Source organism: Pipistrellus hanaki, assembly GCF_964339955.1.
Source record: "Pipistrellus hanaki genome assembly, chromosome: 16".
Taxonomy (NCBI): domain Eukaryota; kingdom Metazoa; phylum Chordata; class Mammalia; order Chiroptera; family Vespertilionidae; genus Pipistrellus; species Pipistrellus hanaki.
The window spans coordinates 13591737-13661756 of NC_140518.1; the positions used below are offsets into that span (position 1 = coordinate 13591737).

Consider the following 70020-nt stretch of genomic DNA (forward strand, 5'->3'; position numbering starts at 1 on the left):
GGCCCTCAGACCCGAGCAGTGGGGTCGGGGGGGAGGGAATGAGTGACGTGGGATGGGGTGGTGGTCAGAGTGAACAAGAGCTGATCTCTGACGCATCTTAACCTTGACTCTGCCCGTCGGCCAGGCCAGGACTGCCGTCTCTCTTGCTGTGCAGGGACGGAGGGCAGACCCCAGGGCCCCGGTGTGGGCCTGTGCCGGCAGCCTGTGCCCGGGGGCTGCCAGCTTTGCCGCCCTGCTCCAGGAGCGCCAGCTTCTCCCCGGAGCACAGGGCCCCGCTCCGGGCGGCTCTGGCCCAGTTTCTCCGCGGCCGCTCCGGGTGGCAGCGTCCCAGCGCCGCTATAAATAGCGCCCCTCCCGGGCTCCAGACGGCCAGTTGGCAAACACTGTAATTTGCTGAAAAGTTTGGAATGTGTCTAAAAATGAAGAAGGCAAATGAGACCAGCCTCGAGGGGGTGCGACCAGCGTATCCGTTTCGGAGGAGGCCCGAGCCACGGCCCCGCGCCTCGCCGGTGTCTTCACGAGGGCACTGCGGGCCAGGGCTCAGGGGGAGGGCGCAGGTGTGGGCCTAGGAGGTAAATATTGTCCTTTCCACCGACAGAGGCCGCCTCCTGGATTGGCCTCAGCCCTGACCTCCTGACCCGAGAGGAAGAGGGGCGGCCACTGCTCACCCCTCTCTTGGACTGTGCTAGCTCATCGAAGGGGACCTGGGGAGCACATAGGATTGGGAGAGCCGGAAGGAAGCCCCCCAAATAATTCCACCCGACCTCCCCCCACCCCCGTTTGAGAATGAGGAGGTGATTAGACGAAGGCCAAAGAGGACGTTGCTTCAGAACCACATTTAGGTCCAGGGGCTTGGGCTCCCAGTTTGGTGCCGCCCAAGTCTTGGGCTCCCAGCCTCCCGGGAGGGGTCACAGCCTCCTGCGAGGGGCCACCTCTCAGAGGGGCGGGGCGGGGCCCCGTGCTGACATGGGAGGTCTGATGGGTCCTGCACGCCTGGGAGGCACAGCCACGTTCTCCTCTCCTCGCGGCCCCGGGGGGTGGATTCATCCTCAGCCGTGAGCCTGGGAAAGGCCCAGGTGGACCTCACTGCTCTGCCCCAAGCAGGGCCAGGTGTGTCAGCCTCAGGCAGAGCTCGCTGGTTAAAGTCCCATCTCCTTATCCTCGTGCTGTCTTCAGGGCTTGGCTTTTCTCCAAAGCAGGAATCGGAGCATTGGAAATAGTGGTGGGCGGGGGATCAGGAATTTCGAGATGGACCCCCAGATCCAGCACCGTCTCACTACATGGCCTCGAGCAAGTCATTTCCCTTCAAAGAGCCTTCAAAGAGCCACATAGAAAGCTATTATGACAACAAAAGCTTCCATGTACAGAGGACATAGCCATGTGATACACACACACACACACACACACATACACACACTACCCTGTTTCCCCGAAAATAAGACAGTGTCTTATATTAATTTTTGCTCCCAAAGATGCACTAGGTCTTATTTTCAGGGGATGTCTTATTTTTCCATGAAGAAGAATACGGTACACATTTACAGTATTGTTAAAGGAAATTTATTACCTGTATACGGTACGGTAGTACGGTAATTGTCAACACAAACCAGACAAACTGTGAATCCTACAGTATCAAGAATTTACTCATTTATTCAATGACAATCATGCCATCATCTTCTGGAACATCATCATAACAATCCAATTCCTAAATTTCCTGGTGAATTTCTGGTGACTCCATTTCTTTCAGAATCAGTGGACCAAATCTCTCATGTTTAGCCTCGGGGGGGCCTTATTTTCGGGGGAATGACTTATATTTCACTCAGAAGGAAACCTGTAAGTAGGTCGTATTTTCGGAGGATGTCTTGTTTTTGGGGAAACACGGTAGTGGCCCAGTGCACAAAATTCGTGCACATTAAAAGGGGGACCCAGAGTCAAGTCCCTGCCCTCCCACATGCACCTCAAAATCTTGTGAGACCCAGATCCGGCTGCCCCCCTCCCACCTCCCCACCCCCACATTGGGCTAGATCCAGACCCGGCCAGTCCCACCCTTGTCAAGCCCCACTGGACAGGGGGCTAGCCTCAGGTCCTCTGGCCCAGCACCAGGATGGGGTACGCAGTCTCAGGTCCCCTGTCAAGCCCTGCCGGGCAGGGAGCACAATCTCAGGTCTCATGGCCCGGTGCTGGGGCGGGGGTGCAGCCTGAGGTCCCCTGTCAAACCCCACCTGGTGGGGGTTTCAGCCTGAGGTCCCTGGCGTGGATCTGGGGCAGGGAGAGCTAGCGGCCTGAGGTCCCTTGGCCTGGTGCCAAGGCAGGAGGTGCAGCCCGAGGTCCCCCAGCCTGACCCAGGGCCGGGGGCGTGGCCTGAGGTCCCTTGTCAAGCCCCACAGGGGGGAGGGTGTAGCCTCAGATCCCTGCTGATTGCTCGTTAAGGCCCCTTAAGGGAACGTGGCCTCAGCTGTGGGTGCAGCCATCTTTGTGACGGAGTGATGGTCAGTGAGCATATCCCCTCTCTATTAGACAGGAGATAGTCTCTTTGTCCTCATAACAGCCATATGTGCAAGGTGTACTCTTATCCTGTTTTACAGATGAAGAAATTGAGGCAGAGAGAGTAGACAAGTTGTCCAAGACCACATCGAATTTTTGTTTAAAAGCTTGAAAGCCGTTGCATTCGATGTTCTGAGGTTTCTCCAGCCTTCGTAATCCTGCTTTGGGTGGCTCCAGACACAGTAGGAACCAGTCACAGCGCCGCTGGTAGCCCCTCGCTCTTGTCTGCCGAGCGGCGTGGTTTGAGGCGGAGGTCGGCAGGGAGCAGGGACAGTGCACATCCACGGAGAAGCTGTCTGCCAGGAAGGAGCCAGGATGCCCTGGTCTTGGCCCATCAGCTGTGACCATCTTTCTCTCGGCGGCTGGCATCTGCCTCCCCGTGGGTGCACCGGCCGGGAATTGTGGCTGAAAAGCGACATCTCGTGGCCAATTGTAGAACTGCACCTCATCAGAATTTTCATTTTCTCTGCAGCTCTAGGATCATGAAGAATCATCGAGATACTATGTTATAAATACTATAGATTTGGATGTCCATTAAATTATTTGCAGAGGTTTTTTTTTTTTAACACAAAGGCACCGGGGCTGCACCAGAAAACCAGAACTCCAGGAGAAGGAGGGGAGAATCTGATGTTTTAGGCCTGGTGATTCTGTGCAGCCTCGCTGAGGACCCCAAGTAGTAGAGACAGCTTTTAGGGATATCTGTTCTGGTCAGAAGAACTCAGTTGTGGCGCCTCCAACTGGTCTCTCACTTCTGTCTGAGCTACTGGGACTTTGTAGGCAGCTGACAAAACGAAATCCATTGGCATTATTTAAAAAAAAAAAAATCTAGCTGCACCTTACATTTTATTTGTGCTTTATTAGGAAATAAAATGGCAGTGGGTAGAAAAAGTCTTTATATGGAAATGGAATCGGTGAATGAAATTTAGTCCATGGGTAGAGGATACAGAAGTCTTCTCCCTCTCCCTCCCTCCCTCCCTCCCTCCCTTTCTCTCTTTAATGCAGGGGTTTTCAAGTGGGGTGATTGTGCCTCCCAGGAAGCACTTGGCCATGTCTGAAGACATTTTGGTTGTCAGCAGGGGGTGCTGGCATGTAGCAGGCAGAGGCCGGGGATGCTGTTGAACATCTTCCAGTGCACAGGGCAGACCCCCAGAAAAAGGATGGTTCAGTCCGACATGCCAGTGTGGCTGCGGCTCGGAGCCCCGCCTTGATGCACACAGACAGGGGCTCCAGAGGAGGATCGGGACTCGCCTCCTTCATCCTCCCACCAGGCCCTGCAGGAGCAGGGCCTCAGTCCGCACTGAGTGACGAGAGTGAAGGGAGAGGTACCTGGAGGGCAAATACTTCAGGTGCAGCCATTTGAAAACCTCCTTCAGCTGCACACGGTTCTGGGTGTCCGTCTGCAGGACACAGGCTTCCTGCAGCTGAAAAACCTCCCTCTCCAGGTGGGCGCGGCCCCACTAGATCCAATGCCAGCCGGGGGGTGGGGCAGAACCCAGTGACAGGAGGGTTTGGACCCAGGACCTACGGGTTAGATCTCAGGTCTTCCAAGCTGTGTGGCCCTGGGCAAATCACACAGCCTCTCTGGACCTTGGCCTTCCTCTCCCGGGCTGGTGTGAGGGTTCCGGGCATCGTGAGCGTGAAACGCTGAGCCCCGAGCCCGGCCCTGTATGTGCTCCTACGTGTGAGCTGTTATTGGGGTTCCCGCTCCTCACGCCTGGACTTGGCTGTGTGGACGGGGTGCCAGCCCTTTGTATTATACTTGAACGTGAGCAGCCAGGAAGCACAGCTGAGGAATGCCGCAGACAGAGGGGCCGGGCTGCCAGGCCCCGGGGCTCAGAACCCCCGAGGGTGGGGCCCGGGAGGGAGCAGTTGTCACAGACTCCCAGGGAAGGCTGGGCAATCAGGCCTCAATAGGAAGACTCAGGAGTTACCCCGCCTGCGTGCAACGCCAGGTTCTGCCGCTTCCCGATTGGGCATTCTGAGGCAAGTTACCTCCCCGCTCTGTGCCTCGGTTTCCCCACCTGCTCAGAACCTGCCCGGCACTATGCTGGCCCTCAGTGGGAGTCAGCAAAGGGCAGCCCAGCCCTTCTTTTCTCTAGCACTACACTGAGGGGCCAGATGATGATGATCTCGGATCGCATAATAATCTGGCCACTCAGTGTATATCCTATATAATAAAAGGCTAATATGCAAATTGTCCCCTCAACCAGGAGTTCGACCAGCAGGCAGGCCAGCCAAAAGCCCATGTCCCTTCCCCCTGGTCAGGCTGACTGAACCACCCATGTACAAATTCAATATATATATACACACACACACACACACATACACACACAAGCGCACACACATGCATGTACACACACACACATACACACACACACACACTGAGTGGCCAGATTATTATGCGTTCAGATATCATAATAATATAATAATCTGGCCACTCACTGTGTAATTGGGTGGTTTTTTACCTTCATGTTCCATACAAGGCCTGTCTCCTGGTCCCAGCATTTCTCTCTGATTCCCCTTTTCCTCAGCCCCTGCTGTTCTGAAGTGGGGGTATCTGTCACCCCCTGGCCACCCCACAGACTTCCCATCTCTCCTCCCACCGCCTCGGCGAGTCCTTCAAACAGTAGCAGCAACAGAACCCACACGGCGGTTTACAGTTTTGAAAGCATTTTTCCTAATCGATTCTTCACAATCATCCTGAAGCATCAGCAGGATGTCCTTTATACAAATCTGCCTCTAGGACCGTGGTCGACCAACTGCGGCTCGCGAGCCACACGCGGCTCTTTGGCCCCTTGAGTGTGGCTCTTCCACAAAATACCACGGCCTGGGCGGGTCTATTTTGAAGAAGTGGCGTTAGAGGTGTAAGTTTAAAAAATTTGGCTCTCAAAAGAAATGTCAATGGTTGTCCTGTTGATGTTTGAGTTTGCCGACCACTGGGCTAGGACATGTTCCTGGCTTCACTGCTGTTGCCACGGTGGCGGTCCACAGCCTCTGAGTCTGAGCTACTCGCACACCTCAGGCCACCCGAGGTCAAGCTCAATGTTCCTTCCCGTCGGAAACACACCTCTGTGCCCCACTCCCCTTCTGCCAGCTGCTCCCCCCATACACACACACACACACACACAATACACACAGACACACACACACACACAATACACACAGACACACACACACACACACATACACACATACACACAGACAGACACACACACAGACACACACACAGACACACACAGACAGACACACACAGACAGACAGACACACACACAGACAGACACACACACACACAGACACACACAGACACACACACACAGAGACACACAATACACACAGACACACACACACAGACACACACAATACACACAGACACACACACACAGACACACACACACAGACACACACACAGACACACACACACAGACACACACACACACAGACACACACAATACACACAGACACACACACACAGACACACACACACACAGACACACACACAGACACACACACAGACACACACACAGACACACACACAGACACACACACACAGACACACAGACACACACAGACACACAGACACACACACACACACACACACACGCACACGGTGCCCAGGCGCCAGCAGGGGGAAGCGGCAAAGTTTCAGGATTTCCTTTGTAATTCTTTGCAGATGAAATGTCAGAAATATTGGAAAGACAGAGCCATAAATCTGATCCTAATATAGCACGGAGCTTATTAATGAGGAATAAATCACCGGTGAGCCTCCCGGAGTGCTCCGCGGGGCCCGCGGGGGATGGCATATTTATGTGCGAGTGGATCGGGTCTTTTCCCTCCTCAGATATACGGCCCGGGCGGGGGTGTTAGGGCAGTAGCCTTAACATCAGCCAATTATGTTTTTTTTCTAGTGGAAATTAATCTATTCTATAGAAATCTCCTAAGCATTTATTGGGTTAGGACCACGTCCAGATGTAGAAAATCACACACACACACACACACACACACACGTGCACACACACACTCACACACACTCTGTAGGACTCTGAAGTAGAACAGCTATGCACCCTCCCCCAGGGTGCTCCCTGCCTAAAATATTCAGCGTGAGGGGGCTGGACCGGCCCACCTCACTGCACAGGTGGGGAAACCAAGGCCCAGAAAGGGGGCAGCCTTACAGTCACTGGAATTGCTATGCTGATGTGCGACAAGAACCCCCAAAAGATGCCCTCGCTGGCTTGGCTCAGAGGATAGAGCATCGGCCTGCGGACTGAGGGGTCCCAGGTTCGATTCCGGTCAAGGGCATGTACCCTGGTTGCGGGCACATCCCCAGTGGGGGGTGTGCAGGAGGCAGCTGATCGATGTTTGTCTCTCATCGATGTTTCTAACTCTCTATCCCCTCTCTCTTCCTCTCTGTAAAAAAAAATCAATAAAATATATATTTTTAAAAATAAAGCCCACACTCCTGGCACCCCACCAATGCTCCCTTGCAGGGCAGAGTCCAGAGGGTGGGCCCCGGAACCTGCAGCTTGATAAGCTCCTGGGATGTATCTCACTCACGGAAACTAGACCGAACAGGGCTGTCAGCAACCCTGGCTGAGCCCTCCTGGCTCAGCTGGGAGAGACATCTAACCTCTCCAACCCCCAGGGCCTCCTGCACGAGGCGGGGGCTCTGGTCTGCACGTGACGGGCAGTGTGAGCACGGACACACACACAGGGCGCAGAGGCAGTGGCTATGAGTACCCTGACCATATCCACTGGGGCCCCATCCTCCTGGGGCCCAGTGGACCTACGTGTGACTGTCCCAGGGCCAGGGAATGAATGCCCGCCTCTCCCCCGCAGCCCACCAGTGACGGAGTGGAGGTGGCGTGTCGGTGCCCAGCTCCCTCCTCCTGCGGGCAGGATCATCCGAGGTGTGGCTCCCACACGGGACCCCCGGTCCCCCAGGGAGATTAAGACCCAGTCACCCCCAGGGTAGCTTGCCTAATAGCAGCTCCCTTTGCAAACCGCCCTCCCGCCTTCCTGGCCCCCTCTCCTGGGGTTCACGGGGAGCACCTCTCAGATAAGCCACTTGCCCTTGAGGCCGGCCGGCTCCTGAGGACCGCAGACTAGGATGAGCCCGGCACAGGGTCTGGCCGCCAGCACGTGAGACCTCTTTGGCTCAAGCGTGGAGATGGGTCAGGCCAGGCCCGGCGAAGGCCTCACAGGGCCCTGCGGAGCGCCGTGGCCTGGAGGGGTGTGTGCCATCACCGCTGCCCAGAGGGGACGGCCCGGGGTGCCCACCGGCTGGGCGAAGGCCGTGGTGGCCCCGGGAAGCGGGCTCACCCTTTCCTTCCCTGCGTCCCCAGCTCCAACCATCCATCCCCTCTCCCCAGGTGCCAAATCCCTCACATCTGTCGTCCCCAACCCCGTCTCCTTCCCCCAGGTCCCCCCAACAAAGCAGACACCCTTAGAGACACGGCTCCCCTCAATCTTGAAGCTGCCATGCCAAGCACCCCCCCACCCCCTTCCCTGGGCTCCTGCCACGTGAATTCTAGCCCCCAGGGGCTTTGCAGTCATCTCCCGGAGAAACCCCTATGATTTCATCTTCTATTTAATCTTTATTTCTCCTCATACTTTTTAGAACTTCAAATAATTCCTCATTTGTAGTAACTAAGAAGCCATAAATCGCCCCTTTATGTCTGAAGGAAAAATCAATTGTTATTTGACACTTTACCTTAATATTCCTGACTTCCTTCAACTGTAATAAAGCTTCCATCTGCCTTTTATTTTACGGGCAATTAGCAAGTCACCTTTTAAGAATTTCCCCACATTTTCTATCAGATGGATGCCAGGATCGAAAGGGGAGAGCTGTTTTATGGGTCTGAACTCGCCGAGGAGAAGGGGGTTTATCCGCAGCCTCCGAGGTACCAATACTCATTACTGGGCTTTATCGATTCGAGGGCTTTTTAACCCGGAGCCATAATCCGGGTGCCCCCTGCCTGCGGCACTCGGGAGGGGGCGGGGATGCTGGGAGGGTCCCAAGAAGAGCTGGAACCCTTTGAAATGTGATCAGCCCAGGCCCAACCCCACCCTCAGGGCTAAATCACAGCCCAGACTTTCCTAGAGAGAGAGTTTGGGGTCCCCCCGCCCTCGAATTACCTAGCCCCATGGTTGGCAAATTCATTAATCAACAGAGCCAAATATCAACGGGACAACCATTGACATGTCTTTGGAGGGCCAAATTTTCTAAACTTAAACGTCTTCTAGCGCCACTTATTCAACACAGACTCGCCCAGGCCGTGGTATTTTGTGGAAGATCCACACTCAAGGGCCAAAGAGCCGCGTGTGGCTCGTAAGCCGCAGTTTGCCCACCGTGGAGCTAGGGGAATGGGACACCGTTACCCCTCCCCACACAGCGCCAAGAGAGAGAGGACTGTCCTTGGGGTCCCAGACCTGGGCCTGGTCCCCGGGTCTGCCTCTCGGAGCCCTGGACCTTGGGCAGGAAAGGGAAGGAACCGCTGAGGCTCAGTTTCCCCAGTTTCCTCCCTGTCCCCCCCACAGGGCTGATGGGCTGCCCACCGCACCCCCTTTGTGAGAAAAGCTTGGAAGACCATCTTAAGAAAATCCTTGGGGAACTTACAAGGAATCTTAGTCCACAAACTTCGAAATAACACCTTCCTCGGCTTTCTAGAATGCATCCTCATCTGTCCTGCGCCTCCATTCCACAGCAAGGGGAACTCGGGCCCCAGCCTGCCCCCAGCAAGTTCTCCAGCAGCGCCCGCCCCCCCATCCACCGCGCCCCCTCCTACAGGCCCCGGGCTGACTCCAAAGCCCGGAGGGAAGCCTTCCTTGGTCCAGGGAGCAGGGCTGGACGCTTCAGAGGCATGAGCAAGAGACCCGCGTCCAGGAGCTGAGGACAGAGCCCTCGGTGAGTGTAGATTCGGTGGCAAGAACCTCCCAGTAGATGCTCGAAGGAGCAAATACAGTGAATGTTCTCGGCAGGATCTGGGCGGCAGGTGTGTGGTGTTCACTCTAAAATTCTTTCAACATTGCTATGGGCTTAAATATTTTTAAATATATATATATTTTATTGATTTTTTTTTTTTACAGAGAAGAAGGGAGAGGGATAGAGAAGTAGAAACATGGATCAGCTGCCTCCTGCATATCTCCTACTAGGGATGTGCCCGCAACCAAGGTACACGCCCTTGACTGGAATCGAACTTGGGACCCTTCAGTCTGCAGGCCGACGCTCTACCCACGGAGCCAAACCGGTTAGGGCCAGAGTCGGGCTTTTAATCACGGCACACCGCTGCCGCTCTGAAAAGATGGCCAGGAAAAGCCTGCCAGTGACAGCCACGGGCTGGAATTTTTGCTTGTCCCAGGAGGGCAATCTGCTCAGCATTCCTAGCTCAGAGAGCTTTCCAAGTATTATGTCAACACACATCATCTTGCAGTATGTCATAGTTATCATGTTACTAGTTTTAAAGTAGCAGGAGCTTTGGATAATTGAACTTTAAAAAAAAATTAGGGCAGATGTAAGCAGTGTCACTCCCACTCATTTATTTGCCTTGTGATTTAGCTTTGCTGGCTGCAGGGAAAAGGGCCGTAGGAACAGCCAGGGCCAGAGCCCTGCTCGGTCCCAAAGTAGATTCTCGGGGGAGTGGGACAGCAACGAACATCACCACAAGGTGTGGCAGGGCAGGAGAAGCAAGAACCTGCAGCTCTAACGTCATTATTATTATTATTATTTTAAAGCAATGCTTTCTGCTTCATGGGCTCCCTCTAGCAATACAGCTGCCACCAAGGACACCACTGACACCTGCTGGCCATGAGTGGAATTGCAGGCCTAGTGTCTGAGGGACCAGACAGGCTCATTCCCTCCCTATCTGCTGTCCTGGGAGAGGAGCTGCATTCCCGACTCCAATAATCCCATTTTCCCCCAATTCCAAATCCCGAAGTCGCCCAGCCACGACCTTTCTGAACCCCGTCTCCCTTTCCTGAGTCCTCCAACACACAGTTGCTTCCCCTCTGCAGGCATCTGGCCTCTGAATCTTGAAGCCACCTTGCCAAAGGGTCCTACGTCCAGTCAGAGCAGGCAGCAGGAGATCGGCTGTGTGTGGGGCGAGTCAGGAAGAGCCCCGGGGAGGAGGCCCTGGAGGGTGGGTAGGAATTGCCCACCGAGACCGAGGAGGAGAGACACCGGAGGAAGAGGGGCCGGAGCTCAAACCACGCTTCCTAAGAAAAGGGCACGCACGCTGGGACCAGTTTGGCTCAGTGGATAGAGCGTCAGCCTGCGGACTGAAAGGTCCTGGGTTCGATTCCGGTCAAGGGCATGTACATTGGTTGCGGGCACATCCCCAGTAGGGGGTGTGCAAGAGGCAGCTGATCGATGATTCTCTCTCATCGATATTTCTAACTCTCTATCCCTCTCTCTTCCTCTCTGTGAAAAATCAATAATATATATATATATATATATTAAAAAAAAAAAAGAAAGAAAGAAAGAAAAGGGCACACACAGGCATGTGGTACCAGGAGGCCCTCTGTGCTCTCTCTCACTTCACCCTCACCAACCCCTTGGCAGAGAGCTATCATTGTTCATGCTTTTAAAACGTATATCTTTTATTGGTTTTTCACAGCGAGGAAGGGAGAGGGATAGAGAGTTAGAAACATCAGTGAGAGAGAAACACCGATCAGCTGCCTCCTGCACACCTCCTACTGGGGATGTGCCCACAACCAAAGTACATGCTCTTGACCGGAGTTGAACCTGGGACCCTTCAGTCCGCAGGCCGACGCTCTATCTACTCTATCCAAACCGGTTACGGCTGCTCACGTTTTAAGATAGATACGGAAATTACGATTCAGGAAAATGAACGTGTCTGCCCAAACCGGCCGGACATGTCCGTGGCAGGGCCAGCGTGTCCGACGTGGAGGACTTGAGCTGACACAGGTCAGGGAGAGCTCGAGGTCCATGGGAGGGCAGGGTAGCTCTCCCGCGCCCTCACCGTGCCTGGCACCCACGCCGGCCCGGTGCTCAGAGAGGCTGCTGGGACGGACGAGGTCCCGGCGAGGCCGCCTGCAGGCACCGGCCGGACTGCGCTTCCACAGGAGACGAGAGGGCCGCGGAGGGGAGATTTACGACGGCCACGGCCTTCGTGACTTAACGGTCAGCAGCTGAGCTATTTCGCCTCATCATACAGCTCTGTCTGGAAATAGCGGCAGACCTTCACGCCGGGATGGCTTTCAGTCATGAGAGACTGACCTGTGTGTCTCCTAAATCACATTAATACACGGGGCCGCGGGCCTGTGCTTCCTTCCTCCTTTCCTTCCCGCCTTCCACCAGCCGCCGTCCGCCACCCGCCAGCCGCCACCTGCCACCCGCCACTGGCCACCGCTTTCTCCTCTAATGCGAGAACACAGGGGAGGGGCGGGAGGGCCATGGGGCTGTGGCCCCGTCTGACACCCAGACAGCCCAGGAGCAGCCAATTGGCTTGGCCTCCCCCCCCCCCCACTGCCCTCTCTCTGAGGATTAACGTACCTCCCCTCCCTCTCTCCCTCTCTCCCCTTCTCCCCCTCCTTTCATGTCTTCTCCCCCGCCCCTCCCCACCCTCTCAGCTGCCCCTCCTCACCCTCCGGGTCCTCCCTGGGATGGGGCTCCTTGCTGAGCAGCTCAGATGAAGGCATGGCCCCGTCCTCCCAGGGGACGTAGGCCTTGCACCAGACCCTGCAGGACCCCTGTGCTCCTCAGCCTCCTCCCAGCACAGCGGTGGGAGCTCCTGCCCACCACCCCCTGCCTGGGTGCCCAGGGTGGGCTTTGGGGCCCTGGGTGTCCGGGTGACAGACGGAGACGGAGCGAATGTGCTGTTTTGGGTGCAGGCCGGGGGTCCGAGGGCACAGACCGTGCAGCGGTCTCCCCGTGGGCCTGGCTGGGGAGGGCTCCCTCCAGCGTGTCCTCACCGGTTCTTCATACCAGCCACTCGCCACCGCTTCCTGACTCGCCGAGGGGCCCGAGAGCCCCTTCCCCAGCTCCGTCCTCAAACCCAGGACCCCACCGCCAGCACCCGCTCTGGTACTCCTCCCCTCGTCCTCCCCTGGGGCCCCACCCCACACCCTCCCGGCCATCCACTAAAAGTGCCTTCGGTTTTCCTTCGCCGCGTAGCTTGCTGGTCTGTGGAAAGCTCGGGCCAGGTCATTGTGACAGACAGCTGCCCTTCTCTAAGCGCTGGGGGCGTCTTCAACCCTCCCCCAGAGGTGGAGGCAGCGGCATCCTGCCCTCCTGGAGCCATGCCCTCCCCGTCCCCTCCACCCCCGGGAAGAAGCAGGAAATAGAGGAGAGAAATGGAAAGCAGGCCCGTGTGCACAGGAAACAGAGGAGAGGGCTCCGGACAGCCCCAGAGGGCCCACCGCCTTGGATGTATTATTCACACGCCAGCCGCCTCGCACCCACATCTGGCCGGTCATCCCTGTGCCTGGCTCAGGAGGAGCCTTCTCGGGCCTCGCCTCTCTCACAGCCGACACGTGAGCTGGGCGTTAGCAGCAGCAGCTCCCACTGGGTGCTGGGTGCTTCCCACAGGCTCTGCTGTGCACTCCTCACACCGACCCTGCAAGGTAAGCACCACTGTTCTCACTGCAGAGGCGGGGCTCTGAGATCAGGCAGCTAAAAGGCGCCGAGGTGGGTGGGGTGGGTGCTTCCCTCTGACTTCTGGGTGTTTGCGCAGACACACACGACGGGGCTGCCGTGCAGGGCTCTGCCAGCAGAGGGCGCTCGGAGGCCGCGGGGCCCGGGAGTCCATATAGCCTTTCTGGCCCATCTGAGCCGCGGCTCCTTTCTCAGAGGCGGCCCTGGAGCCAAAGTCTGTGGGCAGGTGGGGCCAAACGGTGCTAGGCCGCTGCAGGGAGCTGTTCCGGTGCCTACGTATTGGGTCACACTGAACGGCCCTTTTTCTCAGTGCCTCTTTTCCCCATCCGTGAAATAGCAGGGTTAGTATGCCCTGACTCCTGAACCCCTGAAGGACGGGGGAGTTAGGGGGGGAGGTTGAGGGGGGTCTAGGAGGGAAAGTCGTCTTGTCATTTCAGGGAATCCAACAGAAGGGGCATACCCCCCCTCTAGAAAGCTGCCCAGAGTAACTGAAGTGCCGAGGGCTGCCCACCCTGCAGACACGGAGTGGGGTCTCTGATCCAAAGTTGAGAAATGTCCCTGATGATCAATGTGAGGGAAGAAATTAAATGCAGGAATACGAAGCTTCTTTGGTAAGAAAGAACATAAAATCACAGAGTTCGGGGCTGGGGTTGGTGGTCAGCAGAGGGGGGGGGGGGTCCCTTCCAGCTCTCCCGGCCCTGCCTGTCTTTCACCCCCTCTTTCCTACCTCTACCCTAAGGAGAAACTGCTGGTCCGTGTCCTCCCACGGCCAAAGCCATCAAACCCAGTGAAACCCAGCGGGCAGAAACGGGCTTTGCTGGAAGAGGAACTAAATGGAGCTGGAGGGTGGGGCCCCCCATAGCCTGGACCCCGGCCCAGACTGTCCGGGCTTCCGATTGCCCCGTCCCCCGTCCTCCATGCAGCTGCGCCAGGCTCACACCTTCAAGTCCTCCGAGATGACTTCTGTGAGCAACTCCAGCCCCAACTGACCCTCCGGGCCGCAAATGCCTGTGGGTGCCACCCTGTGTAGCACTAACATCGTGTGCTGTCTTATAGGCTTTTCTGTCGTTTTAAATGAATATGCCTTGTCTCTGACATCAGGCTGTGTGACAGACAGAGAGGCACCAGAGTTTGCCATTGTGTATTGGGGCTCCGGGTGGTACTGGGTCCGTGGCCGTGTCTCCATGGAGACACCAGAGCTGCCTTCATGTCCGCTTTGGAACAAGATGGGGCGACAATGCACAGGGGCCTGCCCTGCGCACCCGTCCTCCCGCCCCACTACGTTCCTGACTACGTTTCTGAGCGCTCTCCGCCACATTCACTCTGTTCCAGCCTCTGTGCACGCCTGGAGCTCTCCGAGCACGTCTCTGCCTCCGGGCGTGTGCACAAGCTGCTGTTCTCGTGGCCTAGACCCGGATTCCAACCCGCTCACCCCCTCCCTCCTTGTCCATCAGGTCCCTGCTCTTCCTCCTTCTCAGAGTGGCCATCCCTGCTCACCTTACATGAGACAACACAAGCCCCCACCCACACTGCCTCTCCATACCTCTGCCTATGTTTCACCATGGCACTTAGCACCCTGACACATTCTTTTTTTTTTTTCCTTATATTTTATTGATTTTTCACAGAGAGGAAGGGAGAGGGATAGAGAGCTAGAAACATCGATGAGAAAGATACATCGACCAGCTGCTTCCTGCACACCCCCCACCGGGGATGTGTCCACAACCAAGGTACATGCCCTTGACCGGAATCGAACCTGGGACCTTTCAGTCCGCAGACTGATGCTCTATCCACTGAGCCACACTGGTTTCGGCCATCCTGACACATTCCTGTTGGTGTGTGTATTGCCCCCTCCCTAGGAGGTAAGTTCTGTGAGGGCAGGGGCTTGGTTTGGTTTGTTCACTCCAGAACTTAGGACAGCAGGGGACTCAATCCATATTGTTGGCTGTTGTTAACAGCAGGTGGTGGGGACAGGACCCAGTCTGCTGGCTTTCACCTGTCTTCCATTTAAAGCCCGGAAACTAGAAGCTGAGGCAGACATAAGCCCGGAGCTGTGCTGGAGGGAGAGCGTTCAGTCACTTGAAGATAGCGCTCCTTCCCGCCTCCATGGCTGCACGCAGCTGCTGGGGCCGCGGGAGGGAGTCACGGGGTTCTGCTCCCCCATCCCTCCCCCTGTCCCTTCCAGGGTCAGAAGGGAATCCTCCATTCTGGAACCGGGAGAGGCTCAGGCCTGGGCTCATTGCAGAATCGCTGCAGTTCTGGCATTAGCCACCAGATGGCGTCCCAGAAGCCCGCCGTCTCCTTCCTCTGAGCGCTAAAAGGTTTTCGCTTTAAACCCTCGGACCAGATTTTCTTCCTCTTCCTCTCCTCCAGAGATATTGAGGCAGGCAGGACCCGTTGGCCAGGGTGTGACAGGCGTGAAGGTCCAAGACCTGGGACATTCACTGAGTGTCTGAGCTGGGAGTTGTGGCGTGGGTCAAAGCCGACAGAGGTGAATGCAGTTGCTGTTTGAAAACGTAACCCCACATTCAGCTCTCAAAACTGACCCGAGGCTGAGGACATAGCTCAGTGTGTGTGTGTGTGTGTGTGTGTGTGTGTGTGTGTGTGTGTGAGAGAGAGAGAGAGAGAGAGAGAGAGAGAGAGAGAGAGAGAGAGGGAGAGAGAGAGACCAGATACCCAGCATCAGGGTATCAGAGCCCACCTCTCTGTCCTACTGCCTGAGAGTCTGGACTCACAACGCCCAGGGAAGGAGACCAGAGGGACGTGGAGAAACCTCTGTCTGATGAGCCTCCTAGCGTGTAGGGGGTGCCTGGATGGACCCTTGGTGGCTGTGCCGTGTGTGTGCCGGCCCCGCTCTGGTACTTCTGCCCAGACGCCAGGGGCTCTGCCGTAAGGGTGAGCAGGCACACCCAGCAGCGTCTCTGAGAGCATCTGTCATGGACACACGTGGTGCTGGTGTGCTGAGCCGCTCTCTGATTCCCTGTGGCGTGTGGCCTGCGTGTACGGGCTCCACCGGGGGACGCTCAGGGCCCAGGCAGGAGGCGTGCGTATGTGTACGTGGGCTTGTGTGCGGTGCACCTCCGGCGATCTCCCTCTCCCGGGGCTCGGACCCGGCCAGCTCGCTCTCCACTTCCCGGATATTCCACTTCTCCGTCCACCGGAGTCCTTCCTGGCGGCTGCTCTCCTGTTTCACATTGCACCTGCCTTCCTCCCGGGCCTGGCATGCCTTCCGGGAGGTTGTTTATTTCTTCAATTAAAAGAAGGAAGGCCCTGGGAGCCTGAGCACTCGAAATTACCATGCAGTAAAACGCTCCGGCATTCATGAACCCATAAACCTCACCGTGGTGTCCCAGCCACCCCCAGCCCAGATCCCGAAGGGGTCACGTGACCCCTCTCCTGAGGCTGGGAGTGTGTGTGTGGGGGGGGGGGGGGAGTGTTAAATCTGTGGCCAAAGAGACCCTGTGTATCTGTTGGCCTGTGAGAGCTTGTATGAAGCATTCACTTCCCAAAGGCATTTTTCTGCCTCGGTGTGGTGGGCAGGAGAGTCGGGAAACCAGGGCACCCAGATCCCAGCACCCTCTCCCTGGCCGTGGGACCTTGGACAAGGCCCCTCACCCTGCTGGGCCTCACTCACACGGTTCTGCCCGGAAACAGGAAGCTGGTGCCCTGCTCTGACCTGTGCGATCGGAGGCCCTGGGTGAAGAACCTTGTAGGGTGAGTCTAGGAGTCGGTGTTGGCCCCACTTGGCGGGAGGAGGTGACGGTTGGTGGGGTCCCTCCCAGGACGCTGCTCTCTCCGCAGCTCTGCCCGGACACGGACAAAGGCGGAGAGGGCCGTCCTGAACACGGACACGCGCTCACCGCCGTGTGCGGCCTCCGGCTCCCAGGTCACCCACACCGCCAGGGCGGGATGGACGCGCGCCCGTCTCCCAGCCCCGCGCAGTCATTACTGGTTCCTAACGAGGCCCGGCGGCACTGCACGCCCCCGAACGGCCTTCGGGATCATCAAGGAAAGATTAAGCCGTGCCTTGTGTAATTGCTCTTTGAAATGCCTTCTATTTTATCCTCTTGCTTGGAAAATTGATAACCTATGGATTTTCAATTAACTTTACGTTACGGAGAACGTTCCGTTTACCCAAGTGTATTTCCCGTTCTCTTCCAGGGGCTTAGTATCCATCTCAGGCCGTCTCCCCGAGGAGGACCGAATTTGGAGGTGGAAAGATTATGGATTTGTCATTGGAGGGCCAGGCTCCAGCCTCTGCAAGTCACCCGGCCTCTCCCAGCCTCCATGTCCTCACCTGTGAAAAAACGGATTCATGCCAGCCTCACTCCCTCAGGGGCACTGCCAGCAGCAAGCAGGTTACGGGTGTGTGTGCAGGTGTCGTGTCTGTGCAAATGAGACCTGCTTGGGAAACACTTGAGAATAGCTTGGTGAGACCCCAGGCTCAGCTGGCGAAGCTGATTAGCTTGGGCAAGGAGCACAGGCCAGGTATCCTGGACCCACGGTTTTCCCAATAGCAACCTTGGGCCAGTCACTAGGCCACTGCGGGCCTCAATTTTGTCATCTGTAAAATGGGAGCAGGCTGACTCGGAGGAGACAGGAGATGGCAAGTTGCCAGTTTGAGAACCAAATTGTGCCCATCGGCAGCTTTTCATTGAGCAGCAGCGTTTTAAACTCATTACCCACATGTAAAAACGGAGAGATCACCTATAAAGATCTGGAATCGTGGTTCTTTTTTTAAAACGAGGAAGATCTGGTAAAAACGAGGCCCGTATTCTTGCAAGGGGAAACAGGCCAGTGCCAAGCAGCCATTGGGGCCCCTCTCTCTTTTACGACACTCCTGCGCCTCCCGCCCAGCTGGCTCCCCGAGCTGGTGTGGACTGGCCTGGCCCCCTGCGGGGTCATGACCCCTAAGGGAGTGATCTCTAAGGCTTTGGGCCTTGACCCATCACAGCTCCCCCAGGGGTGCTGGCCCACATCCTAAAGGACACAGAGCCACCCACCACCTAGGACCTGCCCAGGACCACCCTTCCCACCCGGACCCTGGCCGGGGCCGGGCACATTCCTTCAGCCGCTGCCAAGCCGCTGCCTCCCCCAGACCGTGCAGCCAGAGCCAGTAACTCACAGCTGTGGTTACCCGCGCGCTGATTTCTGTTTTAAAAAATACTGCTGGGTAAACAGTGAGGGAAACCCGAGCTGTTCCCACACCACATAAATCCCCGGGTTGCTGTCCTATCTGGTTAGCTGCTTTCCCCCCAAAGAATGGCGGCACTGCAGCAGCGCGCCCGGAAAGCCAGGCCCGGAGTCTGCCCGCCCGGCCTGGCGTCTCCGCTCCGGTGGCCGCCCTCCTCCTCCTCCTCCTCCTCCTCTCAGCGCTTCCTGCCCAGGGCACCCCCCTTTGTTCTCACTTTTCCCACCTGGACGCCCTTCCTCCTCCTCCCTCCTCCCTCTGCGTTGTCTCACGCCAATGGCTCCCACTTCCACAGGAGACTTTCTGGGGGCCCCTGGGCCCCTCCCGCAACCGGCAAGCCCACAGCCAGAGGCAAACCCACCCAACGACCACTCCGCCCCTGGAGCGCCTCCTCCTGTGAGTTTCCGCCCAGGGTCCTCCTCAGAGTGCCGATCCGGCTGGAGGTGAGGCTGGGCCTTCTTCCCCCGAAGGTGACCTTTGCCCCGGGGGTTGGGGTTTCCGGATCGGGAGGGTGGGTGGGGCCGGGGGTGGAAAAGACACCCAGTTGAATTTGAACGTCAGACAAACAACAGGGAACTGGTCAGTGTAAGTATGTCCCACACATTGCGGGGAACACACTTACCCTGGGCACCCCGTGTTCTGTCCGCTGCCCGAACTCAGAGCCTTTCCTGGAGCTCCCCACGCCTCTCGCTGCGCAGGTGCGGGCGCCCCGGCCAGGCCCGCTTCTGAGCACCTCCCGGGCGTCCGTCTCACCCGCCTGTACCGCACGCCTCTACTTCTCAGCCCAGGCAACCGCGGTCACGTGACTTCCAAAGCCAAGGTGCCAACGCAGGCCCCTCTGGGTATTGTTTTGAAGTAACCAGCCCACAAGCAGATGGCCAGCACTAACGTTAAAAAAAAAAAAAATATATATATATATATATATATATATATATATATATATATACACACACACACACACACACACACATACAAGGGCCCTAGCAGGTTTGGCTCGGTGGATAGAGTGTCAGCCTGCAGACCAAAAGTGTCCCAGGTTCTATTCCGGTCAAGGGCACGTGCCTGGGTTGCGGGCTCAGTCCAACCTGCAGGAGGCGGCCGATCAATGGTCGCGTGTGGCCCTGGCTGGTTTGGCTCACTGGATGGAGCGTCGGCCTGGGGACCGAAGGGTCCCGGGTTCGATTCCGGTCAAGGGCATGTACCTTGGCTGCGGACACATCCCCAGTAGGGGGTGTGCAGGAGGCCGCTGATCAATGCTTCTCTCTCACCGATGTTTCTAGCTCTCTGTCCCTCCCTCTTCCTCTCTGTGAAAAAATCAATAAAAATATATTTTAAAAAATAAAATAAAATGGGTGTGATTTGCCTGAGACCACAAAGCTGATGGAAGGCAAGGCCATACCATCCATCTGAGTCTTCTGCCCGTGGCCCCGGGCTCTGCCGCAGCTCCCCCTGCAGGCGGGCGGGGTGGCCGCGCACGGGAGCGGGTCTGTGGTGTAAGGACACAAGGAGTGAAATTCCGAAGGTTCTGGGAGAGCTCAGGTGTGGCCAAGCCCACGGCCCAGTCAGGGCTCCTCGGGGACCCTCCTCCTACCCCGAGCTTTTCCTCTTCCTCCCCCTCCCCCATCCCCCCAACAACAACCAGAACCGGGGCCCCTCCCTTCCTGGAAACCCTGCTCCTCTGGCCGCCAGGCCTGGGGCTTTTTTCCCAAAAGCCACTCCTGTCCGTCTCTGTCTCTGGGACCTGCAGGGCCTCGACGGGGAAACGCTGACGTGGAGGAGGTTAAAGGTGCCGGTGCCGGGCCTTCATCTGACAAACGGGCCGCTGGGAGGGAGGGAGGGCCCCTTGTTGTTCTTTCCCGGCCTCAGAAGAGGGGCCTGTCAGGAAGATGTAGAGGCGGGCGGGCCCCCGGCTGTGCCCGGCGGGGTGTCTGACAGACGCCGGCAGCTGCTCAGGTCGCCGGGTGCCGGGGTCCTGGGCAGAGCACCCCTGCCGGGCCCCCTCCCGCTGACCTCTCCACCCACCCCGCTCTGACCCGGGGCCACCCCTCCCCGGGGCAAAGGGCCAGGCTCCGGGCCTCCTCCGGGGCCAGATGAGGAGGCCGGAGCGGGAATCCGGTTACAGCCCGCGGGGCCAGGCCCCAGGAAGGCTCTGCTGGGGACACGGACAGCCAGCTCTTCCTCCGGCCTCAGCCTCCCTCGTGGGGATTCCTTCTAGAGCCGCACAGCCTGGGGCCCCTCGAGGGACCGTAGGTACGAGGCTGATTTTGTAGAATTTCCTCAATGCTCCCTCCGTCTCCGTTCAGAGAGGCTGGGACGGGAGCGGAATGTAAATCCCTTTACCCACTTTCCAATTCGCCATAAGGGATGGGTATGACATTTTCAAATGTCTGTGGGCGAGGCATGCTGAGGCGGTGGGGCCAGGCTGAATTCCAGGTCCTTTCCTTCCCAGCTTGTGTGACCTTGTGCAGGGCACAGGGTCTCCGTGCGCTTCAGTCCCTTTCTGGAACACGGAGCTGACGCGGAAAGCGCTGGCCTCAGGGGGCTTGTGTGGGGGCCCGTCGGGGGAGTGGGTGTGAGGGTCTAAGGTCCGTGGGAGCATGTCGGCCGCCGGTGGCTGAATGGACCGCCCTCCCAGGTGTGGGAGCGGGAGCCCCGAGAGGCGAGGCGGCGTGTCCCAGGGCACACAGCCAGGAAGCGGCCGGCGCGGGATTGGAACCCAGACCCGTGTAAGCCCGAAGTCCACACCCACAGCCTCGCTGTGCGATTCCGAGCAGCCCCGGTCTCCGTCTGAGCCTCACCCTCCTCACGTGTGAAATGTAGAACACAACGCTCACTCCACCCGTAACAGGCGAGTGGGGAGGTGCGGGGAGAAATGGGCACGCAGCCGCAGAGTCCCGGACGACGCGGAGAAACGGTTCTGGTTGGCGGCCATGCCCCCGTCGCCTCTGCTGGCCTCCAGCCCCCGGCTGCCGGTTCCGGAGGACGCAACGCCTTTTCACGAAGAGCGAGCGTGAGTGCAGCCTCCCGGCCGCAGAGCTGAGACCCCTCCTCCTCCGGAGCCAGAAGGCAGAGACGCCGCTGTTGTGGCCCGGGCGGGCCCCGATCCACGGACTCTGGGCCACGGGCGAGGAGCTGTGCCTCTGGTCTTGCCATCCTCCAAAAAAAAACACATTAACCCCCCACGGAGCCCAGCAGGCCCTGGGGATGGAGTGCATGGACTGGCCGGTTGAAATGGCAGTTGGCCCCCCTGGGATTGGCACCGGCCAGGAAGCCCACGTGAGCGTGTGCCCAAGAGAACTCCTTTGGGAACGAGACCACCCCCAATTCCCGGTTCCACGCCCCGGAGTCCGCAGAAGCCGTGGCCTCTGGGGTTGGGGAGGGGGGCGCCGGGGGGTGAAGGTTGGGGAGCCCGGAGCAGGTGTGGGAGGCCTTAGAGAAACTTCGAGGACTTTATCTGAGAGCCTCTTCCCCCCCCCCCACCCCGAGGAGAAAAATGACTTGAGACCCCTCTAGAGAAGAGTGTGGCTAATGGGCATTAAGTGGAGGGTTAAAGAGAGGAAGGAAGAATCTGAGTTTTTTGTTTTTTTTTTGAGTTACTGAGAAAGTGAGAATGTCACTTTGGACAGAGAGGAATCTTTTTTTTCCCCCTTTTTTCCGGGATATGTCTTTCTTTATACCACAGGCCCTCGTGGGCCCCGGAGGCCTGCAAATAAAAAAGATTCCCTTTCATCCACCTTCCCTCTTGCAGGCAGCGGTGGACGGGCTTTTAAATCACACGCCATCAGCAGCCTTGTCTCCTGCGCTCATTCCCGGCTTCCCTCCCTGGAATCTGGCACTTGGCGGACTCTGGATCTGACTTGGGGCTCTTTCCAAATCCAAGACGCGGGGAATTTTGTTAACAGCGTCATAAAATAACTTCACAGTGCTTACAGGAGGCACATTAAAGAAGGGGTGTGTGCGAGCGGCTCTCTCTCCTCAAAAAAAAAAAGAAAAGAAAAGAAAAGAAAGAAATACAGACAATGTTTCTTTAAAAGTCTCCATCTGCAAATCCCATTAGATGTGCATATAAGGTTTCTGATGATTAATAGTTGCCTGCTCGGGTTTTGGTTGGAGGGGAGTGTGTGGGTGCGGGTTAACCCCTCCCTCTCCTCTCTCACATTTCACTTCAGAAATTTGTCACTCTCTCCCCACCGCAGCCTTTAAAAGCGTGTGTCTCCCAGCCCCGGCCAGCCCTCCCAGGCGTTTGCCGAGGGCTCCGGGGCGTGCTCCGTCCGCTGGCTTTGCATCTGGGCCGGGACAGTGAACATGCTTAGTGTCACCGGCGACAAACACACGCACGGGGCATCCCACTAGGCAGGCTGGTGCGTCCGGGGGCAGGAAGCCAGCAGAGAAGGCAGACGCAAGTGTGTACACACACGCACACACACACACACATACACACACGTGTGTGTGGACTTCTAAAAGAGACTTTAGTTTGGGCTTTTGTTTTGGTTCCTGGGGTGAACTTTCTGTTGAACGTTTTTTACCCCCCTACTATTTAATTTTTATTTTTTTGCATTTTTAAAAAAATTTGACTCTAACAAGGGTAAGACTCGAACCCTCGAAGGACTGAGGCGTGCCGCGGACGGCAGATGGATCCCGTGGCCAGCAGCTGCATGCGGAGCCCCCACCCCCCGGCCCCGGTCTGGGGCTGCCTCCGGAACCCCCTCTCCGAAGGCAGCGGGGCCTCGGGGCTGCCCCACTACCCGCCCACCCCGTTCTCCTTCCACCAGAAGCCAGACTTCCCGGCGGCGGCGGCGGCGACAGCGGCGGCGTACCCCGACTTCTCGGCCTCCTGCCTGGCCGCCACCCCGCACAGCCTGCCCCAGGAGGAGCGGGTCTTCGCGGAGCAGCACCCCGCCTTCCCACAGCCCCCCGACTGGCACTTCCCCGGCTCAGAGGCCCGGCGGAGGCTCACCCCGGGCCCCGCGGGGGGCTGCAGGGAGACGGGGGCCAGCAGCCCGGGGCTGGTGGACGCCGCGGGGGGCCCGGCGGAGGACTGCGAGGTCTTTGGGAGCACCGCCAGCGAGACGGAGAAGAAGGCATCCAGGCGGAAAAAGGACGGTGCAGGTAAGGTGGCCGGAGAGCAGCTGGCTGTGCCGCTGCCGTGTGGCCTCGGGGAGGTTTCTCGCCTGGTCTGAGCCTCACGGCCCCGGCCGTGCCTTTTGCAAACAGGTCTGTCTAAACTAGTCAGAGGCAGGAAGGAGTTCCCTTCGGGTGTCTTCTACTCAGAGCTCTAGGGTTCTCGGTGACGGGGACGTCTGTGACCCCAGGACTCCTGGGCCCCAAGGAGGATGTGCCAGCCAGAGAGGGGAACAGGACCCACAGGGATCTGGAGGGCATGTGGGAGGCCGGCAAGGGCTAGAGAGGGGCTTTCCTGACCCCGGGCCGCCTCTGGGTCATGCTGCTTCTCCCCGCCAGGCCCCTGCCAGCTCCAAATGGTCCCAGAGCCTCAGGGTGTGCTCACCGTGGGAATCAGCTGGGACGGAGGCTGGTGGGGGAGGAGGGGGCTAGAACCAAGGCCAGAACCCTGGGTGGTCAAGCAGAGCCAGGCCCCTGTGTCTCCAGGAGCCTAGAGACAGAGGAGCAGGACTAGGGCTGGGAGGGGAGAGGCAATGAGGGGAGACGGAGCGCTGAGAGCTGGAGCGAGAGCCCACCGGGTCCCCCCCTGCCGAGGGGGGCCGTGCCCAGGCCCAGGGGGCAGGTCAGCATCCTCAGGTCTGGGTGAGCCTCGGGGAAGGCGCTCCTGAGGGATCTCCGGCCGTGGGAGGGAGAGTCAGGGAGGCAGGCAGCCAAGGGCAAGCGCTGGACTTCAGAATGCAGGGAAGGCCCAGCTCGGCGCTCGGCTCCGGAGGCCAGAGCATGGCGCTGGTCCTCTTATCCGGACCCCAGCACAATCCCTTCTCCTCCCGGTGGCAGGGGCTTGTTTCCTCGTCTCCCTCCTCGCTTCCCTCACTGCCTGTTCGCCTTTGTCTGGGACCCTCGCCCACCTTGCCCAGAACAAGGCAGCACCCGTGCCTCCTGCCCCCGCTGCCCACTATGCCCTCCTGACAGCCACCCTTACGGCAACGTCTACCTGTCTGAGCCTACGGAGGACCTTCCCATGGGCCGACCAGGGGCAGGCAGGAAATGAGAGTGCCAGCCAGTCCGTGACAGCGTTCCGGGCTCTGCTTCACAAAGCACTTTCGATATAGCACAGATTTCCTCAGTGTTTCTTTTTGCCAACCCCAACCTCGGCCCTGGGGATGCAGAGATGAATAGGATGGTCTCATCCTGTCTCCCCCACCCCCTCACACACACACACACACACACACACACACACACACACATCTCACACTGAGAGGGAGGAGAAGCCTGCAGATGCCTGTCTGACAGGGATGTGCTGCAGCCGGGGAAGTCCAAGGTGCAGCAGACAACACACATTCGCCCTTTTGAGTCCCACCAGTTCTCGAGGTAAGACCAGCAGGTCTTACCAGTAGGTTGTCTATGTGTGGAAAGGAGATGCCTAATGTTTAAGGGCGGGGGTGTCTCTGCTAGAATGGAGTCTGAACAGAGTGAGCCACTCATTTCAGTTTGCCCAGGGCTTTTCTGAGGGTAGCGTTGGAAGTCTGTGTCCTGAGAAACCCCTCAAACCGGAGCCATGGGTCACCCTAGAACTCAGCTCAAACCCTGAATGTCAGACCCCAAGTCTCACACCCTTCAGTAGATCTCAAGCACGAGCCTCCTTCTGAAAGAGGAGGATTGTCCAACGCGCTTAAAGAGGCCCCTCAGCACGCTCACCGGGGATGAGAAGGATCACAGCCTTCCTGGCTGCTCCGCAGAAGGGCCCTTTAGATTTCCAACTGGTGCAGGCCTGAGCTATTCCGAGCCCCGGCTGGAGATTTGCTGAGAATGGGACACGCTGTGCTTCTTTCTCCTCTCCGAGGGGCTCTCAGAGACTTGGCTGAGAGCCTGACTGAGAGCTCGCCCCTCCATGGCGCCCTCTCTGCCCACACCCCCCTCCGCCGCATCCACTGCCTTCCAGGGACCTGGGAGCCCAGGCCGGGAAGGCCGGGCACCGCCTTGGGCTGGGCTCAGGAAAAACCATGCCGTGTCTCAGCAAGATCCAAACACAAGACTTTCCCTTTGGCCCGGGGCCCATGGCACTGCGTGAGGGAGTAAGCCCGTGTGCCCAGCAGCCGACCACCCCAGGCGGACATGGACGCCCTCTGCTGAACTTCCTCCTTCTTCACAGGGTCAGCCTGGGGCGGGGGAGGGCCCCGTCCTGGAGGGGCCCTGGGCTCACGGCAACAGACCCCTGAGGGCTGCCGAGCACAGCGAGCTGACTGACTTTCATTCATTCTCCGGGGTTCCAGACCTTCGGCATGGAAACCTTTATCACCCACTGAGTGGCTTTAAGTCTCCCTTTGGAATTCAGCCGGAGGGAAGGAGACAGGAGAGGTCAGCTTTGCAAGGAAGGGCATACAGGAAGGGGGAAGGAGTGGCAAGGCTCACCCCTCACTCTAGGGATCTGCCCACAAAGCACCCCCTCGCCATCCCACCAATCCCGAGCCACTGGTTGGATTCTTTCTTATTTAAAAGTTTGATGTTTTATTCAGCATAGATTTTTTTTTGCATTCATTTTTATTTTTTAAAACATTTCAGTGCAATATTATTTCTCTTGATTTACTGAGGTTTTAGGCGCCCCATGCATTTTGTACTCAAAGGGATCGATCGCCTTAAACACTTCCCCTTCGCCCCGGCTAAGCCAGTGGTCGGCAAACTGCGGCTCTCGAGCCACATGCGGCTCTTTGGCCCCTCGAGTGTGGCTCGTCCGCAAAATACCACAAGCAGGCGTGCACGTGCAGTGAGATTGAAACTTTGTGGCTCGTGCGCAGAAGTCGGTTTCGGCTCTCAAAAGAAATGCCAATCGTGGTACTGTTTGATATTTGGCTCTGTTGCCTAATGAGTTTGCCGACCACTGGGCTAAGCCATCTCTGGGAGGTTAACCAGCGCTGGTCAGAAATGTGTTTTCGTTAGTGCGTCACGGCTTGGCAGACAGAGTCGGCGTCAGCACCACCACTTCTGGCGGCATGACTTGGGGAAATCCTTAACTTCCTGGAGCCTCAGTTTCCCCAGCTCTAAAACGAAACGATAACAATAGCACCTCCCACTGAGAGAGGCTGTGGAAGTCAAGTACAATGACCCACGAGATGAGCACTGCGCCTGGTCTATGAGTTCAATAACCGGCAGCTATGAATGGATGAGGCCCCTTTCTCCAGAACCAGCCTCTGTCAAATCTCTCTGTTATTCTCGGGCTCAGTGGAATGGAAAGTTTCAAATGCACCGTCTCAGAAACTCCTGAGTCTGGGGTATAAGACAGGGGAACCTCTTACAATGGTCGCTGGTCCTAAGAAACCAGTTGTCATCAATTAGGAGCTTGGAGCTCAGAGATCTGCTGGAGGGGGCGGGGGTGGAGGGGGTGAGCGAGGTGTGGGGAGTAGGGAGGGGAGCTGGGGAAAGGGTGCCTGGTCAGTGCCTCCCCTCCTGGCTGGTGGAGAAACCTCCCGGAACAGAAAGTTACAGAAAGTCTGTTTCCAAGGGAATATCCTCCGCTCCCCCTCTCCTTCCTCTGCCAGCCGCAGCTGCTCCCCCTGGAAGCGGGCTGCTCTGCTCAAGGAAAGGATCATGAAAGCGGGGTCCCGGGCCCCCCACTCTGAGACCTTCGGGTGGGTCACAGCACAAGACTGATTTAAAAGACCACTGTGAGGTTATCTCACCCCAGCCTCCCCCAGCCCGGGGCAAGGGGGCGTTAAGACCCCTGCTGGCAGAGACAGCTGCGAGCCGGCTGCTGTTTGCCCCCCATCTGTCACTGCTACTGTGGCTGTCTTCAATTTACAGGGAGGAGGGATTTCTCGGTGATTTCCTGACGGGGTTCAAGGGAAGGTCGCCCGCGATGGGCCCGGCTGCAGGTGGATCTGATCGCCCGAGAGGGGGCCCCTGGGCTCGGCTCAGCTCAGCGGGCTGGGCTCTCCGGCCTCATCCTGCCTTCATCAGACTCGCTCTGTCCCTCCTCCCTCGGCCCTCCCCACCTCTGCCTGCAGGACCTGATCTCTGCCTGCCCCAGGAGTTTCAGACTGCAGCGTCCACAACAATTTTTAACCACATCGGAGCTCTCCTGAGAATCTTATCATGAGACGTCTTGTATTTGAAATCTCCTAGGCTTTGCTTTTTATTATGGTCAAAACTGCATAAAATGGACCATCATAACCAGTTTTAGGTGTGTGCTACCATAGTGTTCACTATAGGTGCATTGTTGTGCATGAATCTCTAGAACTTTTTCATCTCTCCCCCCCCCCCATGATTAGTAGATTTATTAAACCATAATATATACAGTCATCATTGTCAGCCTTCCTAGGAGATGTTCTAGTTCCGGCCCATTTTCCTTCCTGGATAAGGTTTTCTTTCCTATCTCTGTCAGTTTGGAAAAGGTAATGCCGGAAGATGAGGGGCCCAGTTCCAGTCACAGCTCCCAGGAGTGTGTTCGTGGGAGTGGGTCTGAGGTTGGGGTAGACACTTGCTGCTCTTGCGTAGGTCCCGGGAGCCAAGGCGGGACCTTCGATGAGCCCCAGCAGGTGGGGTCGTTGTACTGAAGCAGCTCCTCCCTTTTCGGCCGGGGTCTTATGGCCAACCGCTGGGCTCGTGCCTCCCGGGTTTCGGAGATGCGTCCTATTCAGCGGGGTCAAGGGTAGGGGGCAAAGGGGCCAGGCACGCCGGCTTGTCCTTAGGGTTCGACATCTTGGGAACCTGGCCTAGAATTTTTTCATCTTGTAAAACGGAAACTCTATGTCTGTGGAATGATAAGGTCCTTTCCCCTTGCCCCATGCCTGGCAACCAGCATTCTATTTTCTGCTTCTAAGTGTTTGGCGGCTACTTTAGAGACCTCATATAAGCGGAATCATGCTGTATTTGTCTTTTTGTGACTGGCTTATTTTATTTAGCATAACGTCCTTGGGATCATTCACAGTGTAGCATTTTGACAGGATTTCCTTCTTGTGAAAGGCTGAATAATATTTCATTGTACGTATATACAATTTTTTTTTTTTTTTTTTTTTTTTACCCATCTATTTGTTGACACTTGAGTCACTTCCACTTCTTGGTGCCTCTGATGAAGACCTCTTGATCATATATGTAAGGGTTTACTTCTGGGCATTTATTCTGTTCTATTGGTCTTATAGGGCTGTCTTTATTCTAGTACCATGCTGTTTTGATTGCTGTAGCTTTGCAATGTATTTTTAAATCATAAATTGTGAGACATCCAGCTTTTCTTTCTCAAGACTGTTTTGTCTACTCAAGGTCCTTTGAGATTCCATATGAATTTTAGGATGATTTTTTCTATTTTTGCCAACAAAAAAAAAAGCGCCATTTGGATTTTTATAAGGATTGCACTGAATCTGTAAATCACTTTGGGTTATATGGGCATTTTTATAATATTAAGTCTCCCAATCTATAAACATAGGATATCTTTCCATTTAGTTGTCTTTTTAAATTTCTTTCATAAATGATTTATGGTTTTAGGTGTACAAATACTTTGTCTCCTCAGTCAAGTTTATTCCTAAGTATTTTATTCTCTTGGATGCTTTTGTAAATGTAGATTGTTTTCTTAATTTTCTTTTCAGATTGTTCATTGCTAGTGTATATAAATGCAACTGATTCCTGGTGTTGATTTTGTATCCGACAACTTTGTTGAATTGGTTTATTTTTTTTAAGAGATTTTTTTTGTGTGTGGAATCTTTAGGATTTCCCACGAGATTATGTCACCTGCAAACAGAGATGGTTTTACTTCTTCCTTTTCTATTTGGATGCCTTTTATTTCTTTTTCTTACCTGATTGCTCTGGCGAGGACTGCCAATATCATGTGGAACTGACGTGGTGATACTGGACATCTCTGTCTTATCCCTGGTCTTAAAGAGAAAGCTTTCCGGTTTTCACCATTGGGTCTGATGTTCGTTACAAAGTTTTCATATAAGGCCTTTATTGTGCTGAGACAATTTCCTTCTATTTCTAGTTTGTTGAGCATTCTTTCTTGACCTCCCTCCCCACATACACAGACCAAGCCTAGCTTAGGCCTCCATTTTTAGCATCAAACCACCATTGGCCTTGCACCCACATGTTTAGATGCCTACAGGTGACTCTCCCTCGAAGTGAAGTGTCCGGAGGGCCGGAATGATGCCTGAGTCACCTGCGCAGCCTCTCTAGCATCTCCTGAGACATTTGCACCCAAGAGGAGCTCGTCCACCGTCTGGCCCGTGGTCTCTATAGCAGCCTGGCAGTCCCTCCTTCATTTTATCTCCTTCTCTCTGAGCGTGGCTCCACCACCCGGCCTGAGGGTTTCTGCCGTATGTAATGTGCTTCTGTAAAATGCATCAGAACGTGTACAGCCTCACTCACGAAAAAGTGTGCAGAGAGCCACACTTCAATCATACAACCAGCCCAGGGTCAGGGCGAGTGCTGGGGTCAAAAGGACACCCAGGTAGCTACAGGCGGGCTGGGCTGACTCTGCAGGAATCCCCTTCGGGGTCCTGGGGTCGGCTCCCAAGGACCGGGGCCTCCATGGGGAACAAGGGGGACTGCTCTGACGGAGCAATAAAGGGAGCCCACCGTGGCAGAGCATTTGAGGGGGAGGGGGGCAGCCACCGCTAGGCTGCTGGAGGGCCCAGACAGTCTAAGAGAAGGGCACCTATTTCTAATTTACAGCGAGGGCCCCTGCGGGCGGGCATCGGCCTTGCCAAGCACCCCTCACGCCTTTGCTTTTTCTCCTCAGGGGTAAGCACTGGCTGTGGGAATGCAGGGGGTGTCTCAGTCTGCTCAGGTCGTCATAACAAAATACCGGTACTATACCCTGGATGGCTTAAACAAAATCATTTATTTCCTCAGCGTTCTGAAAGCTGGAAGGTCTAGGTCAAGGTGTCGGCAGGTTTGATTTCTCCTGAGGCTTCTTGCCTTGGCTTGCAAATGGCCACCTTCTTGCCATGTCCTCCCACCATGTTTCCTCTGTACACGGGCACCCCTGGCGTCTGTCTATGCTTCTTAACCAACAACTGCTCTTATAAAGACACCAGTCAGATTGCCTGGTTCCCATCCTACCGGCCTCATTTTAACTGAATCACCCCTTTAAAGGCCTTATCTCTCAATACAGTCACATTCTGAGGTCCTGGGGATCAGGCCTTCCAAAATAGGAGTTGGAGAGGAGGGTCGCCATGCAGCCCACAAACAGGGGGTACAGGGACAAGGGCAGGGTTCTAAGCAGTGGCACAAACGTTCCTGTTAAAACGCTTTTCGTGAAAGCAGCCCCTCAGAGGTGGGCATGACCTCAGAGCTTCTCCAGCCTCCCAGCTGCTCTTCCGCTCGGAGCAGAGCCCTGCTTTCTTCTCTGACACCAACAAAGAGAGATTTTTTTTTTAAAGTAGAGACAGCTCTGGTCTGGCCAGGTGGCTCCGTTAGTGGGAGCATTGTCCTGTGCACCAAAAAGCTTGCAGGTTTGACTCCTGGATTGGGCACATATCTAGCTTGCAGGTTCCATCGCCAGTTGGGGTGCATAAGAGAGGCAACTGATCAGTGTTTCACTCTCACATCGATGTCTCTTTACCTCTCTCTCTCTCTCTCTCTCTCTCTCTCTCTCTCTCTCTCTCAAAAATCAATAAACATATCCTCGGGTGCAGACAGTCTTAGGAATGAGTCTCTAAAGAAGTGGGCTGTTTGCCGGAGGAATAAGGAAAGTAGGTGACAACCAAATAGACTTCCGTGAGTGTCCCCTGGGTCCCTGGAGCGGGCCAGGTGGCACACTGGCTGCAGCACAAACAGGGAGGCCTGGTGCAAGCCCTGGACCCACAGTGATCTGGCTGTGTGCATCCAGGCAAGTCCTAACCCTCCCAGAGACCCAGTTTCCTCCTCCGAAAATTGAGGACAATGGTATCTCCTAGGGTGGCTGTGGGACTAGATGAGATTATAGCTAGAGAGTCCAGAGCCGGCACTTTGTGGCCCCTCGCCGCATTTTCCTAAACCTACAAATGAGCACCCTCCTCTTTTCACGGTCTCCCCTGATCCTGGCTGCACCCCGGGCCGCCCGTGTTCACATCCCAGCGGGGCAGGGACCCGGGCTCGGACAGAGCCTTTGCAGTTGGGCCTACCTGTCTCTGTAGGCTCACAGGGCCGGGCAAGGTGTGGTTTCAGGGGGGCACAGCAGCCACACCCTTCTCATCCCAACTCCAGCCCTAGAACCCCCAGCCAGGAAGAAATCTTAGGCCCCAGAGTGGCCAGCCTGGGAGGAGAGACAGAACCTCCACACTCCATCCTCCGGGCATCCCCGGGCTCCTGGTGAGAGCTCCTGCTTCTCCTCCTCTGACAGCCCAAAGCAGGACCCCAGCCCGGAACCCAGAGGCAGCAGCACAAGCCCTGTGCCCGGGCCTGCTCAGGCCCCGCCCAGATACACTCTGGAGGCTCTGGAAAAAGTTAATTTCCACGGAGGCAGCGGGATTCTGACCAGTTCCTAAGATGTAAGGGTCCAAAGCCCACTGGCCATAGGAAGGTCAACTGAGGGACCTCCTCAGCCCTGCCTACTGGCCTGCCAGGCTGGGGCTCAGGATCCCACCCACTCACCTGGCCCAGGAAGGTGAGGATGATCCCAGAAGCAGAGCAGTCCTTTTTTCTTAATCTCACCAATGATATGGTTGTTGTTGTCATTAATGAGATGATAGATAGATAGATAGATAGATAGATAAAAAGAGAAACATTGATTCATTGTCTCTCATACGTGCCTGGGCCAGGGTGCAACCCGGTAACCCAGGTATGTGCCCTGATTGGGAATTGAATCCGAGGCCCTTCGGTGCACCAGATGGTGCTCTAACCACTGAACACACAGGCAAGGTCCAGAGCAGCCCTTTCTTTCTGGGGCCAGGACCCCTGCAGACCCCCAGAGCTGGCCCCTTCCCCCAAGCCCTATCTACTCACTGAATCAGGTTTCCCTGGCCTCTAAGCCAGCCTTGCTCCCCCACCCTCACCCTGGCCTTGTATATTTCATGTTTGTCCCTGTTTTCCTTAAACACCGTGGTGGAGGCAGAGTGTGAGCAGTGGGGCCCAGGGCCCGAAGCCCACACTTCCTCCGGTGACAGCTGAGGGCGACATCTGGAACTTATAAACACCAACAAGGCCCCGCGCTGCCCGTGCCTCCCCAGCCCATCGTGGGGGCTTGCTGCTGCTTCCACCTCTCATTTCCTCTGCCCCCCTTCCTCCTCACGTCTCTGCTCCCCTCCTCCTGGGCCCCACACCCCGTCTCATCACCCCACTCACTTCGCTCTCCATCCCCATCCTCCGCCCTCACTGCCCACCCCACCTGGGACTCTCAGCAACGACTACCGAGCACCAGCCATGTTCATTCCAGAACAATCTGCTTCTCTCCCAGAAAGCACGCCCCGAATTCCCCAGACCCCCTGGGCACCCCACATTAAGTTCGGCAGGGCCCAGGGGAAAGGCCGGCCAGTCCCAGGAGGCCAGGGAGGTCCTGGAAGCCCACACGCCACGGGCCTTGGGGACGCCATCCAGGTCCTGTCTATTTTGACGGCTTTGACTCCTCCTTCTGAAGGTGAACGTATCCGAACTGACAAGGATGTCAGCGGCGAGCTTTGTGAAGGAAGCCAGACACCGTTTTCAGAGGGTTTGCCGAGGTCTCACCTACTGACATCATGCCCCAACTCTCCCTCCCTGAGGAGGCCCGGGGAGACAGGCCTGGACCGGCCCAGACACGGTCCCTGGAGTGAGGACAGTCTCATGCTCAAACTCCGCCCCAGGGCAGTGTGACCCAGTGGCTACGGCCCCGGACTGGTCCCAGGGGCTTGGGGCAAGCCATCTCATCTCTGGGTTTTACCTTCCTCATCTCTTCCGTGGATAGCATGCACCTTACCTATCTCACAGAGCAATTAAGGGGGTTCAACCGGAAGCAACCTAATATGTGGAAATAGCTTCCTATCAAGAAATAGTGAGTGCTAGGTCCAACTCTGCCACTGACTCGCTGTGTGTCTTTAGGAAAGTCTCTGGCCGACTCTGAGCTCAGCTGTGAACTGAAAAGGCAACATCAGATCATCACTCAGTCCCCTCCCGGCCCTATTATTCTGTGATTCCGTAGTCTGTACGAGAGCCCAAAGGAAGTTTATCTCTGGGGGAACACATTGTTGTCAACTGCAAATTGTTATTCGCATGCATGGCATATGGCGTTCTCTCTGGTCTTGGATAGAAAGGTATGTAAAATGGCTGTGAGCGTTGGAGATACAGGACTCCGAAAAGGCGTGTTCCCCGGAGTCTGTCTGAGCTTCCTAGTAGCCCCGATAAAGCTGTCTGCTGGCTGTAGGAAGGTCTGCCAGCAGTGACAGCTATTTATGAAATAATTTCGTTTGGGTGGTGTGAAAGCTCCTGGTGGAAACCACAATCGCACACACATCCTGTTTGCATTTCTCTGGGCATTGCCGGCAGCTCCATCATGGCCCCGCTCGCTCAGAGGGGTGTGCAGGGACCGGAGCAGCCAGCTGAGCGAGCACCAGCCTCCTCCCTCTGCAGAGGCACCGCTGCCCCTGAGAGGGAAGCAGGACCGAGGGCGAGGGGACCGATGTAGGATCCTGGTCAATGCTAGTTCCTGTGCCTGGATTCATGGCTCATAGTGGCCAGAGACACAGATCCAAGCAGAGACACAGAAAAGTGGTAGAGAAGGGAAAATAGGTAAAAGGCCAGACATGGAAAAGGCATCCCCTTCGCACAGCCCTGGAGCAGCATCTTCTCTCACCTCCACCTTGAATCATCACTCCCGCAGCATCTCCAGTGGAACCCCTTCTGGTGGTTCTTTTGGAGGCTCAGCAGTGCGCCCAGCACGGTGCCAAGGGTTAGACACACCTTGCTCAGCTCCTTTGACCTTCTCAGCTGCCTTCTGATCGCAGTGGATGTAGGTAGCTATTCTCACTTTGCAAATGAGGGAACTGAAGCTCAGAGGACTTAAAAGAGACTTGCCCAACGTCAAAGAGCTCCTACTTGGGCCTAAAGAAGGCCCAGGCTCCACACAGCGGCTCAGACACTAAGCTCCCAGGCTTCTTGGTCCCATTCCCTCTTTTCCTCTCCTGAGGCCCCAGCACCTAAATCGGGATAACAGAGGCGGGGAGGAGTGAGGAGGGAGTGGCGTGGCTTGGCTGGCAGTGGTCAGCTGCCCACAGAACCAGTCTAAGACCAGCTCACAGGGCCCTCTTCCTACCTCCCCTTGTCTCTGTCAGGAGGATTACGGACAGGTCTGTGTGGGGAGGTTAGGGGGCTGTTTTCTGAGATCCCTCAGGGCACCTGTGTACCCATAAGCAGGCCTGGGAGGAGTGGTCAGGGGGTGTGGGCATCAACTCAGGATGAGTCCCCTGAGAGCTCTGGAGGAGGAGACCAGCAGAGGAAAGAGGAAGAACCTGATACCAGGATTGGGGACATCAGCACCAGTCAGGTGGATCTGGGTTCGAATCTCCGTTCTGCCACCTAAAAGCTTGGGGCAAGGTCTGGGGCCTCCCCGAGGGCGATGCTTCCTCCTCTCTGTACTGAGACCTGCCTCCTATGTGCCGCGGACAGTAGCAGCGAGAAAAGACAGTTCCATCCCTGAGGAGCCAGAGCTATTAGTCAAATTATCACAGGGCCACGTGGCGGGGAGAGGGGACAATAACAGGGTCTCCTCCTAAGGGTGATGTGTGGAGTTGAAAAAAAGCATTTTCCACGCCTTAGCTCGTCCGATCTTCCCAGTCACCTGGCAGGTGGGTGCTTTGTGTCCCCGGGTTCCTGGATGAGGTGACTGAAGCTCAGGGAGGCTGAGGGACTCCTCAGAGGCTCCGGCAAGGAGATCGGGGCTTTGCACCACCTGGTGTTCAAGGTCAGGCAGGCCTGGAGGACGCTGAGCCTGGGACGGAGCGAGCGGGTGGGCAGTGAGCCTCTCGGGGGCCGCCCCTCCGCTGCGTGCCCGCCCGCCCTCCCGGGCCAAGGCGGAGGGCTCCCAGGGACCGGCGGGGCTGCGCTCCTTCCCCTCCAGCCCACGCTCGGCTTCCGGAGGGGTCTGGGCCGCCTCCTCCCCTCCCCCCCCCCGCCCGAAGCCCCAGGCCCCTCCAGGCGGACCTCCCGGCGGAGAGCGCACCCCCTGCCTGCGCCCCCGCGCCCCGCAGGCCGCCCGCCCGGCTCCCGCGCCACGATCCCCAGCGCACGGGCATCGGGACATCGGGGCACCCCGGGGTGGCCCCTCCTCCGCCTTCTCAGGACGCAGGCAGGGCAGCGCCCCCTCCTCTTCCCGCCCCAGGGCGCAGAGTGAGGGGTGCGACGCCCAGACGCCCAAATCGCTCCACCCGGCGCCTCCCCGCGCCCCGGGCCGCCACACCCCGCTCCCAGCCGAGTAACCAGGGGGTGGAGGACCGGATCCTGAAACACGCGGACTGAATGGAGAGCAGGGGGAGGGAACTAGCAGGCGAGGTGACAGGGGTCTCCAGGGCCCCACCTCTGCGGGGTTCGGAGGGTGCTGCTCGGCCCAGAGGCTGGGCGGCCTCCACGGTCGGTCAGTTTGGACTCGGCCTCCGAGAGCAGATAACCCCCCACCACACGCACCGCCAGGCGGGCTGGGGCCCTGCAGGCACAGGGGGCTGGGGTGCAGCTTTCAGGAAAGCACGGCCTGTCTGTGCAGCCGGGCCGAGGAAGCCAGACATCCCAGCTCTGGGAGCCCGCAGGAAGCCGGGTTCCTGCGTCCCCACCCGCCACGCGGCTCCCATTGTCAGCTCACCGCGCAGGTGTGTGGGTCCCCTTCCTGCCCCTCACCCCCCCCCCCCCCAAAGGCGAAGGGAGAGCCCGCTTACCCTGCTCCGAGGGAGTGCGCTGTCCTCTCATTCGTTCATACTTTGCAGTTTGTAAACCCTTCCTGCATGGATTCCATTTGAACAGCATGGGAGTCACACTGCCTGGGCTTCATGGTTGCCTCCGCCCTTCACTGGCCATTGGACTTGGAGGAACTCGGGTCCACTGGCTTCCCTTCTCTCTTTTTAAAAAAAAATATATTTTATTGATTTTTTACAGAGAGGGAGGGAGAGGGATAGTTAGAAACATCGATGAGAGAGAATCACGGACCAGCTGCCTCTTGCATACCCCTTATTGGGGATGTGCCCGCAACTAAGGTACATGCCCTTGACCGGAATCGAACCTGGGACCTTTCAGTCCGCAGGCCAACGCTCTATCCACTGAGCCAACCCGGTTTCGGCTGGCTTCCCCTCTCTGGTAGTTTTCTGGTCTATAAAACAGGGCTAATGCTAGAACTCCTCTAGTGGGGGGATGGTGAGGATGAAGGGACTGGTGCAGGTACTGTGCTCGGTCCCTGCACCCTGAGAACAGTTATGACTGAGTGGGCCCCTGCTGTGGCTAAGGGGAGCCTCCTTCACAGATGAACTTTCCAGACTCCTCCTGGTGTCAAAGGTGAAAGAAGCTTAAAGCAACACTTTTTGATGCACAGGTGCACACAGCCCCTCCAGCCCCCCTAGAGATCTTGCTAAAGGCAGATTCCCATTCAGTCCATGGGGGTGGGCGCTGACTGAGCTCCTGGCCAGCCCCTTGCGGGAGCTGCCACCAGAACACTCTTTTAGCTGGTCTCAGGGCCGGGGCAGTGGTTTGTACACTTGACCGTGAGTCAGAGGCACCGGGAGGGCTTGTGAAAGCGGATCACCGGGCTCCGCTCCCGGAGTCTCTCCCTCAGAAGGTCTGGGGTGAGTGAGGCCCCGGAACCTGCATTTCTAACAGTTGATGTTGCCGAGGACAGAGAACCTGTTTTAGAGCATCTTGCCCACTACTGTCAAGCTGGGGTGGGGGTGGGCGGTGGCAGAGGCCACTGAACTGCCAAAGGCAGCTTCCAGTGCTGTGGGAAGAAAGCCATGGGGGTGAGGGAGCCAAGCAACTTCCCATTTCTCAGGGGGTTAAGACACCAGAAGGAGCCGAAACCGGCTTGGCTCAGTGGTAGAGCGTCGGCCTGTGGACTGAAGGGTCCCAGGTTCGATTCCGGTCAGGGGCATGTACATTGGTTGCGGGCACATCCCCGGTAGGTGGTGTGCAAGAGGCAACTGGTCGATGTTTCTCTTTCATCGACATTTCTAGCTCTCTATCTCTCTCCCTTCCTCTCTGTAAAAAATCAATAAAATATATATTTTTTTAAAAAGACAACAGAAGGAAAGGCAAAGGGGCATTGTGGATTCTTTCTCAGCATCCTTTAAAAAATAAGAGAGACAGGCCGTAGCCGGTTTGGCTCAGTGGATAGAGCATTGGTCTGTGGACTTAAAGGGTCCCAGGTTTGGTTCCAGTCAAGGGCATGTGCCTTGGTTGCGGGCACATCCCCAGTGGGGGGTGTGCAGGAAGCAGCTGATGGCTGTTCCTCTCTCATCGATGTTTCTAGCTCTCTATCCCTCTCCCTTCCTCTCTGTAAAAAATCAATAAAATATTTTTTTTAATTTTTTTTAATAAGAGAGACAGGGAAAGGCTGCTCGGCTGCTTCAGGACCAAGGGAACCGAGGCCCTTGGGGTTTACGTCTTCCTATTCGGGGCCCTCTCTCGCCAGACAACCAGGAGAACCGAGGGAAAGCGGAGGGCGGCAGCAAAGCCCGCAAGGAGAGGACGGCATTCACCAAGGAGCAGCTGCGGGAGCTGGAGGCCGAGTTCGCTCACCACAACTACCTGACCCGGCTCCGGAGATACGAGATCGCTGTGAACCTGGATCTGTCCGAGAGGCAGGTGGGAGCGCTGGGGACGCTGCTGCCCTCCTGGGCGTCCCTCCTCCCCTGGGCATCCCTCCTCCCCTGGGCATCCCTCCTCCCCTGGGCATCCCTCCTCCCCTGGGCATCCCTCCTCCCCTGGGCATCCCTCCTCCCCTGGGCATCCCTCCTCCCCTGGGCATCCCTCCTCCCCTGGGCATCCCTCCTCCCCTGGGCATCCCTCCTCCCCTGGGCATCCCTCCTCCCCTGGGCATCCCTCCTCCCCTGGGCATCCCTCCTCCCCTGGGCATCCCTCCTCCCCTGGGCATCCCTCCTCTCCTGGGCATCCCTCCTCTCCTGGGCTCTCTCATCCCTCCTCTCCTGCGCATCCCTCCTCCCCTGGGCATCCCTCCTCTCCTGGGCATCCCTCCTGTCCTGGGCATCCCTCCTCTCCTGGGCATCCCTCCTCTCCTGGGCATCCCTCCTCTCCTGGGCTCTCTAATCCCTCCTCTCCTGGGCATCCCTCCTCTCCTGCGCATCCCTCCTCCCCTGGGCATCCCTCCTCCCCTGGGCATCCCTCCTCCCCTGGGCATCCCTCCTCCCCTGGGCATCCCTCCTCTCCTGGGCATCCCTCCTCTCCTGGGCATCCCTCCTCCCCTGGGCATCCCTCCTCCCCTGGGCATCCCTCCTCCCCTGGGCATCCCTCCTCCCCTGGGCATCCCTCCTCCCCTGGGCGTCCCTCCTCTCCTGGGCGTCCCTCCTGTCCTGGGCATCCCTCCTCCCCTGGGCATCCCTCCTCCCCTGGGCATCCCTCCTCCCCTGGGCATCCCTCCTCCCCTGGGCATCCCTCCTCCCCTGGGCATCCCTCCTCTCCTGCGCATCCCTCCTCCCCTGGGCATCCCTCCTCCCCTGGGCATCCCTCCTCTCCTGCGCATCCCTCCTCCCCTGGGCATCCCTCCTCCCCTGGGCATCCCTCCTCTCCTGGGCATCCCTCCTGTCCTGGGCATCCCTCCTCCCCTGCGCATCCCTCCTCCCCTGGGCATCCCTCCTCCCCTGGGCATCCCTCCTCTCCTGGGCATCCCTCCTCTCCTGGGCATCCCTCCTCCCCTGGGCATCCCTCCTCCCCTGGGCATCCCTCCTCCCCTGGGCATCCCTCCTCTCCTGGGCATCCCTCCTGTCCTGGGCATCCCTCCTCTCCTGGGCATCCCTCCTGTCCTGGGCATCCCTCCTCCCCTGGGCATCCCTCCTCCCCTGGGCATCCCTCCTCCCCTGGGCATCCCTCCTCCCCTGGGCATCCCTCCTCCCCTGGGCATCCCTCCTCTCCTGGGCGTCCCTCCTGTCCTGGGCATCCCTCCTCCCCTGGGCATCCCTCCTCTCCTGGGCATCCCTCCTCCCCTGGGCGTCCCTCCTCTCCTGGGCATCCCTCCTCTCCTGGGCATCCCTCCTCTCCTGCGCATCCCTCCTCCCCTGGGCATCCCTCCTCTCCTGGGCATCCCTCCTCCCCTGGGCATCCCTCCTCCCCTGGGCATCCCTCCTCCCCTGGGCATCCCTCTTCTCCTGGGCATCCCTCCTCTCCTGGGCATCCCTCCTCTCCTGGGCATCCCTCCTCTCCTGGGCATCCCTCCTCTCCTGCGCATCCCTCCTCTCCTGGGCTCTCTCATCCCTCCTCTCCTGGGCATCCCTCCTCTCCTGGGCTCTCTCATCCCTCTCCCTGCATCTTCCCCAGGTCTTCTCCCTCTGCCCAGTCCAATGGACCTCAACTGTGGCTGTACCCAACAATCTCCTGGGGACATTTTAATGACACTGATGGGATGGGATTGGTTTCATGGGACTGGAATAGAGTTCAGGCATCAGAGTTTATTTAAAGGTCCCCCAGGGTGATTCTCACCTGCACCCAGCCTTGGAACCCCTGGTCTGGTTATTCTCCAGCTTGCGTGCGACTGGAGTCACCTAGGTGCTCGTTTGAAGCATGTAGATGTGGGAGCTCCGGAGAGTGACTTTGCAGTAATCACGGGGAGGGGGCCTGGGATCTGCATTCCTAATACGTTCTGCAGGTGGTTCCGGTACGGGCTGGTTCCTGGGCACACGCCGAGAAGGACTTCCTAGCCCTTTGTTTTGGGCTTTCCCTTAGCATTCCACCCACACCCATGCTCTGACGTGGAGCGAGGTATAATAATAATGATGGTGGTAACAATAGTATTAGATAGCGCTCTGCCAGAGGGCTGGATTTAGAATCAGAAGACTTAGATTCCAATCCTGCCTCTACCACGTCCTAGGCCTGTGACCCTTGGGACATGTCTCCCACCCTTTCTGGGTCTCCATCTGTAAGACGGGTCATAACCCCACTCTGGATGCAGCCCGGATGAGAAAATGTGCGAAGCAGCAGCGTTATCTAAGCTTTATAAATGTGCCCAGAGATGAGGCTGGTTTCCTTTGCTCCCAGACCCTTGGGTAACCGAAGCCAGAGGGAGGGGGTGGTAGCACGGGAGGGGCGGGGCATGTGGAAGGGGGTGGAGCCAAGGACGCGTGACTTGTAGAAACTGTCCCCATGTGTGCCTGGGACTTTTTTTTTTCTTTTCTTCAATCTGGAGACACAGACAGGCAGGCCTCTGAGCAGATGGGTATGTCCTCCCTTTGGTCTCTGTTCTTGGAGCCTGGGGAGGAGGGAGGAGGGACAAGCAGTGCTCAGAGCTGGGTCCCTGGAGCTGCCCCCTGGCTAGCTTGAGTATCCGCTGGGGAGATGGTGGTCCTGACCCGGCTGCTTTGCTTCCTTTGTCAGGTCAAAGTGTGGTTCCAGAACCGAAGGATGAAGTGGAAGCGTGTGAAGGGGGGCCAGCCCATCTCCCCTCACGGGCAGGACCCCGAGGATGGGGACTCCGCAGCTTCTCCGAGTTCGGAGTGAGGCTCTCCACGGAGAAAAACAGACTGAGGACTGAGCCCCTACCCAACCCCCACCCCCACCCCAATCCCAATGTCCCCTTTTCCCTCCCACCCCAGGGCAGCCTTCCCACATCTTGCAGTGACTCTTGGACATGAAGCTGCCTAGTGTTCCTGGGAGCCTTAACATTTTCCAGAAAGTTCTGTCCAGCATTGCTGTCTTAGCTACCCCTTTCCCAGGGCCTTTTCTTCCCACAATCCTTCTGAATCATTCAGCGGCCAGGTCAGACCTGAGTGAATCCGGGGGGGCAACTCCAGGGACACTGCTTCTGAGGGTCTCTTGACTGCTGCCCACACCTTCCCCCGCCAGCCTCCTCCTCCAGGTCTGAACACCACCTGGCCTGCCTTGGGACCAGCTGGTGACTCATGACAACTAATGCTTCACAAGAAGGGAAATGACCGAGACAGACACACACACACACACACACACACACACACACACACACCCCGAGACCACCTTTCCTTTCTGGGCTCTCTATCTGAGCCTTTGGGGGCCCTGAGTTGTCCCAAAACCCCTGGGAAAATCAGAGTGAGGAGGGTTGAGGGCCGAAACTCAGCTGCTGCGAATCAGAAACCATCCCGGTCTCCAAATGGGTTGGCTGTGAGGTGGGCAAGCTTAGTAGCACTGGCCGGAAGAAGACCGCGGGAAAACATGCCGGCGCACCTACATCTCTGTACAGGCCCGTTCACACCGGCTTAACTTGAGGGGGGTGGGGGGGAGGTGAGAATGGACCCAGGACACCACCTGCTTTTTCAAAATTAATTCGGAAATACAGCTGGGACTGTTGGGCAGCATCCAGACCAATGGAGCAGGTAGACCTTTTAAATCCACAGCTTCTGGATTGGAAAATGACCCAGATGCTCACATTGTTGAACTGAGGGCTGGAAAGCATCCCCCATGCCCTAGGGCTGCCAGGCAGGGGGCTGGGAATGTGGGAGCCGGGAGAGCAGGGCTCCCCAGCGGCAGTGTCCTGTGCTTTCCCAAGACCAACTGCACACGGGGACGACCGAGCAGCCCCCCGTTCTCCACGGGATGCGTTTGGGCCGCTCTGATGTGTTCCACACAAATGCTACTTTTATGGGAGGAGCTGCTAGTTTATGGGTGTGGACTGCCCGTGTCCTCCGGGGTGACAGTCCAGGACTGATGGCCGAACAGCCTGGGACAACGGAAGCCCTCGAGAGAGAGAGAGACCCCCTGCCTGCCCCAGTGCTCCATCTCCCATGCCAGCTGCTGTCGCAGAGGGAGGTCAGCACGAGTTTGGATCTCCTGTATGTATATTTAATCATTCACTTGTAAAAAAAAAAAAAAAAAAAAGAACCCCACCTCCCCATCCCAAAAGACCGCTGTTGTGGGAAATGATTGCCAAGTGAGATGGCTGGTTAGAGCATGCGTAATTTCTTCCTCTAAATCATACTTCATCTGTTTTCTTAAGATTGCATCAAGGTAACTGCGCGAGGTCAATTCACTTAGTAAGAAAACTCCTGGAAAAATAAAACCAGTAAAACATGCGAAGCTCCCACGCCTTTTCCTTGCAGAGCGAAGGATCACAGCTCTGTGTGCAGTCCTCCGATGCTCCTGTGAGGGTGGACCAGGGTCTAGAAGCAACAACAAGGGGGAGAAGGTATCTAGAAAAGGTGCCCCCTTTAGGCTCTTCAGGACGGGGGCCAGGGGTGCAAATGTAATTGTTGGTCCCCTCCCCCCCAAAAAAATTTCTCCCATACAACTGCACGGTCCTGTTTCCATTGTAAAATGTTAGCTTTCAGCTTCCCTATCCTCTGGCTTATTGAATAGTCAAAAGTTCTGTATACAGAAGATGAACTCTTTTGTTAATAAAGAAATCTCGACCATCAACTAACCATCCCTAATTTTTAAAATCAAAGTTTGGAAGTTTTGTTTGTTTTTTTTTTTTTCAGGGTAAAACAATATACATCTATAGTAATAAAAATAACACAAGGAAAAAAATGTCCCTAATTCTATGTCTTTTTAATTAAAAAATATTTGTCTCCCTGAGATGTCAACAATGGACTTAATAGGACTGGCTAGATAGGGGAGAGAGGGAGGGAGGGATGGAGGGAGAGAGGGAGGGAGGGAGGGAGGGAGGGAAGGAGGGAGGGAGGGAGGGGAGACCTAGCCAGGAATCAGCTTTGAGGCGGTCTGGGCCAGGTGTGGGCAGTGACCAGAAATGCCATCCTCAGGAGCTGGCAGAGGAAAGCCCACCAAAATCAAGGTGCCACCGAGAAGGTTCAGTCCAAACCTAAGCAAAACAAACCCCCTCAAGGACTCTAACACTTCCTCCCCGCTTCACTCCAGCAGCTTCAGAGGACATTGGCCTCCCTGGGTTTTCCTCATCTGTCCAGAATGCTCCTTCTATGTCTCCCGTGTAGACTCCTTTCTCCATGCTGTTGACCCCCTGCTGGTTCCCAAGACCTTCTCCTTCTGCCCACTGCCTCTCCCCTCTTCAGGTGACCCCATCTACCTACATTTTCCTGCTGTGGTAAAATATGCATGACATAAAATTTCAGCCGTTGTTCGTGTACAGTTCTGTGCAATTAAGTACTTTCACATTGTTGTGCAACCATGGGCACTTTCCTCTCCTGAATTTTTTCATCTTCCAAAACTAATTCTGAACCCATTAAAAAATAACTCCCTTCCCTCCTCCTTCCCATCCACCTTCATCCGCACAGTGTTTGCTCCGTGTTGGGCACTGTTCTCAGAGGTAGCACTAGTATTCCTGTCTTACAGATGAGGTACCTAAGGCAGAGCCAAGGAGACTACACCCCAAGGTCTTATAGCCTGTTAGCGGTTGTGGTGGAGCAGATGATGGGGCCCCATTATTTTCCTCCTTCTCCTCTAAGGACCATTGCCAGAGGCTGTACCTCCCGGGGGAGGAAGGTACTTCCCTGCGCCATTGAATCCAGGCTTGTCCCTGTGACCTGCTTTGGCCAATAGAGAGTGAGCAGAAGCGCCGGCTGCTGGCCTACTAGTAAGCAGAAGTTTCAGAGCCATCCTGGTCTCTGCCACTGCTCTCTTCCCTCTGAATGTGGCTGAGAGGGGTTCCACCAATAGCCTGGGCTGCAGAACCCATTGCCTGCATATATGTCAGTGAGGATATAGAAGTCTGTTGTCGTAAGCTACTGGGATTTGGGGGTCATTTGTCACTGCTGCACCACCTCATGAAAACTGATGGCTCCCGTGATGACATTGGGATTTGAGTCCTGGCATTCTGGCATCTGGCCAACACTTCCCTATGCCCCCTCTGGGAGCGTAAGGTTTCATATTCCTCTGCCTGTTTCCCTGTGCTACCTAGATGGCTATAGGCACCTCAAACTTAAAATATCCGAAGGGGGAGTCTCCATTCCCCTGACGAGGCTGGCTCCTTGGCCTGCATTCTGAATCCTGCATTGTAGTTGGCAACACAACAACCTACCCACTCACTCATACTGGAGCCCTGGGACACATCCTTGATGCTCACCTCTTGGCTTTGCAGAATCAATTACCTGGTCCTGCCCACTTCACTTCCTATGTAGATATGTCTCATACCCACTGCATTCTTGATCTTTGTACCACCATTGCCTTTGTTCAGACTGCCAACATCTTTCAAAGCTGTGGCTCCTCGAAGTCCAACCCCTAGAGCAGGGGTGGGGAGCGTCCGGCCCTCGGGCCGTGTGAGGCCAAGAAATCATTGGTCTGGCCCTGCCAAGGCGTTAGGGGTGAGTTAGTTAAATGTTTGGCCAAATATAGCAGGCTAATTTTTTAAGTTGATAATGTTGTATGGCCCAAGAATGGTGTTATAAACATCCAAATGGCCTTTGGCAGAAAAAAGGTTCCCATCCCTGCTATAGAGCAATGACATGCACGCGCGCGCGCACACACACACACACACACACATACAAATCCATGTCACCCTGATTTAAAACCTATCGGTGACTTCCCATCATCTACAAAATAAAGTCTTAAAACCCTGCACAGGCCTCCAGAGTCCTCAAGCTCTGCCCATCACCTCTACCTTGACCCACACCACCCGTATCACAAACTCCATTCTCCAGCAATGCCAAGTCACCACCTTTCCCTAAGCACACACCAAGTGATTTCTCTCCTATATTTTGCTCATTCTCCTCTGTTTGGATTCCCAGACCAAGGACTTAGGCATTTTAGGAGCACTTAAAGGGACAATTCGAAAGGAACACAGAGGAATGAGGCTCAATTCATTTTCAATCATAGGCAATGCCTGACATCAGGCAGCACCATTAGCCAATTTCTAAAATCAATAGGGGGAAAAAAATCTCTTTTATATGAGAATTTTAACTTCCCCAATAAACAGAGTTAAAAATCCATTGTGGGGAGTCTGATGGTGAAATAAGGGCGCACACACACATCAATCAAGTGTTTTCTGGTTCTTTCAAACCAGAAAACCAGCTGAGCTCCTCCCACTCTTCAGTGTTGCTGTCTGATTGGCCAGCGCTGGGTGAACAGTAGCAGTTGGAACCAGCTGCTTCTGGAGTTGGTGAAAACCCTCTGCTTTTCCTGGGGAAGCAAGGCCACCCCTGGTGACTCCCTGATGTGAGCCAGTGACTATGACCAGAAACGGTGGCTCCGTAGGAATTCAAACAACCAAGAACTCCCAGACAGTAACTTGTCAGTAATGGGTTTCTCCATCCTGAGAGAGCCTTTGGAGAGAGGCAGGGAGAAGAAAGAGATGAAGCAAGTAGGGAATCCATTTCTAAAGGAAAGGGCCTAGGAGTAGAGGGGGAGGGAGAGATGCTCAGGACTTCAGAAATCTACCCACCTGCCTGGGCCAGGTCCTGCAGTGGTAGCATATTTTCCTACAGCTCTTGTGTTCAAAGAGAACCAGTGCCAGGCAGAGATCCACTCTTTCCTCTCTGGACCCCCCAAACCGCCACAGTTCCAGGAACCAGGAGAGCTCATGGTGGGTGGCTTTCTTTCTTCCATTGAGTGAAAATGTTTTCCATTAAGAGTTATAGAATCTCCAGCCAGGCAGAGGGGCCTGTGCCAACTAATCCCTTACAACTACCAATGCGGCAATTGTCAATTGCCTCCTCTCCTGGCCACACAGCACGGGGCTCTCACTGTGTGCCTTCTCTCAGTGGTTGCCTTCTCGGTCCCATTTGCTGCAAACCATTAATAGACACCTTCAGAAATAGCTCAAACCCATGCCCTTCGCTAATGCCCCCATCATCCCTGGCCACTGCAGTCTTTTTATCTGTCTCCCCACCTTGTGTGTGTTCCTTTATGGCCCTTACCACAGTTTGCAACTCTTCTATTTGCTGTTTGCTTATTCGTGTGTGGTCTGCTTTGTAAGATGGAGGGAGGGAAGAAAAGGAGATGCGCTTTTCTGATCATTTGATTCCCAGCTGCTAGCATGATACCTGGCACATAACAGATCTCAATAGGTAGTTATGGCATGGAAGGATTGATGGATGGATGTTGGATAGATGGATGGATGGACTTGGATAGATTGATGGATGGATGTTGGATGGATTGATGGATGGATGATGGATGGATGGATGATGGTTAGATGATGGATGGATGGGTGGATGGATGGATAGATGGATGGATGATGGATGGATGGATGTTGGATGGATGGATAAGGGACTTTTTAAATTAGTGGTATTGCCTGGCTTCTCAGGTCACAAGTGCCCATTGCAGGCCACATGGACCACACAGGGAAGCTCTCGACCAGAAGCTGGTTGGACTAGCTGGCTTGAAGCTAGACAGGTCTTTAGAGCCGACTGGGTCTGGCAAGCCGTGTTCTTGCCCAAAAAGGGTGCACTGGACACTTGCCCTGGTAGCCCAAGGGAACTGTCTCAGATTCTGGCCACAGGACTGAGATTATCTGTCATTCACTCCCCCTCTCTGAGGCCTGGGCTCTGTCTGAATGAGCCTCTTCCCTTTGACCTGCAGTTGCAAAGAAACAGCGTCCAAGGCCTGCCTGCCCTGATAAGAGGCTTGTGAGCCGCTTACGCGAGTCTCTGAGGGTGATGCTTAATAACTTAAAGGTGACATCAGGGTTGGGACTAATATCCGATTGAACAGAAAGAGACATGACCTAACTCGTCTCTCACCATGGGCCTGGCTGCAAGAGCTTCTCATTCTTTATTAATTTTCTAACCGGGGCTGCTGGCTCAGGACTCCAGCCTGTCCCCAGAGCTGGGGCCCACGGCCGGGCTCAACTCCAGCATTATTGGGAAGGGAGCAGGCTCAGCTGCGTCTGCGAGCCCCCGTGAAGGGTGGCCACCATCGAGACTGTGCTGATTATGGCCAGGGCCCGTCCGCCGTTTTCTCTACCATCCCGCTGATTGGCCATGCTTTGAGAAAATCCAGTAAGGCAAACTGAAAGTCTCTAAAGAATTCCTCTCATCAGCCAGCAGGCTTCCCCAGGCCTGCAAAGGATGGTTTTATTTGTGTTTAAAAAATGATTTAAAACCAGTTTTCCAAGAGCACAAATCCTGTCTAAAGCACCCAGCACACCTGGCTAGAGCTGAACGCCTGTGTCTGAGCTGAACGCCTGCCCGGTGGGACTGTGCTGTCTTCGGTTGTTTTCTTTTCATATACTCTTCACAGGAGGAAGAGAAATCCCTTACTCCTTATCGCCCCAGCTCCTACCACACACACACACACACACACACACACACACACACACACACTTCAGGGACTGACGGGCTGAGGTTCTGACCCAGGCTCTGCCATGAACTGGCCATGTTGTTTTGGTCAAGTCAATTAATTTCTCTGAGCCTTAGTTTTCTTATCCCAGTGGCCTGCAGAAGTTGTGGTGCTTGAAAACAGTAGTTGAAAAATGCTCCTAAAAAATAGAGATTGTATTTATTCATAGGCTGATGGGTGCTTAGATTTATTCATTCATTTATTCATTCATTCATCCCACAAAAAATATTTCTTGAGTGCCAACTATGTGCTAAGTTCTGGGCATGGTGAGTGGAGACAGAGCCAGCCCCCCAGGACAATGGGGTCAGATCTGCGGAGTGCCTAGCACAGTACCTGGCTCAGAGTGGACTCTCGGTAGGGTGAGATTCTCTCTCTCTCTCTCTCTCTCTCCCTCTCTCTCTGTCACACACACACACACACACACACACACACACACACACGCTATGTTCTAGACAGCGTTTTCTTCTCTTTCCACAGGGAGGCTGCAACCCAGTGACAACAAAAGCACAGAGCAAGGAGGAGGAGACCTGGGTTTCAATATCTGCTCTCTCATTTGCTGTGTGACTTTAAGCAACCACTTACCCTCTCTGGGCCAATTTCTTGGTGTACAAAAACAAAGCATTCTAACGCCTTCCTCTACCTTGATTACAAAAAATAAGCAGACACTATGGGCAAAATGTTTTCAAAGCACCAAACTGTCCAGGTAAGCAGCACTGACGAGAAGCAGTAGGGGTAGTGATGAAGATCAAGGTCTTGGGGGATGCTAGATTCAGACTTGCTTCCAGAGCAGAACTCCCATCTACTCCCACACCGTGGCCTCACGCAGCAGCCTGCAGCACACCTATGATGGCAATCCAGCTGCCAAAAGCATTCTCCTCCCACCCCAACACACACCCCTCCATGGGAGGAGCTGCCGCTTCCGAGGGGGCTGCCCAGGACACTGCTAGACAGTGTCCTCCCAGCAAGTCTTGCAGTGGTTCTCAACCCTCAGTCCTCTCTGGCCAGCCCACTCTCCCTTCCTTCTCTCTGCCCTCAGCACTACCCCTGCACCCCACGTTCCCTCCCCAACCTGTGGACAATCCAAAGCAGGGAAAACCAGGCACAACCGCCTCTTCCAAGCAGCTGTCCTAAAGCTGCCCACAGAAGGCGAAGCCAAGGATGGCGGCCATGTTTTCTCTGGGAGAGGGTGAGGAGGCCCAGTTCCCCCAAAATGCCTCCTCACCCTCCGCCTCTGCGTGCTAAATGTTTTCCTCACCCACCTCTCCCCTTCCCAGAGCTTTGGGGACCTGGGAGGATTGTTGGGAAGAGGGGGGTTGCTGGGGCAGCCGAGGTCTGCAACACCGGGGGACCCTCAGCCCGGCCCAGACGCTGTAAGCTCAGGGATTTGTGGCCCTTCTGGGGGTTGTGGTGCAGGATGCACCTTCAGCCCCAAATCCCCTCTGTGCGTCCCGGGCGGATCTCTGCGGAGCAGATGCCAGGGTGGGGAGGCGGACACAATGCCCTCTTTGTCGGGGGATCGGCCGGCGGTCAGGGGAGGAGATCAGGCAGCGCTCCTGACAGCAGGCTCTGTCTGGGGTGTCTGTGAAATATGGGCCAGAGGGGCTCCTTCCTGAGGCCAGTTCACAGCGGCGGTCCCCCCGCCCCCGCTCTGGGCAGAGAGGACACTGCCTATTTGGAGAGAAGTGATATATGACACCCAGCTTCCTTCCTTCCCGTCCCCCCCCCCCACCCCCGCGCTTAAGGGAGCTCACAGTCGCTCCTGGGAGGTGAGGATGTACCTGCATGTTTGTACGCATGTGTGCACGGGTATGTGGGTCATATGCATGCATGTTCACGTGGGTATGGTTGCATGAGCATGTCTTTGCTGTGTGTGTGTGTATGTGTGTATGAGTGTGTTCACACCATGGCCAGGGAGATCATTCAAAATGCTGCCTCCATGCCGAAACAGGTTTGACTCAGTGGATAGAGCGTCAGCCTGGCGACTCAAGAGTCTCGGGTTCGATTCCGGTCAAGGGCATGTACCTTGGTTGCGGGCACATCCCCAGTGGGGGGTGTGCAGGAGGCAGCTGATCGATGTTTCTCTCTCATCGATGTTTCTAACTCTTTACCCCTCTCCCTTTTTCTCTGTAAGAAATCAATAAAATATATTTTTTTAAAAATACTGGCCAGGATGGCTCCCTCTTCTCTCAGGCCTGCCTTTGCTCAAACCCAGATGAAGGCCCTCGCGCCTGAACAAGCTTATTTAGAGAATTACGCTGTGAGGGCAGGGGAGGCGGCTGGCGGAGCCCCGGCCTCTGGCTTCATCTTCCCAGTAGCCGCCTCCCATGGAGGACTGTCCTCCCGAGGAGCACAGGCCCGCCCGCCTCACAGAGGCTCCGGGAGGTTCCTAAGCAGCCGAGGCCTCAGGGCCTCCAGCGGCCCCGGAGGCGTTTGTCTTCCAGGGAGGAAACGGGAGGATGTTCCCACCCACCTCCTCTGTGGCCATCCCGGCCGCACATCTGGGCCACAGCTGGCCGCTGAGCTGCCCTGACAGGCCCGTTCCCTCTACATGACAAGAAGACAGAGAGCTGTCAGCAAAAAGCACCCCAACCCCTCAGCCAGCCGGGAGCCGTAAAAAATGGGACTCGGTTTCCCCGTCTGTACACTAGAGCCAAGATCAAGGGCAGCCCTGCCTTCTGAGAGGTCTACTGGGAGAATTAAAGAATAATAATAGCCCAGGCGATGTGGTTCAGTGGTTGAGCATCGACCAGGAGGTCACGGTTCGATTCCCGGTCAGGGCACATACTGGGTTGCAGGCTCGATCCCCAATGGGGGGTGTACAGGAGGCAGCTGATCAATTATTCTCCCTCATTGTTGATGTTTCTGTCTCTCTCCCCCTCTTCCTTCCTCTCTGAAACCAATTTTTTAAAGTAAATAAATAATAGTAACATAAAGTGTGGACATATTCAGTAAACTCTAAAGGGCTGCCCAGAGTTTGGTGACTAGTATACGCTCAACAAATATCTGCCAGGCATGTGCTACAGGCGACAGTGGGATGGGCGCTATAAGAGAGTAAGAAAAAAACTAATTGTTGCCGAAACCGGTTTGGCTCAGTGGATAGAGCGTTGGCCTGCGGACTGGAAGGTCCCAGGTTCGATTCCGGTCAAGGGCATGTACCTTGGTTGCGGGCACGTACCTTGGTTGTGGGCACACCCCCAGTGGGGGTGTGCAAGAGACAGCTGATCAATGATTCTCTCATCGATGTTTCTAACTCTCTATCCCTCTCTCTTCCTCTCTGTAAAAAAAAAAAAAAATCAATAAAATATATTAAATAAAAATCGATTTATTCCAGTGAAGTCTTTTCACTGTTGCTGCCTGTTGACCTGATGGGGATCTTATGCCCATTATGCAGATGAGGAAAGCCAAGTTCTGAGAGCTGGAGGACCTCGCCCCAGGTCACGCATCTTCTCTGTGTTGGAAATTATGGCACCTTTTGTTGGGCATTGTGTCCTGTGGGCTCTCTCTGACAAGCCAGGCTGGTCAGCCACGCTGGGCATGACCTGAGACGGGGCATGGGACTGGTGTGAAGTGACATGCAGAAAGCCTTGGACACGAGTTATTATCACATCCGAACCAGTTTTGAGCCCTGAGCACTTCCCTTCCCCTTCCCCCGTCTGCCAAAGGGTTCAGTCTTTGGAGCCAGATTCCAGGCGCTGTCTACTCTGCCAACCTGCCTCCCCTGTCCTCAAGGAGCCTGGAGCCTCATCCAGGAAGAACCCAGATGGCTGAGTGACACAGGGAGGTGTTTGAAAGGCTCCGTGGAAAGAATCTGGCCTTTGGAGTCAAACCGATCTGGTCTGAGTCCTGGCTCTGCCTCCTCCTGGTGCGGGAGCTTGGCCAAGCCAGAGTTCCTGAGCCTCAGTTTCCTCGTCTGCAATGGGACTTGTCATCGCTCTGAGCTGTTAGGAAGATTAAATAAGCTAACAAGCATGAAAGAGCCCAGCCCAGGGTGTGGGCTTCATCCGTGCTTGAGGAGAGGGGTTGGGGTCCCCAGGGAAGACGTGACATATGAGATACAAGACTCCTGAGTCGGGGAGGAGACAGGGGAGACCACATTGGATCTGGAACCACGGAGACTGGAGCAAAGGACTGAAGCTTTGGCAAGATGCGTCCAGACAAGATGGCAGAGAAGGTTCCTGATGCATCAGCTGTGAGTCACGGGGAGGAGAAGAGAGGGCCTGTTCCCTCCCTGTTGGAGGAATCCTATGATCAAACACCCCCCTGGGCAGAGTGGACAGGATCTTAGAGACCATCTCATCCAGCTCCTTTGATCCATGAAGAAGCTGAGGCCCAGAGAGAGGGGACTAGTTCGAGACCATACAAGGCATTCTTTCCTGACAGACTGACTCCTTCCAGCCTCAGTTCACCCCGGTGGGGCCCGGGAAGGCCTGGGGCCTGGGGAGAAGACCTGCTCCCACCAGTGGGAGGTCAGAAGGAGGGCAGGAAGGAGGGCTGTACCAGAAACAGCAGCCAAATCCTGGGTCCCCACCCTTCTGCCCCGGGTCTGACGGCCTCTCAACAGGTCAGACCTGCCAGCGGAAGCCTGCTGGCCACTGTAGAGGTCCCTATCTGTCTAGACTGCTCCCTTGCCCATCTCGCCAAGAAACTTGACTTCAAGGGGGTCCGGGGCAGTCAGGATGGCCTCGCGGGTCCCCGACAGCTCCGGAAGTCTGCACACAGAGCCTCCAGAAGACTGAGAGGTGTTGTCTCTGCAGAAAAGCCGACGGACGTTTCCGTGTGACGGTGACACAAACCATGCCTTCCCCCGTAATCACCCTTGCTGCAGCCCCGGCTCAGGGCAGACAGTCTGCCGTGCAGGGGCTTTATTTTCAAATCCCTCTTGCTTTTTTTTCTATCCCCGGGAACGCCTGGACGCCCAGGCGGAGGAAAGCACGCAAATCTGTCCTTGAGTGTGCTGCTGCGATGTGATGGCCCAGACGGGACCCTCCGAGCCCCCGCGGCAGAAACAAACCCCCTGCTGATGTCATTTAAAGGAACAGCCTCCCAATTTTCTCATCTCCCTTTGCTGGATACACCTTATCGAATGACAAGAGAAGCCAATGTTTGGCTAAATGGTTCAGAGGTTAATACTCAACAGATGGGAGAGATTTTTGCCTCCCCCCCCCCTCCTTCCAGGAGATCTGGGTTGCTCCTCTTGCGGAGGGGACCCAGGGGCATTCTTCCCCCATCACGCCCTTTGAGGGAGCCCCCACCACCACCCACAATTGCACAAGGGTCCCCGAGGGACTGTCTGGATGGCTCTGTTCCATGCGCTGCCACTGGCCACATGTATTTGAACAGAGATGCGCATGTGAAATACACAGCAATTCAAAGGCTAAATAAGAAAAGAAAAAAGAATGTTTAATATCTCATTAAAACGTGTTTTCTTGACTACACATTATATCTTAGATATATTGTGTTCCATAAAATATATTGTTACAATGAATGCCACCAGTTTAGTTTTTTGTTTTTTTTTTAATGTGGCTTCTAAAAAATGTAGAATTGCATGTGACTGCTTTTGTTGGTCAGAGATCGTAGAGAGCATGCCTCAGGGCTATCCCCCCTAAACTCCAATGCCAGCTCTGTTTCTAAAAATAGCGGTAAGTCTAATAATGATGGTGTTAAAACGTACAATGTGATAGCTATAGCTATCGCTGCCGTGGGGAACATTTGAAAGCTGGCGCTGGAGGAGAGCTCTGTGGATACTTAGACCGCCAGGAAGATGAACAGATGGCTCCTGGAGCAAAGTACACCTGAAGCATCGCTGGAAGCAGAAATGACAAAACTGACGCTGTCCTACTTCGGGTAATCATGGGAAGGCAGGGCTCTTTGAGGGGTGAGGGGAGATAATGCTGGGAACATGGAAGGCAGCAGGAAAAGGGGAAGACCAACGATGAGATGGATTGACTCCATAAAAGAAGCCACGGGAATGAGTCCCAGGTGCTCAGGAGGACCGCTGAGGACAGGGCATGGTGGACATCGCTCACTCATAGGGTTGCCAGAAGTCAGAGCCAACTCAATGGCATGTAACACACACACACATACACCACCACCACACACACACACACACACACACACACACAGCACACATCACCACCACCACCACACATAGAAGAGAGTAGATCCTAAAAGTTCTCATCACAAGGAAAATACATATTTCTTTCTTTCCTTTTTTGTATCTATGTGAAATGATGGACACTAACTCAACTAATAGTAGTAATCATTCCTCAATATACGGAAGTCGAGTTATTTGTCTGTGCACTACCTTGAACTTACACAGTCCTGAATGAAGAGCTTTGCTCCAATGGAGATTTGGAATAACCTCCTGTATGTGCTCCAGCCACTGGCAAGCTTTAAAAGCATGGCCCACGCTACTCCCTCGAGCTGGTAAAAGGCGGGAAGAAATGTTTTGAGGGTAAATATGTTTATAAGCTGCTGCCTAGCAAATCCCTTTCCTGGGTTCTAAATGCACCACACATCGGCTTGTTAACGGCCTTCAGAAGCCCTATGCCACTAGCATTTCAGAGTGTGAGAGGAACGGGCTGCTTCTCTGATCTTCCATCTGCCTTAGCACTCACCCATCTCCCCAGAGGCTCCCCAGGTCCCCAGCGCCACCATTCCCAACGTCTGAGCAATGAAAAGCTGATGGCTCTCAGTTTTCCTCATCGCGGGTGTAAGACTGAGTTGTTTGTTGTTGCCTCTCCTGGTCTCCTTGTTCTCGTGGGTTTATGCATTTCTTTTTTTTTTTTTAATCTGTTGTTTCATTGGGATTTTGGTTTGGGAAGAAGCAAAAGTTATGTGTGTGCATTCATCTGTCACCTAAAAATGGGAGAAAGGGGGGGGGGGGGGGAAGTCATGTCAGGCAGCAGGAAGGGCTGGAGAAGGTAAGGGAGAGGCCACGGGGTTGGGAGGAGATTGCTTGCCTTTCTTCCCTAAAGCACATGGATGGGAGTAGGGCTGATGGCCGAGAACTTTGCTAGGGCCGGGAAAGCAAAAGGTAAAAATATGGAAAAGGTTCCTCCCTCCAGGGTCTTAGTGGGTGAGAAATAAGTGGCTGATTTTTTTTTTTTTTTTTTTTTTAAGGCGTAAGTACGGGACCGAGATAAGCACGAAGGATGTAGGAGCCCCTACGAGAAGTGGTGGTGCGGCCACAGAGAAAGAGAGAGAATGTGAGGCTGCTGGGCGGGGTGAGGGTGAAGGACAGCACCCTGAGGAGGGCAGGGGGGCTGAGCAGTGCCGTGTCCAGCAGACACCGTGACAACCGAGGATGGAGAGGAGGCAAGGAAAGGACTAGAAGTCCTTGAGTACCACACGGGAGCTTTGAATTTATCCCGTGGGCGATGCAGAGCTCACGTGGGCAGCTGCGTGGAGGATGGGCCCAAGGCAGACAGCGATGGAGACTGGGAGACCCCGTAGGCCAGTGGTCGGCAAACTCATTGGTCAACAGAGCCAAACGTCAACAGTACAGCGATTTAAATTTCTTTTGAGAGCCAAATTTTTTAAACTCAAACTTCTTCTAACGCCACTTCTTCAACACAGACTCGCCCAGGCCGTGGTATTTTGTGGAAGAGCCACACTCAAGGGGCCAAAAGAGCCGCATGTGGCTCTCGTGCCGCAGTTTGCCGACCACTCACTTAGGCAATCACTGTGAACCTCTGCAAAGTCCCGTGAGGAGCCAGGAGGCCTGCACTCAGGCAGCGAGTGTATTCATGGCGGATCACTGGGGACACAGTCAAGGAGGTGAAATCAGTAGGGTGGGAAGCTGTGGGCTGGGCGAAGGGCTGAGGCGAGTGGCCTGGTGGAAGTCTCCCAGGTTTCCAGCTCTCGTTGGCTGCCGGGAGGAGGGGATGGGTTATCCCTCCTGGGCTCCCCCTCCCCCCCCTCCCCTGCCCCAAACCCAGACCGTGAAAAGAGTGCTAGCTCCTCTCCCTGCCCCACCTTCCCTCCTCCAACTGTTTCCCTGGAGCCCCTGGGGAAGAGAGAGAAGGGATGAAATCATGGAACAAAGGGGATTAGAGCCGCATTTCTTCCCTCCTCCACAATGGAAAACTCTCGGTTTGCTGGGAGAGGGGGGCTTTAGGGAGGCAGAGGGGGCTCGGTGAGGTTATGGTTTTGAAACAGGAGCCGTCTGGAACCACCAATCTGACAGGCGACAAGGTTCTCCTATTTCTTCCTTCTACGTAGACGCTCTTCTTGGTTGGCCTGTTGGGAGCCTCCTCTGCTGGGGTGAGTGTGTCCCGTTATAGTCCCAGCCCCTCGAGTGCCCCCTTCCGCCTGCTGACCACCGGCCTGGGCACCCCGAGGAGCAGGCCGTCATCTCCTCACGGAGAAGGGGCTCCCCACAGCAGGCAGGGGTCCAGGGGTCGAACAAGCCAAACAAGGGGCTGGAGGGTTTGATTTCATGTCCAAGTTCCGCCCCTCGCCAGTGATGCCGACTCAAGCAGGCGCCTTCGTCTCCCTGGGCCTCAGAGTCCTCTCCTGCGAGTGAAAACCATCAGGCCCAGCTCGTGGGGTCACGGTGATGACCCGACAAGGCCAGGTCAGTTAGGGGCTACGAGGGCCTTTGGAAACCAGGCCCACTCCTGTCGGTTGTGGGGCCTTAGGCAAGAATGGAGGTCCACCTGCAGGTGTCTCAACATTGAAGAACTAAAAATCAAGCTTCACTAGTAATCTAACTAGTGTTTTACCTTCCAACCTTGACAGGTAGTCTATAATGACAACCTGGAAGGCCAGGTCTGAATCAGGGTTCCTGGACTCCTTGTTGGGAAGCCGGCCTCTGGCCCTGGAGCCCACAGCACCTTCCTTCTTCTCCTCCCCCCGCCAGCTTCTCTCTGCATAGAAGGGCTTCAGTGCAGACACACAAGGACATCCCGCCTAACAGCACACACATACACATACACACACACACATACACACACACACACACACGCTTCAGTGCTGCTAAGCATCTCCCTTCCCACATCTCTGGAAGACTCGGAGGCTTGTAATTTGTTGTCTGAAAACAGAGAACCCTTAGGGCCTTAGACAAGAACATGGCCAGGAACCTGACGAGGGGAGAATGCACCGAGTACAATGAGAAGCGGGAAAGGACATCTGGAGAGACGTGGCGATGCCCACCTGGACAGGAGGTGCAGGCCCAAGGCCAGACTCAGCTGTCCTGTCCCATTCCCACACCCGGTGACACAGCACGCCCAGGCCCTGTGAGCCCGGAGGACAGGAAGAGGTCGCAGGGAGCAATGAGAGAGGACTGGAATCTGAACTGAGATCAGGAGCAGGCTTGCCCCCAGCCAGCATGGCTCAGTGGTTGAGCGTCTACTATGAACCAGGAGGTGATTCCCAGTCAGGACACATGCCCAGTTGTGGGCTCAATCCCCAGTAGGGAGCCTGCAGGAGCAGCCGATCAACGATTCCATCTCTTCATTGATGTCTCTATCTCTCTCTCCTTCTCCCTTCCTCCCTGAAATCAATACAAATATTTTTTTTTTAAATAAAAAGAATCGGACTCCTAGGGTGGTGAGCGTTTAGGGATGAAGAATGTAGACTCCAGGATCACAGACCTATGACCAGCTCTACTAATCCCAGCTGCCAGCTATCTGAGTTCAGGCAAAGTCCCTTCCCTCTCTGAGCCTCAACTTACTCATCTGTAAAATGGGAATAATGGTGTTTTTCTCACAGAAGAGCTGCAATGACTTAATTAGATAAAATTAGAGATATGCTTAGCACGGTGCCCAGAATGGGAAAAAGGATCAATAAATGCTAACCATGCAATTGTTACTACGACCATGGTGCCTGGAAACTGTCAGTCAAATGCTGGTTGAACTTGTATGACCTTCAGGGGATCCTGTCCCATTTAAGGGGTCTCGGTTTTCTCATCTGAAGAATTTCTCTTATTCTCTAGAAACATTTCACTGTCACTGCCCAGAGTTCCCCTGAGAACTTACTTGCAGCCCACGTGGGGGGGGCCGGGCGCTGTCCTCAGCACTCCACACAGATGACCGCATGTCATCCTCCCAGGCCCCTTTGAGGCGCCTTCTGTTATTCTGCATTTGGCTGACGAAGAACCTGGGCCACAGGAGGCTGGGGATTTGCCCCATGGCACAAGGCACGGCCCAGGCAGTCTGGCTGTGCAGTGCATCCTCCGATGTCTCATCATCATCCTTCTCTCCCCAGCGGGCTGAGCCCCTGATGGAAGCGCCAGGCGGCGCATTGTGATTGAACCCTGGGGTCAATCCACTGATTTCCCCACACGGAGCTAGTTATGGGGCCAGATTAGTCATTTTGGCACCGGAGTCAATGATCCTGCCTCGGCGTGTTTAGATTTACTGACAGAGACACGTCCCTCTGCCTCTGGGTCTGAAAGAATCAGCGGTAGAAGATACTGATTTTGAATTAAAACGGAAAAGCGGCTGTTCCTGAGACCGCTTGCATCGTCTTGACCAAGAACGTTGACCCACCTTGTCTCATGGTACTTGCCATCACCCAGAGGGATACGCAGCCAGGCCGGCATGGCTCAGTGGTTGAGCATCGATCTATGAACCAGGAGGTCACAGCTTGATTCCCAGTCAGGGCACAATGCCCGGGTTTTGGGCTCGATCCCCAGTAGGGGGCATGCAGGAGGCAGCCAATCAATGATTCTCACTCATCATTGATGTTTCTATCTCTCCCTCCCTCTCCCTACCTCTCTGAAATCGATTTTAAATTTTTTAAATAAAAATTTAAAGAGATACACAGATGAAGAACCCCAGCTGAGAACAGAGAGGTGCCCCCAGTGGCCTGGGATCACACAGCCTGCTGGTGGTGGAGGCAGAGGTGGGATTGGAACCCAGGGCTCCCGATGCCTGGACTCTTCTGCTGGTAACACCCACTTAGGGGCCTGGAGCCCCTCAGGGTGGGAATCACGGCGAAGGGCGGGAGTGGCTGCAGGCCATTTGGCCGGGCCTCCCCCGTTTGCTCTGCCTTTTGGCAGCGGGCTGCACGGCCACATTAAGCGTTCTTTCCTGAGCTGTTTGCGGGCAGGAGAAGACTGGAAACTGTAAGGAATGAAGGCACCTGGCTCCCCGAGGACGACTCCAGAGCCCATCTCCTCACCTTGTTTATTTGTAAAATGGGAACGCAGACACAACGGGTGTATGTTTTACATTAAACCAAATAGGAACTGGTGGCGTTTCTGTCTGCACTTGAGACATGTTTATACTGCTGGGTCCATTATGAATCTGTTTAATATCCTCTGAATTCTCTGAGTCCTTCCATCTCTGCAGCCAGGAAGTGGGTAATGTGCGCAGAGGGAAGAAATTTCCAGGCGTTTAGACCTTTAGGTAAATGAAGACGCTTTTTTTTTTTTTTTTTTTTAGGGGAGAAAAGCCTGTTGCAGAAAAATTAAATTCTTCCTGTTCAAAATAGTTTTTCCAATGTTCGTTTCCTTGTAGGAAATTGCTTAGGTCCTAGGGAGAGATGCCAAGGAAGCCACCAGCTACAGGAGCCCGCGGCCCCCCTGGTGACAGCAGTGCCCCTGTGCCCTGGCGAGGCCGGTGGGGGCGTGGAGGGGGGCGACCCTGCAAGGTCACCGGAGGGCCGCCTGCCCGCCGGGGCTCCTGGACGCCGGGTGGGGAGCAGGCTTCCAGAGGACGGCTGGCGGGAGCAGCGCTCTGCTTGCTGGCAGAACAGAGAGGTATTATTTTAGGGAGAAAAATGAGATTCCTGTTATTGCTTATTCCTCCTGCAGAAATGCTGGTGTGTCCCGGCCAGGGCCAAGAGGAGGCGAGTCAGTGCCAACAGAAGAGTGAGCTCATCCCATGTGGGGAGATGAGGTGTTTCCAGCAAGGCCCCGAGTGGAAAAAGGCTCCGGGCTTGGAATCCCAAATCCCTGGTCCAAGCAAAACCCTTTGACCCTCCCATCACCTCCCTCCTCCATCAGCCAGGTCATCCGTCACCTGCCTGCTCCACCTTATCGCCCCTCCCTGATCGGAGTCCATTCCCATCTGACCTTTCCATCTTCTCGCATCTCTGACCAAATCCTCCGCCTCGAGACTCTCGAGTGTCTGAGCGTGTTCATTTGGAGACCGCGCGAAGGAAGGAGCCTGGGTTTTGGAGTCCGAGAAGCCCCCGTTCAAATCCCAGCCCCACCGATTACTGGCTGTGTGGTGTTGGACAAGGGCCTTGACCTCTCTGGTCTCTGCTGTCTCATCTGTTATCATATTACTAGGCACCTGTTGCGGGAATATTCCTGCAGGACTTCCGGTGGGCTTCCCTCCCATCACCCCCACCTCTCCCGCCCACCCTAATGTGCCCGCAGCCACCTCTGCCACTATCTCCGAGGCCTCGAGCACTGCCACCACCGCAGCACGCCTCACCCAGCCCACCCGACCCCTCCCGCTGTGCCCGCTGCCCCCGCTGCCTCCTGCGCACCTCACCCCACCCCGCCCCGCCCCACACTCGCTGCCACTGCTTTCCCTCCAGCAGCTGCAGCCACCTTGCTTTCCACTTTCCCTCCCTCTTCCTTCTATGCTGTCTTCAGTCTTCACTCCTCCCTTCCTCCGTGTATGCAAATTAACTGCCATATTTGTTGTGTTGATTTGCATACTCGCTCTGATTGGCTGGTGGGCATGGCTTGTGTAGCGGAGTGATGGTTAATTTGCATATTGCTCTATTATTATGTTAGATCTTACAGCTAGATAAGAAAGCAAATGGGGAAATACCCAGGGCACAGCAGATGCTCATTTAGTATTTCCTTCCTGTGGAAGCAAAGGACATTGTGTAATGAAGCAGTTGTAAGACTTTGGGATTTACAAATGTCAAAATCCCACAGGACGCTGAGAAATATGGGATCACAGGTAATTTGTTGTGCGCATCACCAGAGTCCTGGCCCGGCCTCGCGCTGACACGCGTCACTCTGAACTGACTGGAATTAAGGAGGAGGGCTCCAGGGAACCAGAGGAAACGTCCCTGGTCTTGGACAAAAGAGAAATGGTGTGGCCAGGAGCCCAGGCCAGAGAGGGCAGGAAACAAGATGATACTAGTTGGACAGACGCAGTCAGAGGATTGGGGAGCAAGAGACGCCATAAAGCGGTCACAGACTTGTACCAGTTGGAAGCTCTGAGAGGTGAGGTGAGGAGTGAGTCACTGGTGGTAGCATGGTAGGACGCCGAGCCCTGAACTGGCATTCTGGCGGGCTGCCTCGGACGAGGGCCTGGAACACACCCTCCAGCCAACGTCGACTTTCCATCTGTGAGTCACGAAGAGGGTGTTATTAACAACGGGCCTCTGGAAGCTCCTATGGAAGAGCCAAATCCCTTTGTTTCTATCATCAGTATGTAAATTTTGCAACATTTGTAATTTTATCACTTTCTGGAATTCTCTTTTGAAATTTCACAGCCTCTAAATTTCCAGCCCTGTGGGCGAAATCCCCAGTCAGCCTGGCCTGGTTGTGGCTGTGATGGGGCGAGGTATCTCCAGGATAGAAACAGAACAGGTTTATGCTTAGCTTCCTGGGTTTTACGTCTCCTTTGACTTCTCTTGGTAGCTCATGAAATATTTTTTTAAATATATTTTATTGATTTTTTTTTTTTTACAGAAAGAGAGAGGGATAGAGTTAGAAACATCAATGAGAGAGAAACACCGATCAGCTGCCTCTTGCATACCCCCTACTGGGGATGTACCGGCAACCAAGGTACATGCCCTTGACCGGAATCGAACCTGGGACCTCTCAGTCCGCAGGCAGACACTCTATCCACTGAGCCATACCGGTTTTGGCTCATGAAATATTTTTTTAAAACTCCAATGCTGCCGAAACCGGTTTGGCTCAATGGATAGAGCGTCAGCTTGGGGACTGAAAGGTCCCAGGTTCGATTCCGGTCAAGGGCATGTACCTTGGTTGCGGGCATATCCCCAGTAGGGGGTGTGCAAGAGGCAGCTGATCGATGACTCTCTCTCATCGATGTTTCTAACTCTCTATCTCTCTCCCTTCCTCTCTGTATAAAATCAATAAAATATATTTAAAAAAAAACAACAAAAAAAAACTCCAATGCTATCTCTGTTTTGCTAAGGAAAATTAAGAAAAGGGATTTGGGTCCAAACTTTGGTGAATGAGGGACAAAGGATGGACCAGAGGGCCTAGAGTGGGGGAAAGGTGACAATGGGACCACAAGCAAATGACCTTGTTGGGGTTAAGACACAAACGAAGATGCTGCCTCAAACAGAAGTACAGCTCTCCTTCACTTCCTTTTGGTCCCAGCCCCCACCCACAGCCCTCCTCGCCATCCAGAAACTTGAGGCCTGGTCCGGAGTGAGAGTTAGACCCCAGGAAGTGTTACAGAAACCGCTGTGAATCAGTTACTGAACTTCCACAGCAACCACAATACATACTGAGCACTTATAGGGGCTACAGCTCCAGAGAAAGACGCGTCTCCTGGGGAGGACACTCAGCAGACAAGTGGTGATAATCATCAGACCCGCCTTACCTGGTTTGGCTCAGCGGATAGAGCATCGGCCTGCAGACTGAAGGGTCTTAGGTTAAATTTTGGTCAAAGGCACATGTCCGGGTTCCGGGCCTGATCCCCAATAGGGGGTGTGCAGAAGGCAGTCAATCAGTAATTCTCTCTCATCATTTATGTTTCTATCTCTCCCTCTCCCTTCCTCTCTGAAATCAATAAAAATATATGAGAAAAAAACTTACTCAAAACAAATAGTTATTATTATAATAAACAGACCCAACCTAAAAGTACATCTGTGACTCTGGACAAATCCCCAATCTGAGCCTCCATGTCCTCATCTTCTCTTAAATAACATCCATCTCCCAGGGTTTGGGAAAGATTTGATGGGAGCACATATGTAGCATGCCTGGTCCAGTGCCCAGCACAAAATAAGGCAGCAATCTATTAAAAAAAAAAAAACAAGACAGCATCCTTAGCTCACCTAACTGGTACGAGGCAAGTGGTACCTCCAGAGGGAGGGGGTGGGGCTGCAGGAGGCGGTCCAAAGAGCTCAGGCTTAAGGCCCAGCTCTGCCTCCTTCCTGCTCAGGGTGTGAACCTGGGCCCCGTGCCCGCCCGGTGGGGTGCGGGGACAGGTGCAGGGCAAACGCTGGCTGTGTGAATTACTGCTCTTTTCGGTTTCGCTGATTGGCATGTCACTACCATACCAATGGACACCTTCTTGCCTGTTGCCTTTTTTCTTTTTCTGAATTATTTCCTTGGGACAAATTCAAAACCCTTTCTCCACCCTTTTTGCGGTTGTCAGGTTCCAAAAGACAGGTAGCTGTAAACGCCACCGCGGCTGAGGCCCGGACCACGCGGTGGCAGCTGCCCTGCTGGGCGACGCACAGCTGCACATTCGCGCGGAGCCCGTGTGCCAGCCGTGACCTCATCGGGAGGGATGGGTTCTTGGCAGCCAGGCCAGGAGGGGTGGCAGTAGCCGGACTTCTTATCTCCCGGGATTGCTACCTCATCCTGAGGGGGAGGAAAACTGATGCCCACGCAGCAGGCAGGCTTGCCCAGCAGTGCTTTGAGAGCAGTCCAGAGAACCCCCGGGGGGCGTGTGTATTGCATCTCAGAGGAGCTAGAGGCAGCCGAGTATTCGGGTTGGGGGCTCGGCCTGGGAATCCGCTGCATGGGAGGAAGTGCGTGAATGAGTGCGGAGAAAGAAAGGAAATGATGGCCCGAGCTGGTTTGGCTCAGAGGGGAGAGCGTTGGCCTGTGGACTGAAGGGTCATGGGTTCAATTCCAGGCAAGGACACATGCCTGCTTTGTTGGCTCTATCCCCAGTAGGGGATGTGCAGGGCAGCTGACCAATGATTCTCTCTCATTGATGTTTCTATCTCTCTCTCCCTTTTCCTTTCTCTCTGAAATCAATAAAAAATTTATTTTTAAAAAGAAAGAAAGAAAGAAAGAAAGAAAGAAAGAAAGAAAGAAAAAAAGGAGGGAGGGAGGGAGGGAGGGAGGGAGGGAAGGAAAGAAAGAAAGAAAGAAAGAAAGAAAGAAAGAAAGAAAGAAAGAAAGAAAGAAAGAAAGAAAGAAAGAAAGAAAGAAAGAAAGAAAATGCTGGGTGAAGAGGTAGGCAGGGTCCAAGGTGGAGGCCCCCCAGTAGATGGGTTTCAGGGGACCCCGAATTCCCCGGATTGTATGCTATAGTTCGTGTGTATGATCCAGATGTCAGCTAAGACACCCAGTCCTTAGTTCCAATAACATCAGTGCACCCCTTCCAGCCCCTCCAGGACTTGGGAATCTGACTGACTTTCCTCATTATCATGGGCCCTGCTGTCCTCTAAGCTGGTTCCGTTTGAGGATCACCCCACCCTGCTCGCTGTAGGTGCTACTGTTATGCTCTGGACTGACCCGGACCCGGAAATGAGCCCCTCTCTGTGGCTTCAACACACACAGGCGAGATCACTCATGCTGTGATCAAGTCACATTGCAGACTGGGCTAGCGGTTCGAGGACCAGTGAGGCAGGCATTCGCTTTGTTTTGATGCTGTTGTATTTGTGTGTTTGTCTTTCATCTGCCCAGTGGTGTCCATTTCACCATTTGGTACAGATAGAGAACTGCCTTTACCCAGTCCCATGTTTCTGCAAGTATTGCCATGTACAATATTCCAGCCCACCACCACTGGGCCATTGACCCAGGCCTGGCCCAATCCCAACCCAGCACCCAGAGACTGGGTGACTGGGCAGATGAGAGGTAGCCTGGGGCTTGTGGGGACATCTTCCCGAGTCTGCAAAAGAGGCCTCTCTCCAAGAAAGAAAATGAAGCAGAGTTCCATGACTCAAAAAAACAGGATAGAAAAAAAAGATGGTGATGGGATGGGGGAAGGGGAGAGGGTGGGGTCCTTATACAGCAGAGGGAGGGGCACCTGCCAAGGAAAGCTGGAGTCAGACCGTGTAAGCAGCTCACACCCCATTCCAGCCAGAAGTGTCCCGAGGGGTTCTCAAACACGTTCAGCCTTGGCACCCTGTGTTCAAACAAAATCTCATAGGAAAACAGGCTAAAGGAGGCAGGGAAGGTGATGGGGGTGGGGGAGGGAGCCTTAACCTCAAAGACCCCGAGTGAAAGCCTTAAGACCCCTCATTGTAGCCCGACTGGCGTGGCTCAGTGGCTGAGCATCGACCTGTGAACCAGGAGGTCACACTTCAGTTCCTGGTCAGGGCACAGGCCCAGGTTGAGGGCTCAATGCCCAGTAGGGAGCATGCAGGAGGCAGCCGATCCATAATTCTCTCTCATCATTGGCATTTCTATCTCCCCCTCTCCCTTCCTCTCTGAAACCAATAAAGATATATTTAAAAGAAATAAAAAAAGACTGCTTAATGTATACTTTGCAAAATCCGCTTCTCTCCCCACAGCCCTCCCTCCGATCCAACCTAAACAACTAACTTCACAGATGGGGAAACTGAGGCCCAGGAAGACGTGAATTGCTCAAGTTGTCCAACTAGCTGTGATATCATCAGGACTCGAGTGTAAGACCCCAGGCTCTTCCCTCTGCCTGGGGAAAATGTGAAAACCACACTTTCTGCCCCCAAACCTCAGAGTCCTCGGTCCCTCCCACAGCCCACACACAGGGGCCTGGCTCTCGTCCTGTGAAATGCCCCCACGCTAGCCCGGTGGCTCTCTCGGCCTTTCTGGGCTGGGCTCTGGGGACCTGCTTCATCCAGGAGCGAGCTGTGGGGGAGGGGCGGGGACACACCACCTCCCGCAGCTGGCAGCGCAGTCCCGGCCGCAGGTCATCTATCAGGGCCCACGGAGAAGCCAGTGTCAACCCGGGGCTCAGGGCCCAGTCCCAAGACATCTCACTTTACAAGGATGGAATTTCACAACTTGTGCATTTTAATTAAATTTTTATGTTTATGGAATTTTAGTTAAAGTCCCCCCCCCCGTCCTGCAGCTCACTCATTGTTATTAAAAACCATGACCAGATGAGGGGGAGAGAAAAAGAAAAAGAAAGAAAAGCTGTCCGAGCAGCGAAAATGAGGCCACTTGCTAGAAACTATCTGACCGCATTGCTCACTGGAAACCCACTCCCAGCCTTCAGATGCTGATTCCACCCCCACGGCTTCACAGATCAGATTTTAAGTCTGTGGCTTATTGCTTTCTGAGCCTCCTGGGGCTTATAGGATTATTCTGGATTTAATCCTTTAATAATTTTTCCTCCCTCCTGTCTGAGGCCTGGTTTTCCAGCTGCAATCAGCCTGAGCGAGACAGCTCACTTCCAGCCTTGACGGACGCCCCTCTCCGGCTGCTGACCGCCTCGGGGCTTACAAAGAGAAGCATCAGGGCCCTGTCCCGACGCTCTGGAGGGGCGGGGGGGGGGGGGGGCAGCCATGCCTAGGCCTGTGCCCAAAGCCCAGCAGCATACGTTATCTTCTTTATGCCTTACAACGGCCTAGGAAGGAGGGTTATTGCTATTATCCCCATTTTACAGAACAAAAAACTGAGTCTCCGTGATAACAAATAGCTTAAGTTGACCCAGGTGGTAAGAAGCAGACCAGGCTTCCAGCTCTCCCACTGGACTCAGGAGTCCCTGCTCTCTGAGCCACACCAGCCCCTGGACACTGTCCCCCTCTACCGCAACCTGTTATCCCTTTCAGCTGAGTATGTGGCTAGACAGGGACACCCCTGGAATCGGGGCTGGGGGAGGAAACCCCTTGCTCAGCCAAGTAGCCCTGGCCATTAAAGTGGGAGAGGTGGCCCAAGCCGACCCCCCTCACCAGCGTGCACTCCAAGAGGAGCAGGTGCTAACTGAGTGCCCAGGACAAACTGGGCCGGAGCACAGAGGTAGAGGAATGAATGAGACTTCTGGGGCCGGAACCAAACCCATGTGAACTAACGTAACAGGCCATGATGTTGCTGCCCTATAGGAGCCCAACAAGGCTCTGACCTACACAGAGGTGGACACGTTTGAACTTGGCCTTGAATGGATTATTTGGGTATCGACCAGCAAAATGGAACTAGGGGAGTGCTGAGAGAGCGCTTCCCTAGTTCCTCCATGAGCAAAGGCATGGAGAAAGGGTGTTTTAAAAAAAATTATAGGAAAGCCCGGCCGGTGTGGCAAGGTGGTTTGAGCTTCGACCCTATGGACCAGGAGGTCACGGTTCGATTCCTGGTCAGGGCACATACCCAGGTTGCAGGCTCAACCTCCAGTGCGGGGCATGCAGGAGGCAGCCGATTAATGATTCTCTCTCATCACTGATGTTTCTCCCTCTCTCTCTCTCTCTCTTCCTTAAAGGAATAAAACTATATATTTAAATAACTAACTAAAAATAAAAAACGATAGAAAAAAACAGTTCTGCCTGTGCAAGGGGAGGGGGCAGCTATAGAGATGGTTGGCATAGGAGGTGTCCTCATGGGTTAGGGCAGGGGGTGAGATCCTGCCTGATGATGTGGCTGGGATTTGGGCCTGGTTCGAGGGAAGGGACTGGGTCCCAGTATCCTTTACAGTCAGGAGTCTCAGAAGGAGAAAATCAAGCGGAAGCCCTGACTCCTCATTTCTACTCCTGGCATCTCTGGCTGGCAGCTGAGTCCTGGGCCCCCTGTTTCAGGCTTTCGGGAGACGTCCAGAAAGAGGGTTGCACCCACTCACCTTGACTGGGGTGATCCCCACACATGACCCTGAGAACCCCAATAACCAGCCCTCCTATCCAGCAGCCCCTCTCTGGAAGAGAACAGCCAGGTCCGGGGCGGGCTCTGTTCTCCTCCTCTCAATGGAGCTCCGCAACCAGCAAGTCAGTCCTATATCCAGTTCACTCAGTCAGCAAGCCTCTGGCGGACACTTCATGCACCACGTGCTGTGCACTGTGCTAAGCATCGAGCTATGGAGATGAAAAAGACAGTCCCAGCCTCAGTCGAAGGAAAGGACAAATAAACAGGTGATGGCAACTCAACAGGAGAAGTTCTACCAGTGGAGATGGTCCTAAGGGAGTAGACCCGCATCGGCAAATCCAGGGAGCTCGTTAGAAATACAAATTTAGCCCTAGCTGGTGTGGCTCAGTGGCTAGAGCTTCTGCTTGCAGACTCAAGGATCCCAGATTTGATTCTAGTCAAGGGCGCATGCCGGGATTCGGGATTGGTACCCAGTGGAAGGCGTGCAGGAGGCAGCCAATCAATGATCCTCTCGCATCACTGATGTTTCTATCTCTCACTCCCTCTCCCTTCTTCTCTGAAATTCAATAAAATATATATTTTTTTAAAAAAAAAAAAAAAACAAATTTACAGGTCCTGCTCCAGACCCATTGATTGGGAAACTAGGGGAGAGGAGGGCCTAGCAATCTGTGTTGTAACAAATCCTCCAGGTAATCCCAATGCAGGCTCACGTTTGAGAATCAGGGAGCTGTAGCCCCTGGTCGGCAAACCGCGGCTCTTTGGCCCCTTGAGTGTACCTCAATCAGATTGAGGACGTTTTTTAGCAAAGGCCAGTTTCGGAGGACCCTAATGAAGTGAATAACGATGTACCTACCTATATAGTTTACGTTTAAAAAAATGTGGCTCTCCAAAGAAATGTCCATCGTCGTACTGTTTGATATCTGGCTCTGTGGACTCATGAGTTTGCCGACCACTGGGCTACGGGAACACAGAAGAGAGAAGTACGTAACCCTGAAGGGAGTGCGGGAGAGATTTCCTGGAGGAAGAAGCTCCTGAGGCGGATTTCCAAGAACAAAGAGCCCCAGAAAGGGGTTACAGAGCCCTCCTGGCGGCTGAGGCTGGGCGCTCCAGAGCCCCGAGGAGGAGGAGAAGGAGGAGGAGGAGGAGTAGGAGGAGGAGGAGGAAGAGAAGGAGGAGGAGGAGGAGGAGGAGGAGGGGGGGAGGGGGAGGGGGAGGGGGAGGGGGAGGGGGAGGGGGAGGGGGAGGGGGAGGGGGAGGGGGAGGGGGAGGAGGAGGAGGAGGAGGAGGAGGAGGAGGGACTCTGGCTATTTTCAAAGATCTACTGGGGTGGCAGCCCAGGAAGCTAGAGGAGCCGGGGAAAGAGACAGAAAAGAAATGCAAGATTTCAGAATTCCTCACAGAGGGAAGCTAAGCGAGCTGAGGTGCACCGTGGACCCCAGGCCGTCCACAACCCGGCCAGGGCGGCCACGCGGGACAGATAACTCCGGGCGCCCGGAAGCCCCCCCACCGCGGCCCTGACACCCCCTTTGGTTCACCCGAGCGGCATGACCTCATGTGTTATGGCTGCGCAGGCACGGGGGAGGCCGGATCCGGTGTTTGTATTGAAATTAATTGGGGGCCTCGCGGATGATGAAGGCCGGGAGGAATGCACGGGCCGCGATGCGATCCCGCAAACCGTGGTGTCGCTTACGCCCACCGGGGGGCCCGCAGCGGCTCCCCTCCGCGGTCCACAGCCCTTCCTGATGAGCTGGGAAATCACAGACAGAGACCAGCGTTTTAAATTCAAAGCAGATATCTCCCCGGGACCCGTAGACGGGGAGGGCCGGGGGGAAGCACCCCAGAGCTATTTTTAGCCAGCCCCCCATGTTACCAGGGCAGCAGCCACTTGTCAATCAGGAAAATCCCACCGCTCACCCGCCCCCGGCCCCTGATTTATGGTGATTCAGAGGGGAGATGCTGCCAGGAACAGGGCCGGGGCCAGGAAAATTTCATCTGTCTGGAATCCGACAGGAAAAAGGAGGCCTGGAAATTTCAGAGGAAGCCGGGATCCGCGCCGGCTGCCCCAGCGCCTCTGTTTGTGCTCGCTCAGCTGGCTCCTGTTAGCGCTCAGGGTCCGCGGGGGACGCACCGGGCCGGGTTTTTCCATCACTGCACGGCCTTGAGCTTGGTCCCGGGGCCGCCGCTGCTCCTGCGACCTCTGACCCCGAGCCACAGGAGCCTTCACCGGGTTTCCCTTGGCCTCCGGCCCCGGGCCCTCGCTTACATCAACATCTTTGTCTTTTTCTCTTCTCTTACTTAAAAAAAAAAAAAAAAAAAGATAGCCAAGTGATTCTATTATATCTTCGTTGCTATTGGTTTCATCAGCTGTGAGCATGCTCCAAAAGCAGGGTTCCATAGAAGCACTAATGAATTCTATTTAATTTCCACCCCTGGAGCCCCCAGCTCTCCCAAAGTGGCCTTTTCACCCCTCCTCCCTGGTGCCTGGGCGCCAGGAGCCCCTAACGTCCCAACCTGATGCCATGAGCTCCACCATGAAGCCAGGGACCGGGGCTCCGTTCAAAACTTTGTGGTGAGCCCTGACCGGTTTGGCTCAGTGGATAGAGCATCTGCCTGCAGACTGAAGGGTCCCGGGTTCGATTCCGGTCAAGG

The 70020-nt window shown here is 55.2% G+C and overlaps 1 protein-coding gene and 1 pseudogene across 3 annotated transcripts; one reads left to right on the plus strand and one right to left on the minus strand.

The window, feature by feature from the left end:
- Window positions 1-22561: 22561 nt before the first annotated feature.
- MEOX1 (mesenchyme homeobox 1) lies at window positions 22562-42994 on the plus strand. Of its 2 annotated transcripts, XM_084861801.1 has the most exons (3): window positions 22562-23447; window positions 37999-38171; window positions 40911-42994. In XM_084861801.1, the coding sequence occupies exons 1-3, from the start codon at window positions 22970-22972 to the stop codon at window positions 41031-41033; spliced, it is 774 nt and encodes a 257-aa protein (XP_084717927.1). In that variant the 5' UTR covers window positions 22562-22969; the 3' UTR covers window positions 41034-42994. The 2 variants fall into 2 exon arrangements, with proteins under 2 accessions (XP_084717927.1, XP_084717928.1); XM_084861802.1 differs by lacking the exon at window positions 37999-38171.
- Window positions 26804-28239, minus strand: LOC311610737 (NADH dehydrogenase [ubiquinone] 1 beta subcomplex subunit 4-like; annotated as a pseudogene). The gene is made up of 2 exons: window positions 27751-28239; window positions 26804-26814 (listed from the first exon to the last, which is right to left on the minus strand). The product of its transcript is annotated as an NADH dehydrogenase [ubiquinone] 1 beta subcomplex subunit 4-like (transcript).
- Window positions 42995-70020: the final 27026 nt, after the last annotated feature.

What these genes read in the sequence shown, in the direction of transcription:
- MEOX1 (XM_084861801.1), top strand. Translation starts at nt 22,970, where the DNA reads ATGGATCCCGTGGCCAGCAGCTGCATGCGGAGCCCCCACCCCCCGGCC. An exon ending in GCGGAAAAAGGACGGTGCAG is followed by an intron (nt 23,448 to 37,998) that starts GTAAGGTGGCCG and finishes CTCTCTCGCCAG; the next exon opens with ACAACCAGGAGAACCGAGGG. An exon ending in TGGATCTGTCCGAGAGGCAG is followed by an intron (nt 38,172 to 40,910) that starts GTGGGAGCGCTG and finishes TTCCTTTGTCAG; the next exon opens with GTCAAAGTGTGGTTCCAGAA.